The 71,377-nt window shown below is 44.5% G+C and overlaps 6 protein-coding genes across 6 annotated transcripts; 2 read left to right on the top strand and 4 right to left on the bottom strand.

The window, feature by feature from the left end:
- Positions 1–33,831: 33,831 nt before the first annotated feature.
- Positions 33,832–36,108, bottom strand: LOC124675524 (cyclin-D2-2-like). Its single transcript, XM_047211603.1, has 6 exons — positions 35,564–36,108; positions 35,155–35,241; positions 34,960–35,058; positions 34,670–34,871; positions 34,435–34,559; positions 33,832–34,347 (listed from the first exon to the last, which is right to left on the bottom strand). The coding sequence occupies exons 1-6, from the start codon at positions 35,855–35,857 to the stop codon at positions 34,117–34,119; spliced, it is 1,038 nt and encodes a 345-aa protein (XP_047067559.1). The 5' UTR covers positions 35,858–36,108; the 3' UTR covers positions 33,832–34,116.
- Positions 36,109–39,828: 3,720 nt separating this feature from the next.
- Positions 39,829–41,858, bottom strand: LOC124672922 (dolichyl-diphosphooligosaccharide--protein glycosyltransferase subunit 4A). The gene is made up of 2 exons (XM_047209076.1): positions 41,752–41,858; positions 39,829–40,154 (listed from the first exon to the last, which is right to left on the bottom strand). The coding sequence occupies exon 2, from the start codon at positions 40,152–40,154 to the stop codon at positions 40,041–40,043; it is 114 nt and encodes a 37-aa protein (XP_047065032.1). The 5' UTR covers positions 41,752–41,858; the 3' UTR covers positions 39,829–40,040.
- A 1,784-nt stretch (positions 41,859–43,642) lies between these two features.
- LOC124672923 (ADP-ribosylation factor-like protein 1) lies at positions 43,643–47,235 on the top strand. The gene is made up of 7 exons (XM_047209077.1): positions 43,643–43,687; positions 44,177–44,328; positions 44,485–44,625; positions 45,552–45,660; positions 45,778–45,839; positions 46,307–46,410; positions 46,721–47,235. Exons 2-7 carry the CDS (start codon positions 44,236–44,238, stop codon positions 46,821–46,823), a joined length of 612 nt encoding a protein of 203 aa, XP_047065033.1. The 5' UTR covers positions 43,643–43,687; positions 44,177–44,235; the 3' UTR covers positions 46,824–47,235.
- Positions 47,236–47,370: 135 nt separating this feature from the next.
- Positions 47,371–51,783, bottom strand: LOC124672921 (AP-4 complex subunit mu-like). Its single transcript, XM_047209075.1, has 13 exons — positions 51,700–51,783; positions 51,516–51,610; positions 50,530–50,733; positions 50,217–50,333; positions 49,964–50,092; positions 49,331–49,457; positions 48,856–48,959; positions 48,650–48,754; positions 48,468–48,562; positions 48,277–48,364; positions 48,065–48,125; positions 47,918–47,991; positions 47,371–47,709 (listed from the first exon to the last, which is right to left on the bottom strand). Exons 1-13 carry the CDS (start codon positions 51,755–51,757, stop codon positions 47,611–47,613), a joined length of 1,356 nt encoding a protein of 451 aa, XP_047065031.1. The 5' UTR covers positions 51,758–51,783; the 3' UTR covers positions 47,371–47,610.
- A 2,078-nt stretch (positions 51,784–53,861) lies between these two features.
- Positions 53,862–55,188, bottom strand: LOC124677108. Its single transcript, XM_047213106.1, has one exon. The coding sequence runs from the start codon at positions 55,186–55,188 to the stop codon at positions 54,043–54,045; it is 1,146 nt and encodes a 381-aa protein (XP_047069062.1). The 3' UTR covers positions 53,862–54,042.
- A 5,453-nt stretch (positions 55,189–60,641) lies between these two features.
- Positions 60,642–61,695, top strand: LOC124672804. Its single transcript, XM_047208976.1, has 3 exons — positions 60,642–61,018; positions 61,087–61,239; positions 61,324–61,695. The coding sequence occupies exons 1-3, from the start codon at positions 60,650–60,652 to the stop codon at positions 61,693–61,695; spliced, it is 894 nt and encodes a 297-aa protein (XP_047064932.1). The 5' UTR covers positions 60,642–60,649.
- Positions 61,696–71,377: the final 9,682 nt, after the last annotated feature.

Raw genomic sequence — 71,377 nt, 5'->3', positions numbered from 1 at the left:
TCCGGTCTCAGGTAAAGTACTTTTATGTTGCCGTTGTGTGTGTGCTCGAAGCTATTTCCTATAGATCCTGCAATTGCATCTTTTTGTTTCTTGTTTACACTAGTTAGGCATAATGGATAACAATGAGCTTCTTATTCTATTTCTTGATTTAAGACATGGATGGTTTGATGCGAAAATTAAAAAACCTATGGAACCTTATTTGCATGATGGTAGTAATATTAGTATGAACGCTTTGAACACCATTGTTGATAATGATATAGAAAGTTCTAAGCTTGGGGAAGCTGGTTTTCATGATCTTTTTAGTCCCCCAAGCATTGAGGAGAAAATTTTCTTTGATGATACTTTGCCTCCTATTTATGATGATTTTAATGATAGTGGTCTTTTGGTGCCACCTACTATGGAGAGTAAATTTTGTTGTGATTATACTATGCCTCCTACACTTGATGAGAATAATAATGATAGCTACTTTGTTGAATTTGCTCCCACTACAACTAATAAAATTGATTATGCTTATATGGAGAGTAATTATTTTATGCATGAGACTCATGATAAGAATGCTTTATGTGATAGTTATATTGTTGAATTTGTTCATGATGCCACTGGAAATTATTATGAGAGAGGAAAATATGGTTGTAGAAGTTTTCATGTTACTAAAACACCTCTCTATATGCTGAAAATTTTGAAGTTACACTTGTTTTATCTTTCTATGCTTGTTGCATCATGCTTCATGAATTTGTTTATTTACAAGATTCCTATGCATAGGAAGCATGTTAGGCTTAAATTTGTTTTGAATTTGCCTCTTGATGCTCTCTTTTGCTTCAACTACTATTTCTTGCGAGTGCATCATTAAAACTGCTGAGCCCATCTTAATGGCTATAAAGAAAGAACTTCTTGGGAGATAACCCATGTCTTTATTTTGCTACAGTAAATTTGTTTTATATTTGAGTCTTGGAAGTTGTTACTACGGTAGCAACCTCTCCTTATCTTAATTTTGTTGCATTGTTGTGCCAAGTAAAGTCTTTGATAGTAAGGTTCATACTAGATTTGGATTATCACGCGTAACAGCATTTCTTTGTCTGTCACGAATTTCGACCTGCCTCTCCGTAGGTAGCTCAGAAAAATATGCCAATTTACGTGCGTGATCCTCGGATATGTACGCAACTTTCATTCAATTTGGGAATTTTCATTTGAGCAAGTCTCGGTGCAACTTTAAAATTCGTCTTTACGAACCGTTCGTTTTGACAGATTCTGCCTTTTATTTCGCATTGCCTCTTTTGCTATGTTGGATGAATTTATTTGATCCATTAATGTCCAGTAGCTTTGGGCAATGTCCAGAAGTGTTAAGAATGATTATATCACCTCTGAACATGTAAATTTTTATTGTGCACTAACCCTCTAATGAGTTGTTTCGAGTTTGGTGTGGAGGAAGTTTTCAAGGATCAAGAGAGGGAGATGATACACTATGATCAAGGAGAGTGAAAGCTCTAAGCTTGGGGATGCCCCGGTGGTTCACCCCCGCATATTTTAAGAAGACTCAAGCGTCTAAGCTTGGGGATGCCCAAGGCATCCCCTTCTTCATCGACAACATTATCAGGTTCCTCCCTTGAAACTATATTTTTATTCCATCACATCTTATGTACTTTGCTTGGAGCGTCGGTTTGTTTTTGTTTTTGTTTTTGTTTGAGTAAAATGGATCCTAGCATTCATTGTGTGGGAGAGAGACACGCTCCGCTGTTTCATATGGACAAATATGTCCTTAGTCTTTACTCATAGTATTCATGGCGAAGGTTGAATCTTCTTCGTTAAACTGTTATATGGTTGGAATCGGGAAATGCTACATGTAGTAATTCTAAAATGTCTTGAATAATTTGATACTTGGCAATTGTTGTGCTCATGTTTAAGCTCTTGCATCATATACTTTGCACCTACTAATGAAGAAATACATAGAGCTTGCTAAAATTTGGTTTGCATATTTGGTCTCTCTAAAGTCTAGATAATTTCTAGTATTGAGTTTTGAACAACAAGGAAGACGGTGTAGAGTCTTATAATGTTTACAATATGTCTTTTATGTGAGTTTTGCTGCACCGGTTCATCCTTGTGTTTGTTTCAAATAACCTTGCTAGCCTAAACCTTGTATCGAGAGGGCATACTTCTCATGCATCCAAAATCCTTGAGCCAACCACTATGCCATTTGTGTCCACCATACTTACCTACTACATGGTATTTCTCCGCCATTCCAAAGTAAATTTCTTGAGTGCTACCTTTAAATTGCCATCATTTACCTTTGCAATATATAGCTCATGGGACAAATAGCCTAAAAACTATTATGGTATTGAATATGTACTTATGCACTTTATCTCTTATTAAGTTGCTTGTTGTGCGATAACCATGTTTTCTGGGGACGCCATCAACTACTCTTTGTTGAATATCATGTGAGTTGCTATGCATGTCTGTCTTGTCTGAAGTAAGAGAGATCTACCACTTTAATGGTTAGAGCATGCATATTGTTGGAGAAGAACATTGGGCTCGCTAACTAAAGCCATGAATCATGGTGGAAGTTTCAGCTTTGGACATATATCCTCAATCTCATATGAGAACACTAATTGTTGCTACATGCTTATGCATTAAAGAGGAGTCCATTATCCGTTGTCCATGTTATCCCGGTATGGATGTCTAAGTTGAGAATAATCAAAAGCGAGAAATCCAAAATGCGAGCTTTCTCCTTAGACCTTTGTACAGTGCGGCATGGAGGTACCCCTTTGTGACACTTGGTTAAAACATGTGTATTGCGATGATCCCGTAGTCCAAGCTAATTAGGACAAGGTGCGGGCACTATTAGTATACTATGCATGAGGCTTGCAACTTGTAAGATATAACTTACATAATACATATGCTTTATTACTACCATTGACAAAATTGTTCATGTTTTCAAAATAAAAGCTCTAGCACAAATATTGTAGGATAACGTTGCATAGAAAACAAAAAATTTCCTACCGCGAACACGCAATCCAAGCCAAGATGCAATCTAGAAGACGGTAGCAACGAGGGGGTATCGAGTCACACCCTTGAAGAGATTCCAAAGCCTACAAGATGAGGCTCTTGTTGCTGCGGTAGACGTTCATTTGCCGCTTGCAAAAGCGCGTAGAAGATCTTGATCACGATCGGTTCCGGCGCCACGAACGGGCAGCACCTCCGTACTCGGTCACACGTTCGGTTGTTGATGAAGACGACGTCCACCTCCCCGTTCCAGCGGGCAGCGGAAGTAGTAGCTCCTCTTGAATCCGACAGCACGACGGCATGGTGTCGGTGGTGGTGGAGAAATCCGGTGGAGCTTCGCTTAAGCGTGTGGGATGTGGTGGAGGAGAGAGACCGCTAGGGTTTGGGGAGAGAGGGGGTTTGGGCGCCGGCCCTCTAAGGGGTGCGGCCAAGTCTGAGGCTTGAAGTGATCAACCCCCTCTCCTATGCCCCTGTTATCACCAAGATTTGACCGAGTCAGAGGTGGGCCGCAGTCAAGATGGGCTTAAGGAAATATATGTGGAGAATTATATGAATCGGCCTGTTGGGCTTAATTGCCCGTGTATCCGTAACATATTAGATTAGTTTAGAGATAGAATCTTAGTCGTGCACGGCTTAGTGCACGCCCTCATTAGAAAGTCCCCCGGACTATAAATATGTACCTAGGGTTTATGGAATAAACAACAACTCACGTTCAACCCCAAAAACAAACCAATCTCGGCGCATCGCCAACTCCTTCATCTCGAGGGTTTCTATCGTAGCGACATGTTGCCTAGATCGCATCTTGCGATCTAGGCAGCACAAGCCCCACGTTGTTCATGCGTTGCTCGTACCGAAGCGTTTTTGATGGCGAGCAACGTAGTTATCATTAGATGTGTTAGGGTTAGCATTGTTCTTCGTTTAAGCATGCTTACGTAGTGCAACCCTAGCATATCTAGCCGTCCTCACGCCTATCTCAGGTGTGGGGGCGGCACCCCGCTTGATCATTATTTAGTAGATCTGATCCGTTACGATTGCTCCTTGTTCTACAAGGATTAGTTTAATATCTGCAATAGTTTGGCCTTACAATGGGGGGAGGATCCAAAGGGCACGTAGGGTGGCGTTCGCAAGTCCTAAACGGGATGTTCCTAGGATCAACTTCATGTTGGTTTTTTGGCCTTGTTTAGGATCGGCTTACGAGCACCGTGCGTGGCCGCAAGGCCCAACCTGGAGTAGGATGATCCGGTTATGCGGTGAAAACCCTAAATCGTCGTAGATCTCATTAGCTTCATCTTGATCAAGCAGGACCACCAAGTATTCGTGCACCCCGTACGGATCATGGGTGGATCGGCTCTTTGAGCCGATTCACAGGATAACCCGAGAGCCGATCGAGGCTCGTATTTAACGTTTACATGTATGCCCCGCAGAAACTAAGCGAGGCAACCTCATCACCTTCCCCGACCGGTATAGGTCGGTGGCACGCCCTGCACTTCGCAACGCCGCGTGTGACCGTAAGAGCATTGCGGGCCGTCGCTCGGAGGGGTCTCGCCCGAGCCGCAGCTCTAGGCTCCCCCGGCTCTACAGGTGTTGACAAGGCCGCTGCCCGCCGGTGGGTTTTGGCGATCAACACATTTCGGCACGCCCGGCGGGACAATCGTCTACATCAACCACATCGCCATCTACATCCGAGATGGCGGACGGCACGCCGCTCACCTACGAGGATCCGCCTCGACGACCTCAAGAAGCAATACAACGAGATCAAGGCTACCCTCGAAGCCGACCTCATCGGCTCTTTCCGCAGAACCCGTTCCGGTGGCATCAGATGGAAGGGGTTCTCACCAGAAGGTGCACTCGATGGGATAGACCTCTCTACCTCGTCGGAGGAACGCACCAGGGGTCCGCGGCGAGGAGATCAACTACCCGGTGGCTCACTCGCTACACCGCCACTCGAGAACTTGGTCAACGTGCTCGGAGCGTGTCGCTCCGCGCGTGATCCAGGAGATCATGAGCCACCGGTACTCGCCGTCGGGACCAGCTCTCGGGACGCATCAAGGAGAATTGCCATTCCGAGCCCCGTCCACCGCTGCCATTTGCGTTGGCAGCACCTCGCTGAAGTGCCGACTACACCGGCATTCCTCGTCTACTGCAATTGGTGGCGACCCCGGTGGCTACCAGCTCTTAATGGAGGCGCCTAAGGAGATCCCTCATGGGTACGCGTGCATGTATGTGCCGGATTGTGGTGACCGGGCACTCACAAACCAGGCCACAACATCGGGGACTCCGGCGAAGACAGGAGGAACGTCGGCGACAGAAGCGTACGTGGCTAACTAAATACGCCACACCGACGAAACTCCCGAGCCCGGCTCCCGCAGTCGGCTCGGAGCCGGAAAAGCAAACGTGGCAGGCCAAGTACGCCACCCCGGCGAATCTTCGCAGTGCAACTCCTACGGCCAGCACAGCCGGATCGATCGCACCATACCGAGAGACCAGCTCGGCATGATGCCGAAAAGAAGGGCGATCGGCTATTCCAAGCCGTACCCCGACGATTACGAGATGATCCCGCTGCCACCAAAATATCGGCTCCCCGACTTCTCCAAATTCGGTGGATCGGATGGCTCCAGCTCCATCGAGCACGTCGGCCGATATTTGGCTCAACTAGGACCGGCTTCGGTGTCGGATCAGCTACGCGTGAGGCTCTTTTCACAGGTCCCTCACGGGATCGGCTTTTGGATGGTACACCTCTCTACCAGCGAACTCCATCCGGCTCTTGGAAGCAATTGGAAGAACAAGCTCCATATGCAATACCATTCGAAGCTTCCGAGTCCGGCATTGCCGATCTAGCACAACTACGCCGTAAGCGCGGGGAAACGGTGACGTAATACATCCGCCGCTTCAGGAATCTTAGGAACCGATGTTATTCGGTTCGTATAACCGAGAAGGAAGCGAGCCGAGTTGGCGTAGCAGTGCCTTGCAACACAGCTCAAGGACATGGCCTCCCAAGCAGCATTATCCCTCGCCGGCGCACATGGTTCGAAACTATCAGCATATGAACAGCGCCACCCCGACTCCGTACCAAGACAAGTTCAAGCGTGCAGTAGTCATGGTCGATACGGAGGAGGATGAAGTGCCCGCGGGAGGCCAAGAGATAGCAAGTGGCCGAGTGGACTCGGGGAGGAACCCCGTGGCCTCGCAAATGGGTAAAGCCACCAGGGCCGCCCAGGGGATTTGATTTTGACGTGACCAAGACTCGAACAAATCTTCGACCTTCTTCTCAAGGAGAAACAAGCTTGACGGTTCCCGAAGGTCTCAAGTTCCCCACGGCGAAAGAGCTAAATGGAAAGCCGTACCGCAAATTCCACAACTCGCTTTCCCATGCCACCAACGACCGCCGGGTGTGGCGTCAGCACATCCAAGCGGCGATAGAGAAGGGGCGGCTAATTTTCAACCAGCACGCCATGAAGGTCGACACCCAACCCTTCCCCGCCGTTAACATGGTAGAAATCACCTACCCTGAAGGTTGCCAGCCAGGTCCCTCGTTCAGCATCAACATGGTAGAACCTGGAAACCACTCTGGCAAGGATGGAGATGAGGGCAGCTGCTCTCATAGCAAGGACACAGAGGAGGCCGCTCCACGCGATCGGCTCCATCATGATGGCAAGCGCTATGTCACAGAGGGAGAGGTGAAGAATATAAGATATCAGCGACCCCTCTCTGATCACCTCCTCAACAAATATGTTAGCCAGTATGACCAACGCCGGCGATCAAATTACGATGATAGAGAAGATCGTTTGGCTAGAGAAGCCAGAAGACATCGTCGGCAGAATCACGATAAGGAGGAGCACGTGCGCTGTGCCACGGAAGCATCCAGGGAGCAAGATGACAACGCCAGGCATTGGGACTGCCCCTTCTTCAGACACTGCTGGGATTCAGGAATGAGCCGATTGCCCACAATCGGCAATTGCCCAGAATGCAATCGAAAAGAAGGAGGCAGCCAACGTGTCCGTGTTCGAGCGCTTAGGGCCTCTCCCGCCACAAAGCAAACGCGGCCGAGTCACCTCGTTGGGCAGATCTTGAAGATTCGAAGACGAGGGAGAAGTGGAAGAAGACAGGTACCACCGGCCAAGGTGGTGCCCGGACGGACTCGCCCGTTCCCGAAGCGCAGGGTTCAGCGATTGCGCGGCCCGGAGGAAGCCGAAAGGTTGTACCGCATACGCTAAGAAAGGCACGGCCCGATCTGGCTGCAAAGGTTCGGCCGAACCCCGGATGAAGAGGGTCGTCCACGAGAAATGGAGTGGCGTCCTAACAGAGGAAAGCCGATGATGAGACATCGGCCGGCACAAACATGGTACTCGTCTTGCCGACAGAGCGTAGCGCTCCACGACTCTACGGAGCACACAAGGTGGACGACAAGCAGGCGCATCGGGTCGTAGGTTGGGTTGGTTTCCATCCAGCCTGACCAAGTAGCAAGATCAAACCAATGGGCCAACCAGGGGAGGCTGATCCTTGTGATCGGCCCCAAAAAATTTACGAAGGGAACTTACAAAACCTTCAACGAGCAAGCAACGTGGAGGCCGATTCCAGCAATCGGCCAAAAAATTATCCTCACCTACCTTTCTACTTGGGTTCAACATGTTTATCCAACAGAGCCGATACCATCAATTTTCTTGACAGAATCGGCTCGGGGGGGCACCCAGGTATATGAAAATACGAGGATATGCAACAGAAGCATCTCGTCTTTTGTTGATAGGTATTGAAATATGGGGGCCGATGCACAGGTCGGCCGTAATAAAAAAAAAATGAAAATTCGAAAATTTTCGAACACAGCCGATGCAGCAGGCATCGACTTCAGAATCAAGAAACAGCCGATGTGTAGCCATCGACTCTAGTTGTGCGAGGATTATCAAGCCTTCACCAAATCCAGGACTTCCAATCTGTGGGGCTAGTGCAGCTGAAACGAAAAATTATCGAGCCGACGAGAGGAAGAAAGAGGATCGGCCGTGGCACGTTCTCGCCTCGAGTAAGAGCTCGGGGGCAGCTCACTTTGAAGGCTTTCCGCTCGAGAAGCCGATTTGTGTTCAAATCGGGCCGACGCTGCATAAGGAGCTTCCCCACACACGATCGGGCCCGTGTCCGCACAGCTTCATGCGCGTATCCTCGTCTCTGTTTTGCATTGACTGAGACTCGGGGGGCAACAGGCCTGGTAGATCGCTCTGTTGAAGGACCGATGCGTTGTTATCGGCTCATTACACATTGGCAGAGAGGCAAATCGGCTCAATCAAACTCAGAAGAAATCGGCAAACTCGAATTGGGGAACAGCTTCTTCATTGATAGGCGAGATTTCTTACATAAGGAGCTAATTGCCCTCAAAAGGAAATACTAGGGGATACATTGCCCCATCCGCTATTACCGGCCCTATGCTAGGGGTCCTATCTACGGGCCATCACCGCCCTCGTCGTCATCCTCGGAGCTCTCATCGGCACCGCCGCCGATGGGCTCCTCGTCGCTGCTCCCGTAGCCCTCCACGGGGCTTCGTCCCCGTCCTCATCATCGGCTGCCGTCGTCATCCCACCACATGCGAAGGCGCTTTGCTGGTGGGTAGCCCTCGAGGGAGTCGTCGTCATCGTCCTCCTCCTCCTCTTCTTCCTCCACCACCCCCTCGGAGGAGGTGAAGTCGTCCCAGGAGAAGAGATCGTCGTCGCTCTCCTCCTCCGATTCCCCGCCGGCGAGGAAACGGAGGTCGCTCTCCCCGTCCGTCGAGGATTGGTCGTCCTCGGACCGGATGGAGAAGTCATGGTCCGACTCCTCCCCGGCCTCAATGGCGCGGCGGATGTTGGCCGCATGGGCCTCTTGTGGGCTCGGTGCCGGCATCGGTTCGGGGGAAGAGGATTCAAAGGAAAGTCCCGACGAAGCGGAAGAGGAAGAAGACATGGTGCGCGAAGGGTTTTTGGGTGCCGATGGTTGGAACAGAGGAAGAAGATGAAGAAAACTAATCAATCGGCACAGTTAAATAACGAGAAGCCTGGTGAAGATTTAATGTATAAGTTCCCGAGGAGATGACGCCAGTGCTATCGAATTTTGTAGAGAAGCTGAGAGGACAGGGCACAATGATGACGGATACTGCGACAGCTCTGCTCTGCTACGACATGACCCTTCGAAGGGAAAGCATAGTGATTTTGGAAATGTTATTTCCAAAACCAGGGGGGCATGTGTTATCACCAAGATTTGACCGAGTCAGAGGTGGGCCGCAGTCAAGATGGGCTTAAGGAAATATATGTGGAGAATTATATGAATCGGCCTGTTGGGCTTAATTGCCCGTGTATCTGTAACATATTAGATTAGTTTAGAGATAGAATCTTAGTCGTGCACGGTTTAGTGCACGCCCTCATTAGAAAGTCCCCTGGACTATAAATATGTACCTAGGGTTTATGGAATAAACAACAACTCACGTTCAACCCCAAAAACAAACCAATCTCGGCGCATCGCCAACTCCTTCATCTCGAGGGTTTCTATCAGGTAAGCGACATGCTGCCTAGATCGCATCTTGCGATCTAGGCAGCACAAGCCCCACGTTGTTCATGCGTTGCTCGTACTGAAGCGTTTTTGATGGCGAGCAACGTAGTTATCATTAGATGTGTTAGGGTTAGCATTGTTCTTCGTTTAAGCATGCTTACGTAGTGCAACCCTAGCATATCTAGCCGTCCTCACGCCTATCTCAGGTGTGGGGCGGCACCCCGCTTGATCATTATTTAGTAGATCTGATCCGTTACGATTGCTCCTTGTTCTACAAGGATTAGTTTAATATCCGCAATAGTTTGGCCTTACAATGGGGGGAGGATCCGAGTGGCACGTAGGGTGGCGTTCGCAAGTCCTAAACGGGATGTTCCTAGGATCAACTTCATGTTGGTTTTTTGGCCTTGTTTAGGATCGGCTTACGAGCACCGTGCGTGGCCGCAAGGCCCAACCCGGAGTAGGATGATCCGGTTATGCGGTGAAAACCCTAAATCGTCGTAGATCTCATTAGCTTCATCTTGATCAAGCAGGACCACCAAGTATTCGTGCACCCCGTACGGATCATGGGTGGATCGGCTCTTTGAGCCGATTCACAGGATAACCTGAGAGCCGATCGAGGCTCGTATTTAACGTTTACATGTATGCCCTGCAGGAAACCAAGCGAGGCAACCTCATCACCTTCCTGACCAGGTATAGGTCAGGTGGCACGCCCCTGCACTTCGCAACGCCGCGTGTGACCAGAAGAGCATTGCGGGCCGTCGCTCGGAGGGGTCTCAGCCAGCCGCAGCTCTAGGCTCCCCCCGGCTCTACAGTGTTGACAAGGCCGCTGCCCGCCGGTGGGTTTTGGCAGTCAACATCCCCTCATTATATAGGTGGAAGCACCAAGAGTTCTAGTCCAAGTCTTCGAATAAGACCCCAATACTAAAACCTCCCATATGTGGGAAACCTACTCAAGGAGGGAGTCCTACCCAAGGTGGGACTCCCACCTTTCCTTGAGGTGGGTTGGCCGGCCACCCTAGGGAGTCCACCTTGGACTCCTCCCCTTTAGGGTTGGCTGGTCATGCAAGGTGGAGTCCCTCCGGGACTCTACTTTCCATGGTGATTTCTTCCGGACTTTTCTAGAACCTTCTAGAACCTGCCATAAATGCACCGGATCATTTCCAAACTTGGAATATGACTTCCTATATATGAATCTTATTCTACGGACCATTCCGGAACTCCTCGTGATGTCCGGGATCTCATCCGGGACTCCGAACAAATATTCGAACTCCATTCCATATTCAAGTTCTACCATTTCAACATCCAACTTTAAGTGTGTCACCCTACGGTTCGTGAACTATGCGGACATGGTTGAGTACTCACTCCGACCAATAACCAATAGCGGGATCCGGAGATCCATAATGGCTCCCACATATTCAACGATGACTTTAGTGATCGAATGAACCATTCACATACGATACCAATTCCCTTTGTCACGCGATATTTTACTTGTCCGAGGTTTGATCTTCGGTATCACTCTATACCTTGTTCAACCTCGTCTCCCGACAAGTACTCTTTACTCGTACCGTGGTATGTGGTCTCTTATGAACTTATTCATATGCTTGCAAGACATTAGACGACATTCCACCGAGAGGGCCCAGAGTATATCTATCCGTCATCGGGATGGACAAATCCCACTGTTGATCCATATGCCTCAACTCATACTTTTCGGATACTTAATCCCACCTTTATAACCACCCATTTACGCAGTGGTGTTTGATTTAATCAAAGTACCTTTCCGGTATAAGTGATTTACATGATCTCATGGACATAAGGACTAGGTAACTATGTATCAAAAGCTTATAGCAAATAACTTAATGACGAGATCTTATGCTACGCTTAATTGGGTGTGTCCATTACATCATTCATATAATGATATAACCTTGTTATTAATAACATCCAATGTTCATGATTATGAAACTAATCATCCATTAATCAACAAGCTAGTTTAAGAGGCATACTAGGGACTTCTTTGTTGTCTACATATCACACATGTACTAATGTTTCGGTTAATACAATTATAGCATGATATATAAACATTTATCATAAACATAAAGATATAAATAATAACCACTTTATTATTGCCTCTAGGGCATATCTCCTTCGATCTCCCACTTGCACTAGAGTCAATAATCTAGTTTACATTTGTAAAGATATAACACCTTGGCCTTCCGGTGCTTTATCATGTATTGCTCACGGGAGAGGTTTTTAGTCAACGGATCTGACATGCTCAGAAACGTATGTATTTTGTAATTCATTTGCGTCTCAACGCATCACTCATTTCCAAATGAGTTGGCATAAAATATGTTTGATCTTCTGGTGGAACCTTAATTCCGCTCGTCTCGAAATATGTCACTAATATTGTCACACACAATATAGCTTCAAAATTCCGACTCGTCTGAACTACACCAAGTTCTCAAAGAACCTCTTGACTTTAACATCCTTTGTCATTTGTCAAATCAATGACATATTCTGCCTTCTTTTGTAGAATCCGTCACAATATTTAGAACTCTTCTAAATCTAGCATAGACAACTTCTAGCTCATTGTGCTACTTTTAAAAACAACACTTAGTCTAATTTGAGATTGAAATTTTATTTTTATATGTGACAAAACAAATATCGGTGTAATCACCTTACAGCGATTTGTTTGTCATTTCTCCATACAAAACTATATATATATCCTTGGTTCTTCTAAAGTACTCAAGGATATTCTTACTGTCGTCCAATGATCATCTCATGAATCATTCCGGTATATGCTCATAACATTTTAGAGCACAAGATATCTGATTTTGTACATATTATTCGTGATCTAAAATCACTCATGTGTTTTTACTCATCGAGTGTCAGATACACTCAAGTCTTGTTAAACCTTCACATGACAAGAACATTTTCTTAATATTTCTATATTGAACTATTTCAATATCCATTCTATGTACTTTGACTTAAACTTATTATGTGTTTCAATCTATCTTCATAGATCTTGACACTAAATATGTTTTAGTCCATATCCTTTCATTGAAGTTAATTTTCAATGAAACCTTTTAATCAAGTATGTAATTACATTATTTATAACCAACTATATGTCTTCTACATAAGTATTATAAATATGTCTCAGCGCTCCCACTTAATTTCTTGCAAATGCAAGCCTCTTCATCGTCTCTGATGAAATCAAAAACTCTTTGACTATTTCATCTGGTGAAGATTCAACTCCGTGATACTCACTTCATTCAATTGAAGTTTGTATACCTATCTAGTATTCCACGGACCAGCAAAACTCTTGGTTGTATCTTGTACACACCTTTAATACATACTTCTGATAAGTAATGTATTTTGCCATCCTACTAGCATATCTCATAAAAGAAATATGTAGTGATTACTAGAATAATCCACATAGACTATAAGCATTGCTACGGAAGATCTAATCTTATCATAGTCAACTCTTTTAACTTTGTCGTAAACAACTTTTCGACAAGTTGAACTTCTTCAAGGATATTTCATCCAAGTCCATCAATTTCATAGATCCATTTACTTTCAAAAAGTATTCATCTATCTTGGATTTCATGACGTATAGCCATTTTAACGAAGTCAGGGCCCATCATAACTTCTTTGTTTGTAGTTGGTTTATCATTGTTCAAAATCAATCCTTTGTTCACAAATCATTTATTTGATCACAAAGTAAACCATACCTACAAGGTTCAATATGTACTTCGATCTCCATGGCTAAAACACTTTATAGTCATGGGAGCCATGATCGTCGTGGCCGCTTCCGAAACCAATTCCGATGCTGCGCTACTCTGATCATTATGCTCGTGTTCATAAACCTTATCAAATTATATTGTCCTCCCACTCAAATACTTCACTCGAAACAATTTCTCGGAAATAAGAAACATTGACAAACACTTTTGTCTTTGTCTCGTGGGAAGAATTCCCAATTAAATCTCTGGGATAACCAACAAAGACATTCATCTGGTTTTGGTTGACTATTAGGGTTTATACCCATGCCATAACTTGTATGGTGTCATTTCAACGGATCATGATGATGCTCTATTCAGTGTAAAAGCGGTAGTCACTAAAGCAGTAATCCACAAAAATATAATGGCATCAATATTTTATCTCATCATTGATCCAACAAAGTTTGGATATATCTCTTGGATACTTCATCATCACTATGATACTCCAAGAAACGTAAGTTGTAGAACAATTTCATAACTCTCTTAGATGTTCGCTAAAACTCGTAATTCAAATATTTCCACCATGATCCAATCATAGATATTTGATTTCTATTACGATGATTTCCACTTCATACTGAAATTTATTTGAATCCATTCAAATGTTTCAAACTTCTTCCTTATTGAATATATCCACATATATATACTCAATTCATTGTTGAAAGTTTTCATGAAGTAGAAGAATCTCCCGCACACAACTATGCCCAGTGAACCACATACATCATCATGTATTTTTCCACTAAGTTAGTTGCCCGTTCAACTTTTGGCCTATGAACGGTATTTTAATCATTCTCTTTAGAAAAAATTTGCAAGCGCCAAATGATTCAAAAATCAAATGACTCCAAAATCCATTTGCATGGAGTTCCTTCATGCGTTCCTTTCTAACATGACCTAAATGGCGGTTCCACAAATACGTGGAATTCAAATCATTTGCCTTATGGCATTTTAGCGTCATTGTTATGTATGTGTGTTTCACCATTAAGATTTATAATAACTTATCCATCGTTCATGGAGTAATGTCATAATTTGAACAACTCATTGTTTTCATTTGACCAGAGCAAAATAACAATTATTAAGTTCTTTATTATAAATTCTAAGGGCTAGATAGAATGCCAACGACGAACATAATAACACTTTATTTTGTTCCGTACGTGTATTCCTATCATATTCCTTGTCAGTCACTTAGGCCATTGTATTCTTGTATTGTGTTGTTTTGTATGACACTTCATACCAACCAATATAGTACTAATACCCAAGAATTTCATTGCGTGACTAAACTAGGAATACATCCATAACATGTATATCATTTATATACACCCGAGCTAGACTTTCTAGTCTTTTCTTTCTTTCGCGTAATATCTTTTGCAGCTTTCTCTTTTAGCTTTCCTCATTATTCGAAAAACACTTCAACATCAATAACTTCTAGGTTTGTTGGTCAAATACCAATAACCTTGAGGTTCTTACTTTGAAGTTGATCATCATATGACAAGTGTTCTAGATTTCACTTATTAGTAACTATGATGAACAATTTCACTCATAATTTTATCCATTAATTCATGACAACTTTTTGAGACCATGTCTGTACATGCTAGGCTCATAAAGTTTAACCTTAGTATTCGCATGTGCAAATCTGGCTTGCACCCGTTGTAAGCACACGTAGAATCTATAACACCCGATCATCACGTGATGCTTCGAAACGACGAGTCTTAGCAACGGTGCATACTAAGGATGATAACTTCATGGATATGCGAATATCATTAGTGCCCCAATAGTTGGAGGATTGTGACGTCTGGCGTCTTCAACCTTCATACATTCCCATAAAACTTATGAGTTTATGTAGTCTCACCAAATTATATTCTATCATCTTGCAATAAGGTCTTAGATATCACATATATCTCATACCTTGAGTATTTCTGAAAACTAAATTTTCAGCTCCTTACTTTTCAAACAAATTTGAACTTCAAGTTTTACGGAGACAAGATAACTTTAGGTACTAATTGAAACCATAACTCTTTGAATCAACAATGTGAGGTTTACTAAAAGTTTGCAATAGGACTTAATTAATTCTTGATTCTTTAACAATACGGTACCAAACAGGAAAGTTTCTTGTCGGATTTTAACAAGTATTTCTATCTCAATTACAAGACTAGCGCATAGTAGTAAACGGATGCCAATACTACAAAATTAATTCAAAATACTACTCGTACTAAGTTTATGATAATTAGTTCATGTTTTAATCTAATTACTAATGAACTCCCACTTAATACAACATCCCTCATAGTTGTTAAGTGGTACACGATCCACATCCACTACACCAAAACCGATCATCACGTGAGATGATGTAGCTTCAATGGTGAACATCAACATGTTGATCATATCATCCATATGACTCGTGTTCAACCTTTCGGTTTCCGTTGTCCCGAGGCCATGTCTGTACATGCTAGGCTCGTCAAGCAAACCCAAGTATTCCGCGTGTGCAACATGGCTTACACCCGTTGTATGTGAACATTGAGTCTATCACATCCGATCATCACGAGATGCTTCGAAACGACGAACCGTACAACGGTGCATACGAGGGGAGAACACTTTATTATCTTGATATTAATGTGAGGGATCATCTTATAATGCTACCGTCGCGATCTAAGCAAAATAAGATGCATAAAAGGATTAACATCACATGCAGTTCATATGTGATATGATATGGCCCTTTTGTCTTTGCGCCTTTGATCTTCATCTCCAAAGCACGGACATGATCTCCATTATCTTCGGGCATGATCTCCATCATCATCGGCGTAGCGTCAAGGTCCATGGCGCCGTCTTCATGGTTGTTCACCTCATGTAGCAACTATTACAACTACTTTGAAATACTACTCAACATGAAAATTAAAGACAACCATAAGGCTCTCGCCGGTTGCCACAATACAATAATGATCATCTCATACATATTCATCATCACATTATGGCCATATCACATCACCAAACCCTCGCAAAAACAAGTTAGACGTCTCTAATTTGGTTTGCATATTTTACGTGGTTTAGGGTTTTCGAGACAGATCTAATCTACCTACGAACATGAACCACAACGGTGATACTAATGTTGTCAATAGAAGAGTAAATTGAATTTTCACTATAGTAGGAGAGACAGACACCCGCAAAGCCTCTTATGCAATACAAGTTGCATGTCGAACGAGGAACAAGTCTCATGAACGCGGTCATGTAAAGTTAGTCCGGGCTGCTTCATCCCACTATGCCACAAAGATGCAAAGTACTCAAACTAAAGATAACAAGAGCATCAACGCCCACAAAATCATTGTGTTCTACTCGTGCAACCATCTATGCATAGACACGGCTCTGATACCACTGTAGGATAACGTTGCATAGAAAACAAAAAATTTCCTACCGCGAACACGCAATCCAAGCCAAGATGCAATCTAGAAGACGGTAGCAACGAGGGGGTATCGAGTCTCACCCTTGAAGAGATTCCAAAGCCTACAAGATGAGGCTCTTGTTGCTGCGGTAGACGTTCACTTGCCGCTTGCAAAAGCGCGTAGAAGATCTTGATCACGATCGGTTCCGGCGCCACGAACGGGCAGCACCTCCGTACTCGGTCACACGTTCGGTTGTTGATGAAGACGACGTCCACCTCCCCGTTCCAGCGGGCAGCGGAAGTAGTAGCTCCTCTTGAATCCGACAGCACGACGGCGTGGTGTCGGTGGTGGTGGAGAAATCCGGCGGAGCTTCGCTTAAGCGTGCGGGATGTGGTGGAGGAGAGAGACCGCTAGGGTTTGGGGAGAGAGGGGTTTGGGCGCCGGCCCTCTAAGGGGTGCGGCCAAGGCTGAGGCTTGAAGTGATCAACCCCCTCTCCTATGCCCCTCATTATATAGGTGGAAGCACCAAGAGTTCTAGTCCAAGTCTTCGAATAAGACCCCAACACTAAAACCTCCCATATGTGGAAACCTACTCAAGGAGGGAGTCCTACCCAAGGTGGGACTCCCACCTTTCCTTGAGGTGGGTTGGCCGGCCACCCTAGGGGAGTCCACCTTGGACTCCTCCCCTTTAGGGTTGGCTGGTCATGCAAGGTGGAGTCCCTCCGGGACTCTACTTTCCATGGTGATTTCTTCCGGACTTTTCTAGAACCTTCTAGAACCTGCCATAAATGCACCGGATCATTTCCAAACTTGGAATATGACTTCCTATATATGAATCTTATTCTCCGACCATTCCGGAACTCCTCGTGATGTCCGGGATCTCATCCGGGACTCCGAACAAATATTCGAACTCCATTCCATATTCAAGTTCTACCATTTCAACATCCAACTTTAAGTGTGTCACCCTACGGTTCGTGAACTATGCGGACATGGTTGAGTACTCACTCCGACCAATAACCAATAGCGGGATCCGGAGATCCATAATGGCTCCCACATATTCAACGATGACTTTAGTGATCGAATGAACCATTCACATACGATACCAATTCCCTTTGTCACGCGATATTTTACTTGTCCGAGGTTTGATCTTCGGTATCACTCTATACCTTGTTCAACCTCGTCTCCTGACAAGTACTCTCTACTCGTACCGTGGTATGTGGTCTATTATGAACTTATTCATATGCTTGCAAGACATTAGACGACATTCCACCGAGAGGGCCCGTAGTATATCTATCCGTCATCGGGATGGACAAATCCCACTCGTTGATCCATATGCCTCAACTCATACTTTCCGGATACTTAATCCCACCTTTATAACCACCCATTTACGCAATGGGCGCTTGATGTAATCAAAGTACCTTTCCGGTATAAGTGATTTACATGATCTCATGGTCATAAGGACTAGGTAACTATGTATCGAAAGCTTATAGCAAATAACTTATTGACGAGATCTTATGCTACGCTTAATTGGGTGTGTCCATTACATCATTCATATAATGATATAACCTTGTTATTAATAACATCCAATGTTCATGATTATGAAACTAATCATCCATTAATCAACAAGCTAGTTTAAGAGGCATACTAGGGACTTCTTTGTTGTCTACATATCACACATGTACTAATGTTTCGGTTAATACAATTATAGCATGATATATAAACATTTATCATAAACATAAAGATATAAATAATAACCACTTTATTATTGCCTCTAGGGCATATCTCCTTCAAATATAGCAATCGATGATTTCCTCTTTGAAGGACCTTTCTTTTACTTTTATGTTGAGTCAGTTCACCCATTTCTCTCCACCTCAAGAAGCAAACACTTGTGTGAACTGTGCATTGATTCCTACATACTTGCATATTGCACTTGTTATATTACTCTATGTTGACAATTATCCATGAGATATACATGTTATAAGTTGAAAGCAACCGCTGAAACTTAATCTTCTTTTGTGTTGCTTCAATACCTTTACTTTGAATTATTGCTTTATGAGTTAACTCTTATGCAAGACTTATTGATGCTTGTCTTGAAGTACTATTCATGAAAAGTCTTTGCTTTATGATTCAGTTGTTTACTCATGTCATTACCATTGTTTTGATCCCTGCATTCATTACATATGTTTACAATAGTATGATCAAGGTTATGATGGCATGTCACTCCAGTAAATTATCCGTGTTATCGTCTACCTGCTCGGGACGAGCAGAACTAAGCTTGGGGATGCCGATACGTCTCCGACGTATCGATAATTTCTTATGTTCCATGCCACATTATTGATGATATCTACATGTTTTATGCATACTTTATGTCATATTTATGCGTTTTCCGGAACTAACCTATTGACGAGATGCCGAAGGGCCAGCTTCTCGTTTTCTCGCTGTTTTTGGTTCCGTAAATCCTAGTAAGGAAATATTCTCTGAATCGGACGAAATCAAGGCCCCAGCATCCTATTTTTCCACGAAGCTTCCAGAACACCCGAGAGTCGCCAGAGGGGGGCCACTGGGCCCCCAGACGACAGGGTGGCGCGGCCCAGGCCTTGGCCGCGCCCCCCTAGTGTGTCGTCGCCTCGTCGACCCTCCGACTCCGCCTCTTCTCCTATATAAAGGTCCCTGACCTAAAACCTCGATACGGAAAAGCCACGGTACGAGAAACCTTCCAGAGCCGCCGCCATCGCGAAGCCAAGATCTGGGGGACAGGAGTCTCTGTTCCGGCATGCCGCCGGGACGGGGAAGTGCCCCCGGAAGGCTCCTCCATCGACACCACCGCCATCTTCATCAATGCTGCTCTCTCCCATGAGGAGGGAGTAGTTCTCCATCGAGGCTCGGGGCTGTACCGGTAGCTATGTGGTTAATCTCTCTCCTATGTGCTTCAATACAATAATCTCATGAGCTGCCTTACATGATTGAGATTCATATGATGATGCTTGTAATCTAGATGTCATTGTGCTAGTCAAGTGGGTTTTACTTATGTGATCTCCGGAGACTCCTTGTCCCACGTGTGTAAAGGTGACAAGCGTGTGCACCGTGTGGGTCTCTTAGGCTATATTTCACAGAATACTTATTCGCTCGTTATGAATGGCATAGTGAAGTGCTTATTTATATCTCTTTATGATTGCAATGTGTTTTGTATCACAATATATCTGTGTGCTACTCTAGTGATGTTATTAAAGTAGTTTATTCCTCCTGCACGGTGTAATGGTGACAGTGTGTGCATCGTGTAGTACATGGCGTAGGCTATGATTGTGATCTCTTGTAGATTATGAAGTTAACTATCGCTATGATAGTATTGATATGATCTATTACTCCTTTCGTAGTGTGAAGGTGACAGTGTGCATGCTATGTTAGTACTTGGTTTGGTTATGTTGATCTGTCATGCACTCTAAGGTTATTTAAATATGAACATCGAATATTGTGGAGCTTGTTAACTCCGGCATTGAGGGTTCGTGTAATCCTACACGCTTAGTGGTGTTCATCATCCAACAAGAGAGTGTAGAGTCTAGCATCTATTTATTTATTCTATTATGTGATCAAAGTTGAGAGTGTCCACTAGTGAAAGTATGATCCCTAGGCCTTGTTCCTAAATATCGCTACCGCTGCTTGTTTATCGTTTTACCGCATCCGTACTTCCCGCAATATTACCACCATCAACCACACGCCAACATAGCACTTTTCCGGCGCCGTTACTACTGCTTATATTTATTCATACCACCTGTATTTCATTATCTCTTCGCCGAACTAGTGCACCTATTAGGTGTGTTGGGGACACAAGAGACTTCTTGCTTTGTGGTTGCAGGGTTGCATGAGAGGGATATCTTTGACCTCTTCCTCCCTGAGTTCGATAAACCTTGGGTGATCCACTTAAGGGAAACTTGCTGATGTTCTACAAACCTCTGCTCTTGGAGGCCCAACACTGTCTACAAGAATAGAAGCACCCGTAGACATCACACAGCTGGACGTGCTACACACGGGGCGCCCCTACGTGCGACACAGCAGGATGTCTCGCTCGCGCGGTCTCCATCGCCGGTTCGTCTCCACCGTCATCGCCGGGACTACAACGACAACGCCGCAATCGACTCCGATCTGCGCGTCGTCCACGCCATGGTGCGTACAGCGCTGCCGTCGGTCTGATCAACCGATAGCGCACATGTCTCCGCCAAGCACGTCCCCGAGCACGCGTCTACCACTGATCGAGCTACGGGTTGCCGCTGCGTCGCCTCTTCGGGCTGCAGCGCCGCCGCCTTTGGTCCATGCTACCGACGTCCGACGCGCCTTCCGAGGCATGTACGTCGCCGGTGGCCTACCGCCGCTGCACCGACTCGCGCCTTGCAACCACGCCGGCCCCTCGGGCCGTGACGTCACCGTACACAGTCTACTTCGCCGTCCCCCGCGCACAGACATCCGAGGCCACAACAGCGCCGCCCCTTCGGCGCGGGTCACCTCCGTCCGCGCATGGTCTTCGTCACGCCGCCGGGTCTTCCTCGCCTACTTCGTGTACCGCCACCGCGCCTCCACCCCAGGTCGCCGTCGGGCTCGCCAACCACCTGCAGTCGCGCTGGGCTCGCCGACCACCGCAAACGCCCGTCTAGGCGTCCAGCATGACCACCCCGGGTCACCGCTAGGTTAGCCGCCTTCTACGTCTTCGTCCACTACATCTCCGCCGCCAGCGTCCTCACATCTTCCCCGACTACGACACCTGCTACTCTACTCCGACAACTGTCGTTGAGTCTTCCTCTGCTAAGTCTACTCCGACATGGCGCGCCATTTGTACTGGTCCCGTCCTACTTATGCACGGTGCTGGAAACACCGTCGCGTGCCTTCGTCCCCGACGCGTCCCCGGGCCTGGCAAAACCGGAGTATGCCTTCGTCCACGGTGTGCGCCTAGTTCTGGCAAAACTAGGGTAGCACCTCGTCCTCGACGGCTCGGACTGCATCGACTTCGGCATCGACAACCTCCACGACTGCCTCGACGCGTCTCCGTCACTCTCCTCGCGCACTATGCGCTTGCGGCTTCATGTGCGGCTACCTCGACACCGGCACCCGACCACGACATCGACCACGGCAATCCCTCGCGCGGCTCCCTCGACCAAGGTTGCAGCACCCACACTCTCAGCTACCTCGACATCGGCACAAGGGCTATCACCTCGCCTGAGCACCTCGGCTTCTTCTACAGTCCAAGCATCCGCGACGCGACATCGTCCACGACGCCACGCTACGACTGCGGGGGAGTGTCAGTGTAATATCCGAGGTAATGGGGTTACAAAAATAGAGGAATCAGATGTGTGCATTGCATTCATGCATAGAAAATCTGGGGAATTTTCGCGCTTTAAAGTAAAACAGTCACAATGAATCGGAGTTTCACTTGACCTTGGTGGAATTGAAGTAGCTCATCAAGTCAAGCGCTACAAACCTCAATGTGACTTTGATAAAACCTTGTTTTGGGTAGAGATGATTTGATCTAAGGGGTTAGATCAAATGGAACTAATAATCAACACAACAACACTTTACTCAATGATCAATTGCTTGATCTTATTAAAGATCATAACATTGAATTCCTTGCCATAACCTATGAACATCGATCTATTTGGAAATCAAGTAACAATAATTGGAGAAACTATTCTTCACTTATCTTCTCCATGTCTTAAACTAACCCATGCACTTATCATAAACCCTATGATACCCATTATACTTCAATCTTGGAAACAAGACAAAGAGATCCAACTAAGAAATATATATCCTTCTCTATTCCATGTTAATATACATCAAACCTAGAGAGGTGAGAGTTCTACTATAATTATTAGAGAAGCAATAACTAACCTTGAGCTAAGCCTTGGATATGCATCTATATATTCAAATAATTATCTCTGAGAGAAACCCTAGAGTATTATTCAAGCCTTCCCAAATGAGGGAGACCATTTACTCTAAATCTAGCTTTACCTATTACTGAACAAAGGACAACCTTAGAACTAAAGTATTAGGTTGTAAACCCTTTCCCTTGGAGTGGTGAGATAATCTAATATCACATGGAATAATACCATACTCATGAAATGATAAAATAAGGAGGAGATTAACTCAATCAAGATGGCCAAGTGGAGTTTTAGACTTAATACCTATTGAGATATTGTGAGTACACCATAAACCCTAGAATAACCATTCCTTTATAAGAGAGCCCAAGCAATGGTGTTACACTCAAGTAGTTGAGGCAACACTTGAATGTGAGGGAGAAAACTATCCATATACCCTGATGATAATATCAACATTGTTTAAGTAGAACCCTAACAAAATATCTCAGGTATTCTCCTGGGATATAATCTATTGAGACAACCATAGCCATGTCCACCCAAGAAACTAAAAGAGAGATATTATACCCTAGTTGATCAAGACAATACTTGATCATGGAAGTGAGAAACCTATTTAATGAGAGATACACCAGGAATCCAAACCTTGATCATCATAAATTGAGTGATGATCATAAACCCTAAGAACTTAAGGTAAAGATATCAAGAACAAGTTGATCATGTCTAACCATGATCATGCTCTTGAAGTAAGTGAGGATAAGTTAAACCTTAATAGGATAAGCAGATATCCTTAGCCACATGAAATTATAAGGAGATCAATAATAAACAACCCTAGGCTTAGATCCTAACCTTAACTTGTGATTCACTGGGTGATCATAAGTAGAATCCTACCACATTTACATTCCACCTATTCTTCACTTAAGAACCATAAGAAAAACCTTAGAGTAAAACTCCATATTTAATATGGAGAGAAACCATTCATCCACATGACCAAAGTTAACTATAAAAAGAACTATAATCAATGTAGTTACTTTAATGATAAATTGGGGATAATACTAGAAGTTAATTGGTAGAAGATAAAACCAATTCTCAAATCCTTAGTAATTAGAGAAGCACATAAGGTATTAAGCAAGTAACCCTTATCATAGATAGGGAGATTAAACTTTAGCCAATGCAATATGGTGTCACCTCATTCATACAAACTAAAATTATATCTCAACCCTAGTTATGGTATCACTATGGTGATTATCATATAAACCTAGACCATAATTGGGAATTAAATCAATGGCCATTAGGTAAATATCACTAGAACCCTAGTGTAGCATATTAATAAAATCTTATGCTTCATTTATTAAACCTGAGGAAAACCATTGTGATACATCTTATAATTAAAACCATAAGTGTAATTATCAACCACTTATCTATTTAATTAAGACCCAACCTTGAGGAGAGTAATATCTACTCTAGGTATTGCAAAGTGTTACTAGACCATCACACTAATGTTAATTTTAATATGGGTTATCAACAAACCTACAAAACCTTAATAGAAATTGCTCACATAAAATAACATGCAAGTGATTAATTAGTCAAATAGGAACTAAGATATCACAACAACTTCAGAAATACCTTGAGAAGAAAGTATCAACTCTTACATTTCTAAATTAAATGGAATTCATAATAAAAAGGAAATCAAAGTGAAAGTATAATTCATTTCTAATTGCTATTTTGAATAAGCCAACAATATGCAATATAATCCAATACAAAATAATTATTTCAAACGAAATAATGGTGTAATAATCATTGCACCAGATCTTAATAAAATTCACAAATGAAAGATCTGCAAAAATAAATAGAATTCAAAGATGAAATTCAAATAGGAAATATAAAACAGAAAATGAAAACAGAAAAAGGAAAAGATGAGAAAAACCTTACCTTGGCTCACCTGGCCGTGGCAGCCCAACAGGAGCCCAAGGTCCAGCCCACCTCGGCAGCCCAACAACACGGCCCAAACCCCAGCCCGTACCCCTTCGTCCAAAATATCGAGGACGAGTTCATCCTCATCCTCTCCATCGTGCCTGGAGGACAGCACGACGGCATGCCTGCCTTCTCCCCCTCGCTGGCGCCTCCTCCTTCCTCGACGGTGTGACGAGGCACGCACTCCAGCGCCGTATAAAGCCCAGCGACGAACACTGAACCGAGTTCCTCCCCTCTCTGCTCAAATTTCGTTCCCAAGCCGAAACCCTGCCGCACCACTTCACCATTATCGCCGGCGAAGGAAGCCTTCCCGAGCACTGCCGTGGTCACCATCGTCACCAGCACCCTCTTCTTGCTCAGACCACGCGGGGAATCAAGCCGGAGCAACCTGCAACGCCCTCACCGAGCTCGCCATTCCCGACGGCCGGAGGTGTCGATTCCGGCGACTCCGGGCATCTCCGACCTCGCCGTCGCGCCGCCCTACGCCCTCGTGGTGAGCTGCTGAACTCCCTGGCATGCTCGCTTTTCCTCCTAGACCACCGTAGCCTCGCCGCACCACTTGCCTGGGAGCATCGCCGTCGGGAATCACCGGCGCCGCCACTCCGGTGACCATTAGGTGATGGCGTTGCCACCACTAGCCTCGCCTCGGCGAGTACTGCCCAACGCGCCCCTGCTCATGCCCGCGGGAACACCCTAGCGCCGGCGACCATCGCCAGTTCCCACCGGCCATCAACCTCCTCTCCACCGTGGTGATTTTGACTTGGTCAAATCCCACGTGGCGGGTGAGGTGGACAGACCCCACCTGTCTGTGGCTGTGGGTAGCTCTGTCCGGGTAGGTTTAGTAGATTTCTGTTTTAAATTTAAATTGAATAATTACTGCAACTTCAAATAATTATAGAAAAATCATATTAACTCAGAAAAATAAAAATAAGACATCAAAATTCTTATAAAAGAAAATTCTATTTAATAAAAATATAATATGAAATTTTTATTTTTAATAAAAATTTAATTGTGTAATACTTATTATTTAAAGTCTTTAATTTTAATTCTAAATTCAGTTAAAATTCAACAATTAGGAAAAAGGTATAAAATAAATAAAAAACAGAAAGTAAATAAGGAAAACATTAAAATTAATTTTCCTTTACTATTAACTTATTAAATTATTATCAGAAGGATTTAAACCCTAATTAATAATTATCTTAATTATTAATTATTTAAAATAATAAAATGCCAAATTCAATATTATTCCTATTTCAAAGTTATTAATAACTTCAACTTTTCAAATGAAGTTATTAATCCAAGAACTAATTGCAATTAGGAAACCCTAAGTTCCATATTGAATTAAGAACACAAAACCATAATTCTATGTGGGATACTAAAACCCTAATGCCATTTAGAACCTTAGCTCCATTACTTCATATGAACCCTAAATTGTTCCCAAACCCAAAACCCCAAGTAACATGTGATCATGTTACTTCATTAGTAATCATAGATTCATCTTTAGCAACTCAATGCTTAAACAAATCCACATAAAATATGGGGACCCTAACACTACTAATTAGCATCCCATGTGTTCATCTTAATCAAACCTAGTACTTATCCAACCTAGATAATCAAAGTAGGGTTAACCAAAGGTAAACCCTAGATCCTATTACCAAACAACCATCCTTAATTATCCATGCTTAATATCACACCATTGTGATGAATACTAATAGCAATCATACCTATTGTCTTGCATTACATACTATACTACACTAAACCCTATCAGTGTGAGATCATTATTAATCATCATATTTAGGAACCAACAATTCTGTACTCAGAGATCCAATAGCTAATACAAGACAACCTCAACCTTAATTATTATACTTCTTATTATTTAAGAAGTATGTTCTTCAAAAGTAATTCTTTTGAAGTAAATAGAAAGTAGTCATCAACCCTGCCTTATAAGACATCTAAACCCTAGCTTGCTATCACCAGCAAGATGAACCCACCATGATAGCAACCATGAATAATTAATTGCTTAAGTTGCTTATGCTTAAGTAAAACCAATCAAGACTAGTTGTTGATGAATCCAACTTTCCTGAGATCCATCTAATAATTACTCCAGAAACTAATTGGAACCATAGAAAACCATAGAACCCACAAACCTAATTATCATACTTGTTCTTTATTAAAGAACATGTTCTTCGAAAGTTATTCTTTTAAAATATATAATAAGTAACCATCAACCATGCACTATAGAACTTAAAATTGACAACTGCTTTTTACTTATGATATAAATACTATTCCTTGGTGTGTATGATTATTACTTTGCATTATACCACTTGCTTATGATTCTAAAACAATACAACCCTAATAAGAACCTTGTTTATGCACCACTCTAAAAGTGCAACACACCCTAAATTAATCATTACCACTCACTAATCCTAAATCATCGGGGTTAGGTCACGCTTAGAGCGATTGCATCTCATACTTATGCATCATTGCATCCTTGCCAATCTTTTAAACATCGTCCTTACCGGACGATGATGCTATTTCAGAATTTGGAGTCATTGCGTATCGAAGACCTTGCCTGCATAATCTTGCAGTCAAGAAAGGCAAGTTCATCACTTGCTCATGTCAATTGAGTATTTTTACCAAATTACTTGCAAAGTACTTTGTTATCACTATCGCATGAAAAGCAAAACCACTATTTTCATAACTATGAATATGACTATGTGGTGGGCAATGGAACCATGGATTGTGTTGATATGGTGGAGGTTCCATTGCAAGGGTTTATATCCATCTAGGATTAAACAACAAATGTCGTCCAAGTGATTCTTGTGCCGTAATACCCGTGTTAACCATAAGATCCGGAGTGGGACGGAGTAGTCAAAAGTGTTTCCACCTCTCGTTCATCAACGGATGCGCTTTACCGTAGTACACTTGTAATCCAAGGGGGAAGCGGTGAGGCCGGGGAGTCCTAAGTCCCCACGGCATTGTCCGTAGTACACTTGTCGCCCGAAGGAGCAAGCGGTGAGGCCGGGGAGTCCTAAGTCCCCACGGTATTGCGGTCTAGGATGGGTTGCAGCTACCGGCGTAGGAATGTATGGTAGAGCCCCGCATTGACGTCGTGGTCGGGGTCCACCCTGAAATCTACGGGAATAATGGGACCGGCGTGGACCCGTGGTCGGGGCATGCAACAAAGGGTGGGTGTTCGAGGTAGCGGAGGAACATGATTGGCTAGACCTTATACCGGGCCTCACACCATAGGAAGTGTGGACGGAAGATCACCCGGTTGGCACCAAGGTTAAGATCTCTTATGGGTAAAGCAACACACCTCTGCAGAGTGTAAAGAACCGTGACCTGTCACTCCCCGTTCCGGGATATGGAACTGCGAACGCGGCCGGAAAGGAGCTCCATGAAGTTCTAGTAAACCGGTGAAGGTCGACGGACATAGTTCTTCCGAATAAAATCAACCTTTTGAAGAAATGGTTATGAAAACTTGCATTGGTATTAGACTTTCTGGTCTAATGCCGTAGCTAGTGCATTAAACACCTCTTTCCTATAATGAACTTGTTGAGTACGCTCGTACTCATCCCACTCTTAAATCCCCTGCTTAGATATGGAGGCATCGAAGGAGGATCTACAATACAACTCGAAGATCGAGGAGTCAACAACTACTTCAAGGGACAGGACCCAGTCAGAAGAGTCAAATACTACATCCAACAAGGAGAAAACCTAGATTAGCCATAGAAGGGAACTAGCTTCCTAAACATAGCTCCTATTTAGCTAGAATCTATGCATAGCCTCTATAGCTAGTTAAATACTCTACAACTAGAGTTCGTGATAAGACTAGACCACGAGTCGTTCTTCCGGAGTTTATTTGCGGCTTTACCTCATTGTAAAGTAGGAGGTCAGTGATGATCTTATGTAATTGAGTCAATGTTGTAATTCTATAGACATGCCTTGGACCCGCATATGTTTCGTTGTACCACTCGAGCGATATAATACTAGTGGAACGGTGTTTCATTGGTGTTATATCAGACTTGCATACTACACCATGCAGTGGTATGCCGGGTCACCACAGTCAGCCCGTTGGTTCCTACCTTCGGCTTCTCTCCAGTCTGACCGTCTGCGACACTACTGTTGTTCACGTCACTACAGCTACGACTGCGGGGGAGTGTTAGAGATATATTTGGTATAGGTATATTAGGTAGTCTAGGATTTGTAATCTCTACCTACCATATCTCTAGGAGAGCTATCTTAGGGCATCTCCAACCGGGCGACCCATCCCGCGCCCGCGCGTCCGGATGGGTCCAGCCGGACAAAAACCCGGCCCAACGCGGGGACGCACCGCAAAAGCGGACGGCCGCGGCGTCCGGGACGACCCAAACCCGGCCCAAATCTTGGACGAGTTTGCGTGGCCGCGGACGCGAAAGGCTGGTCGCTCGCGTCCTCCCCTTGTCCGCCCCTGGCCCGCCTGTCTGCCTCCCAAAACACAAGCCCGTCGCACACATCTCCCCACCGCTCCGCCGCCACCCACGGACCGGCGAGTTGGGAGCGCGTCGACGCCGGCCATCGTCGTCTAGACGCCGGCAAGCGGGGCGGAAGCATAGGACGAGGTCCCGCGCTGCTTTCGCCGCGTCGTAGCAGAGTCGGAGGATGCCGCCGCCGGCGCTGTTGTCCTCTCACCGTCGCGACACCTCCCGCCGTTCGCAGCTGCGCCGTTTCCGCCGGAGGTGAGCTCTCCCGCACCGTGTTTCCGCACCGCACGTCGTCCGAGACGGCCGCTTCTCGCAGGTCCCTACGTAAGCATTTGGATCGCCTCCGCTCGCGAGGTGTTCGTTCAAATGCTCGAACTAAAATGTGTCCCTTTTCGCATCATGGTGGACAGCGACGACGAGTACTACTTCAAGAACTTCATCGACACGTCGTCGGAAGAGGAGTCCGACGACGAATTTTTCACTGGATGCCGCGCTCGCTCATCCACGAGCACATCGTCTCGCAAATCCCCGTGCACCGGGGGTCCTTGCGGGGGCGCGCGGCCGCCTTGGACCGCAAAAGAGAACGCGGCCACGACCAGCTCTACAACGACTACTTCAAACCCAATCCATTGTTTGTGCCGTCCTTGTTTCGCCGTCGTTTTCGGATGACCAGGCCGCTGTTCCACCGGATAATGGATGTCGTGAAGATCTACGACGACTACTTCTGTGCGAAAGTGGATGCAATTGGCATGGTAGGCCTCTCTTCGTACCAGAAATGCACGGCAGCGATTAGGATGCTCGCATATGGCGTTGCTCGGTGATTTCGTAGATGAGTACACGCGCATGAGTGAGTCAACCGGCTTGGAATCGATGTACGTGTTCTCGCAGAGCAGTTGATCGGTTCGTTCGGAGAACAAGCACCTCCGGCAACCTAATGCGCAGGACACCGCTCGTCCGTTGTCGATCAACGCTTCTAGGGGTTTTCCGGGATGCTTGGCAGCATAGACCGCATGCACCGGGAGTGGAAGAACCGCCCCTTTGGTTGGCAGGGGTATACAGCCGGCCATTCTCGAGGGGTGCACAGTCATTCTTGAAGCCGTTGCTTCCCATGACACATGGATTTGGCATTCATTCTTCGGAATGGCTGGCTCGCACAATGACATCAACAAAGCTGCAGCCGCTCTCCGGTGTTTGATAGGCTAGCGTACGGTCGCGTCCCCCGATGTGGATTTTGAGATCAATGGCCACCACTACACGAAGGGGTACTACCTTGCCGATGGTATCTATCCACCTTGGGCTACACTCGTGAAGACAATCCGAAACCCCAACTCGAGCAGAGAGGCAAGGTTTGCCAAAGAGCAGGAGGCAGCCCGAAAGATGTCGAGCGGGCGTTTGGCATCCTCCAAGCTCGTTGGGCTATCGTCGACACCCCGCCGCAGCGTGGGATGTGCAAACACCGTGGGAGGTGATGACCGCTTGTGTAATCATGCATAACATGATTGTTGAGGTAGAGCGGGATGATTCACTCTTTGATAATGACTCGGAAGGCCAAGGAGAGTTGGTTACTCCTCGACAAGGTGCTCCGGCATCATTCCAGGACATTCTTCATGTGCACCATGAAATTCGAGATCTAGTCGTACACAACCAGCCTTCAAGCTGATTTGGTCGAGCACATGTGGCAGCACGTAGGCAACAATGCTGCAAACAATAATGATGAAGGAAATCCTGAAGCCTAGAGCATTTGTATCGTTTTTTCATTTTATTTGAATAATACTTTATCCTTGATTACATGGACTATGTAATGTGTAATACATTTTGAGCATTTGTAGTATTTTATATATTTTATATAATATTTTTTTGCGTTTTTCTAGTGGATTTACAAGAAAAACATACCATAGGGCGCCGCGACCCAAATCTGCCGCGTTGGGCGCACCGCGCGACCCAAACGGACGCGCGGACGCGGGGCTCCGTCCGCGCGTCCGCTCGGGCACGCAAACGGCCCAAAACGGACGGCCCAGCGCGTCCGTTTGGGTCGCCCGGTTGGAGATGCCCTTAGCCTCCAAGTCTTGTACCACTATATATACTCGTCCGAGAGGCTCAATACAACATCCAATCTCTCTCCCTCTCTATCCTTCTACATGCTCAAATTTGCAAATTATGTTGAAAACTTTTTTATTTCTCTAAGTTTTTGTGGTTTGGTTCTACGGCGCAAAATTAGAGGACTAAATGTAGGAAGTTAAGTTATGGGAAAGCTTTTTGTCCCTAAATTTTTATACTTCGACTAGAGATGCTTTTGTATAAGAGATCGGCTAGGGTGCAGCACAGATACACACGATCGCTCGTTGGAAGCAGCTTGGAGGACATTTCTATATACATAATGAGTACGTAAATATTGTGAACCATCGGGCTGGAATTTTTGAGTCACTAGCGGTGTCACCCGTGAGCAAGGAAAGGTCAAGACAAGATAGAGAGATGGATGTTGCCATTAACCGTCCTCGGTTGTTCTTTTCCCTCTCTTGTTCTATCTTCAGAACGACGACGTAGATGGATCGAGAATCCTAGGGGAGCAGAGAGCGATAAGTATTGATTTTCCTTCCCTATCTTGGAGCATTAAGATGCATGGACGGAGATAAGAAGAATCCTATGGCGCAACGGACTAATCAAAACGCGCACGTTAACACACACTAGCTAGCTAGCTGGATTCATTTGGCGCCAGATCTGATGGCCTGCGTGTTCGATGCTTCATATTGTTCGATCACTCCAACTTCAAATCTGTCCAAACAAACTGCCGCCTTGCAACGTCAAGTATAAAACTACATATGCCGATCGATCGTGTCACGTCGATCGTTAAATCAATGAACTAGCCGGTACGGGTCTGCAACAGGGAGTAAGCAGTGGTGTTCTGCTGTCAGACAGGAAAAACTTCGATCAGTATTTTGTCTGCCGATGTAAAGAAAATTCTGGATGCACGCATGCAGCGATCCCGATCGATCATCACATGATAAGATAGTGCGAGGGAGATTACGCCGACGGAAACGTACAAAACGGCCATCCATAATTCTCGTGTCAACATGTGCTCGTGTATCCAAGTACACTCGCATGTGCACATATACTGATTACTGAAAGTTTAAATTTCTCGACAGACAATATCTTCCCTGATGTGCTGGCCCGTTGCCTCTAGTTTTTCTTTACCCCGGCCGCGCGTAGGGTACGGAATGGCATCTAAATCGACGTGAAAATGCCACTGGAATCACATCAAATTCGGTGTCAAATTGCCACTCTTCTTACGCAAAGGGGACTCCCTCTTTTCGAAATGCCGATGTGTGTAGACTAGCGAGAGTACTTATATTTTTCATTTGCCAAATTGCCACTACTCGGCACGTCTCTGTGCACGTGGGTTCTGTCTTTCTCCTATCCGTTATGCTCCCTGGGAGAGATTGTCCACAGATTTCTAATTTCAAAACTAGTCTCTCGTGATTTAGCCTGCGATTCAACCAGAAAGTAATTGCCATGTCTGACCAAATTGACCTGAAAAGTGATATGTTAATTAAGTTCCATCATAAGTGCCAACACATGTGTCTCCATATCACATGCTTTGGTTTAGCGGAGCACCTGACATATGGGCACTCTGAAAATCTCATCTGATAAGATAATTCTCTCTCTGATGAAATAGTCGGCATCCAAAGCACAAAAGGACTACAAACTGTAGCAACTCTGAGCTGAGAATGCTTCAATTTTGATCATAAAATTCAATTCCATTGGCTCAGTTTGGGGTCTCTGTCTAACGATGTCAGGACCTTCATGAGAAACTTGCAGCCATGTTTATCACGGGCCCACGGTCCAGAGACCCTAGCAGGTATAACAGTGGTGAGACCACAACAGCACACCCCACCGCTTCCTTGTAAAAGCATTGGCAACTGGCATGGCAGCCTCTACTACTTGACCCATTTCCTTGTGCAGCTCCTGACCTCTCAGGGGCACTGTCCTACCTATATGAAAAAAGAAGCTGCAGGCACCAATAAGTTTTTACCAGCCCTTTTGGGTGAATTTATTGATCACTCATTCAATTGATTAATCCTGACACCTTCATTCAGAGAAAAAAAGAAGATCAATCAAAGTGAGATTTATATCATTCACAAATCATACACACCTCTGTTCCTGAACATCATCAAAGCTGCAAAGTGCCAAGTCTACACACCACTACTATGAAAAGAGTAATCTCCTTAGCACTGTCATGTTGTTTAAAGAGCACATGAATCTGTACCTGTTTTATATTGTGATTGCTTTCTGTGAGGCCCCAAGGTGCTCCTTAAAAAAGAGATGGTCCTGAAAGGTTTCGATCTTATATTCCCATGAGGTCGGTATGCTTTCCTCTTGCTATCTATTAACACTGTTTGATTGGGGAAAAGGGAATAAATAACTCAAGCAACAAAACAAAACACAGACAAGGCCATGGAAATGGCATGATTCCATCATTAGTTTAGGAAATAAATCTCATTAGATTATTATATAAACCATACTACTAATGGTAAATGGGAGTTCAGAGCTTCAGATTGGGGACCCATCGTGTCTGTCCTCTGCTCTCCTCCATCTCACCACAAAGACAAACACCATTTGTTTTATATGTGGGAAGCCATACCAAGATTTGTACTTATGATTGGTTTTCTTGATACAAAATATGGGGCATGGAATAGTCACAAAGACAGGCAGTCAACTCAGGAACAGGAATGCAGTGATGAATCAGCAGCAATACACCCTTTTTCAGCACTGGAATGCAACAAGCCTTTTTATATGGTGAAACAATAAATAAACAAAACGAAAATCCATTTTTGCTGATTTTCTCACATCTTCCATCTCATATCCACAATGATCTCCTGGAGTAGCCCCCAGAGAAGGAAAAAAAGAAAAATAAATAAATAATTAAAATGAAGAAGGGGGAGACAAAATTGTAAGAGCAAGAACACTCCTCCCATCAGCACACACACCCTCCTCCCCTCTTTCAGAGTTCAAGAAGCCGGTACTAAGCTTATTGCTGCCCACATTTCTCTAATCGGCACAATGCTCACTATAATTACTATTGCACCACAACTTGTTACCCTGATGACTGATGGGATTTGGGGATAAGATGATAATCGAATGAACAAGCCGAGAGCAGTGCCGAGTTATATGTATGTACGGTGTATCAGATTGGTGATGTGCTTAGCCTTCTCTTCTTCGAAGCCGGAGCAGAGGCCTGATCGTTGTTGCCGCTGTTGTTATTGTTTGATGGCGATGATCCTGGTGTTGTGTCATCGCTCCTAAAGCTGAAGCATGCTGCATCCAGCACGCCAATCGGGCTCTGTGGCGCTGAAAGGCTTGCACTCAAGTTCCCTCTCATCCTCACCAACAGCTCATAGCATCTCATAATCATTTCCTGTAGATTTGATTTCAGAATTCAGAAACAGTGCAATTGCAATGGTGCATTAGTTTTGGTTTTCCATAAATCAAAGAGGATGATCACCTTATTTACAGGGATTTCAGATGCTGCAATGGCACTGCTGAAGCCAATGACCTGATTCTCAACGAGCGCCAATAGAACCACTGCGGCAGCAATCTCAGAAGGTCTGAATGACAAGAATCTGTAGTCTGTAAATCCATGGCACATGAATGCTCTAGTTAGTATATCATCACTAGATATTGGCCATTGGCAATGTAGGTAAAACTATTGAGTAATTCATGAGGTACTATTGTCGAACCTTTCACAGTGCCAGCAATGAGCTCGGCGCACCGTGAGGCCAGCACGTAACTCGGTGGCTTCCCTTCGCTGAACTTGTCCAAGAAGTAGCAGACGAAAGAGAATGGGGTCACGGCGTGCAATCTCCAATTCAGGGTCTCCATCACAATGAGCTCCATCCTCTTAATGTTCCTTGCTTCAAACACGTTCTTCGCGCCACAGACCTGTCGTACATGTTATCCCATTTTAGCAAAATCATCAAGGGATCATCGAACAATTATCGGTTTCACAATGCTGTAACTCCTCCTTCACCTGAAGGTCTACAGGAAGAGGGGCCACGGTCTCCTCCATCTTGACAGCAAGAGATAGGCAAGCAACTGACATCAACTGTTGCATCCAAGATTTGTCATGCTACAACACCAACAAGCAAACAAAAGCAAGAAACGCAATGATCAGCAGCAGATTAAGTTTCACAGATGTTAGCAATGCAGAAGTTGAGATTCTTACTGGGAGATTAAACGTGGAGAGGAACCGATCCAGGTAGTTCACCGAGAGGCAGAGACTGAGTGGTCCAAAACTGTAGTAGGAATGGACCTGCAGCCCACATGAGAGAAGACAAGATGAGTACTCGACAGGTTCTTCTTAAAACCGGTTTGTCCGGATGAAGGAAAGGGGGGGAAGCATCGGCCTCATTGCTAGCATCTGGTAATAGTTGTCAAATTGGCAAGAAAAGCCACAGGAACATGATGCAGCAAGGACATACATACAGCCAGCCACAACTGGATTCACAAAGGGTCAGACGCACGCACAGTGCAAGCATGCAACAACCTACTACCTAGAATCAATTAATCCATCACGCTGGAAAAGGAAACTGATTGCAAGAACCAATAAATCCTATAGATTTTATTTTTCTCACCTTGCAAATCCAATCCATGGCATCTTTCCTCCAGGAAGCCTCGAATCCTCCTTGCTCCAATCTCTCCACGTAGCCGCCCTTGGGCTGATGATCGATCTCCTTGAGCACCAGCACCCCGACGACCTCGTCACAGTCCACTGGGAACAGAGCGCCGGCCTCCAAGAAATCCAGGCCGCTCCCCGCCTCCACCACGTCGCCGTCGCCGTCGCCGCCGCAGCCGCCCAGGCCGAGGACGCTGTTCCTGTCCTCCCCGCAGAGCAGGGTGGAGGAAGCACCGAAGCAGAGGATACCCATCTCAAGATCGCAAGAAACAGCCGCCGCCGCTCTCACTTGGGGTTGGGGAGTAGTATCTGGTTCTTTCGCAAGGATCGGCGTTCTTGGGGCCTAAAGGTTGCTGCTCTTTCCCTCCGGCGGTGGCCTAGATAAAGGTGCTCCAATGGAGGAGAAGGCGCCGCTCTCTCTCCACTGTATCGGCGTGTGTCTTGGGAAGTGGCAAAGGGAAAGACAAGATGTGGGGGGAGAGAGAGAGAGGAGAGGGTCTCCTGGGGAAGAGAAAGGGAGAAGGGCTTTGGGAGTTTTATAGGGTGTGTGGTTTTAAGTGAGGAAATGATCAAGCAATAATCTCCGCACTAGGTTTAGCGGCACATTTTGGGTATTTTGCTCCGTCCACCCCTTAATGAATCCACATGGTGCCTTCCCCTCTCTAGTGGCAATAGATCCGCACGGTGTGTATAACCGTCGAGTCATCCATGAACTAGCATTATTGTACTCGTGTGAATGAAATAATGAGCTGGAATACCGACAAATGGGAGTTGGCCGATGAATTGTACTCGTGCGAATGAAAAGTTTTACTGGCCACCGGCGAGTTGCAATGCCGACAAATGAGATTAGACCGGTGTATTGTACTCGTGCGAATGGGTTGTTTTTTAACCCCTACTCGACACGAACATTGGAACTTGGCTGATGCTATTAGTCTCACATGAATGATAAATCCTCATGGCGTGTATACCCCTCGAGTCTTCGACCGACTAGCGTTATTGTATTCATGTGAATGAAATGATTTTAGCGAGCTGGAATGCCGACAAATGAGAGTAGGCCGATGAATTGAACTCGTGTGAATGAAATAGTTTTATTGGCCACTGGCGAGTTGGAATGCCGACAAATGAGAGTAGACCAGTGAATTGTACTCGTATGAATGGGTTGATTTCTAACTCCTACTCGACACAACCAATGGAAACAAATGGAACCTGGTCGATGCTATTAGTCTCACATGAATGAAGTAATTTCTACCGCCAAGTCGACAAGCGAAAATGGAAATGATGAGAACAGTGTTTCTTTTGTTCAACTCCTTTCAGATGCATCCATCTCATTTCCTTTTGGGAGTGTCCTTTTGTTAGTCCTTTACGACATTGACAAGGTCCTCGATGATATACTTTGGTCATCAATTTGGCGAAATATGTTGAGAATAATTATGCATTCTGATAGTATATCTCGTGGTAGATTTTGTAGTATGAATTTAATGTTGGCAATATTGATAAATCTTTATTAATTGATAGCAAAATAAAGTTTTGTCAGCATGGATTCTAAAAGGATAATTGTTACAAACCAGAGAGCATGTCTTGTTGTTGGATATTTGACTTGTTGCGCTTACTAAAGACTGCAGTCAAATTGCGGAGATTGACAAGACTATTTCGACATTGATGGAAAGATAGCCTCGCACTAAAGGAATTCTATAGCTTAAGACACCCAAGGTGTTGAATCTATGATTTGTATACCTAGTGCACTAAATATACAACCATCCTGTTGTTCTCAATTTTTGATGTAAGTCATGTTATATTCCCCACAAATACTAATTACATAGAAATAATAAAATGTAGCACTTCTCTCTTATAATTACCTTACCCTTTAAGATCATGTCCATATTTCCTTTGTTTCTCCGCCACAAGACTAACTTGACATCAGCAAGAGGAGAGGGTCTCCTAGGAAAGAGGAAGGGAGAAGGGCTTGGGGAGTTTAATGGGGTGTGTGTGGTTTTAAGGGAGGAATGATCAAGCAATAATCTTTGTGGTAAACTTAGTGGCTGACTTTCGGGGGCATTTTGCTCCATCCACCCCATGAAGAATTCACACGCATGGATTCCCGTCCTTTTTTGTGGTAATAAACCCAATATCCACCAAACATTTCTTAAAGAAACATACGGCGTGTGTAACCGACAACAGATTGGGGAGTTATTGTCTCGTGTGAGTGAAATAATTTTATGGGTAACTCGTTAGCTGCAATGACAAAAAATGAGAGTAAACCGGTGTTATTGTTCTCGTGTGAGTGAGATAATTTTTAATACCTTTTTGGCACGAAGAATGGAAACAAGACCGAAGTTATTGCACTTGCGTGAATGAAGTGATTTTTAATACCAACTTGATAGGGCGTAATGGAAGCAAATGAGACTAGATCAATGTTTCTGTACTTGTTTTTACCGAAGATAACATTTTTTTTCCTTGAGAGTTGTTACTAGTCTCATGTCCTTTAGAACATTGACCTGGTCGGTAGCAACATACTTAGATAATCAATTTTTTCAAAATATGTTGATTTCAACAAAAAATAATTGTGCATTATGAAAGTATATGTCAATGTATATTCAATAGCATTAATTTAATGTTATCAATATTTTCAAATATTTAATGATGATAAAAATTTGACCGATTCTAAAAGGACAAGCATTTTAAACTGGAGGAAGCATATGGTTTGTTGTTGGAGAATGAGCTCACTATGTCTACCGAAGTCTAAAGTCTCAACGGGCATTTCGTGATCCAAACGTCGCCTCCCGCTAAAGGGATAAACTGTCTTGACACACCATGATGTTAGATCCATGATCTGATCCCTTGTGGACTAGATATTCAACCACCCCCTCTAGCCACCAAACCTACACTTGGTTCTTTTTTTGTTAGTGATATATTCATTGTGCATGATTAATTATACAGAGACAAGAAAATGTAGCACTATGTTGTGGGATTGTTGCCTCACAGTCTTCTTCGTCAAAAAAGAAAAATGGCATTTTCTAGCACCACATAGGGTTTGTGGAATAATGCGATATCTCACACCAGGTAAATTAATCCTCAACCCTTATTCCTCTTTTTTCAAAATGGAGATTGAACTTTGTCATGTGCATGAAAACAATGCACACATGATGTCCCAATAAATTATGGCCAATTCTAGGTATACAAGCAGTGATTCAAAATGGAGATTTCAGTGTTCTTTCCCTGGCAAAAATTACTGCAATAGGATTGTGGCTTAGGATGATTTGAAAAGCGTTATGGAATCAAGATTTCGCAGGTTTAGCCAGGGATTAGCTCAAGACCCCACTACCGTCGAAGAGATCTGATCTTTGAGGCTTCATTGTTTGTCCAATTACTGACTAATTAACATGACAATCACCAAAATAACATAGTGGATTTTCGCTAGCCATCGAACCTAAGGATATGTAGGCACGATCTAGAGCTACAAAGTTGCCATTTGCTAATTCTCCGTGGGTCGAGAAAGCTGGTTTACAAAACCAACTCAGGTGCTTGAAAAAATCATGGGACAACAGTTCCTCCCACTGCCCTTTTGGATTAGCCGAAGATTTTCATAGATGCAGCTGTCAGCTGTGGGCATGGGACAGGATTGCGGTCGATGCCGATCGAAGCCAGGATGGCAAACGTCCTAATCGCACCCAACTGGTGGCACGCAGGACTGCAGGAGGATTTGGTTATTAAAGCTCCTAGAGAAGTGCACACACGCTCGCTCGATATATAAGTAGCCACCCAACAAAAAAGGTAGCCACTACCACTAGGGAGCGCGCGAAGCTGCCTCTCAGATCTTGGTGCCGCCCCCGCGTGCGCGCCAAAGCATGAAATACACACTCCCTTTCTTCTTTGGAACAAAAAATGATTTGATCCGGAGGCACGATCCGCCGTGGAATATCTGAGGTCTGAGGAGTGCGTGTCACCGTGTTTAGCATGACGACCGCAAGGAGCAATGGCATGTTAAACTGTATAAGTGGATTATCCTGCTCGTCACAGAAGCGTGGACAAAAAAGAGAGGGGACGTAGAGAGGTTTCAAGTTGTCAAGAGAGGTTTCAAATTATCAATGCAGAACGCAGGCAAATTCCTGCATTCAGAGTGTTCGTCCAGAAAAGATTACTGGCTCCAGAATGCTAGATGACTCTCAAACATCCGAGAGCAGTAACAATCTCATGACGAGCAGCAAATAACAAATCAGCAGCACATAACATAAGTAAAGTCGCTTCTTAAAATTTCCGCGGTTCACTAGTTCAACGGATTAAACACGGTTCAAGACAGAATGCCAGAAACTGCACGTCCAATTTTCACGATAAGCAGTAAAGAACAGTAAAGCACTCCCCCTAGCATTAATTAACAGACACATTTCCCTATTTTGATCTGAGTATAATCTGGTGACATTGCTCAACGAAAAGGGGGATCAGTTTCCCTCGTACTTCGGGTCTGCCATCACGAAGTGGTAGGCGATGACCAAGACAAATATGAAGATGCCCAGGAAGTTGGTGAAGAAACCCAGGTCCTGATCGTCAAACATCTGCAGCAAATGTTTCACACTAAGGTTAGTTAATCCGAAAACAAGCAATTCATGTTAATAACCAAAATGTAGTGGTTGCCACTTGTCAGAAGTATATGACATGGAAGTAAAAGCTAAAGTACAACATACAAACAGAGGTTATACACGAGCTGTGTGTATAATATAAAAAGAGAGATCATGAAACACAGGATTATGGCTGACAGGATGTCAATGGAAAATGCAGCAAGCCAAAACAAGTGAGAAAGCCGTTCTTAATCATCATATGACCCTGATAATTCCAAACAAAGATTTCTAAGACTGATCCATATTCCAGTAAATCTAATTTGATGAAAAATTGGGATGTCACCAAGTCAGCATCAGTGTAACTCCACTTTCACAAAAAAACGAAGTATGAGTAGCAAATAAACCAGTCTTAAGTGCAGTCCACTTTTTATCATGATGGAGAATTACTGTCACTCAGGAATGGAGTTGTGGGAGCTAGTAGGCTAGCTAGATAAACATTTAGTGGTGTAGCGTGATTAAAAATGACCATAGCTTGGACCCGTGAACAACACTCTGCCACTGATGTGTGGTGGTGGAAAATATAAGATGGTGTGAATCAACCTGCACTACTGTGGGCATGCTACAAAATCTAATAATTCAGGGCTAAAAGTATCCAGAAGAAGTTTCTAATAAAAGCATGTCAGAAAGTCAGGAGATACAATACACAATTTTTTGACAAGCAAAACCTGTGCTACGCATGAGTGGAAGTGCATTTTAGTTAATTGTTGTACAAGAGCACTCTCTCCGCAATGCAACAACAGAGCATGTAGAAAATCTACATTGTTATGCGCATATGGTATACATATAACATAATTTCCCCGAAGCAAAAATTCATGGGTCTTCGAATCTTCGCTACCCTTCCCGAATACCTTTTACCAAGAGGACTCTTGAGGAATGCAAAACAAAATTTAAACTCCCCATCAGGTTCAAGGCTAGCTTCTACCTTATGTTCAAAGAATGAAGGGTATAAGACGGTAAGACTTATCCTCCAGTATAAACCTACACAAATTCAGCTCCTCAGCTAACCCATTCAATATATTTTAACCTGATTTCGGGGTTGCATAATCTCCTAGAGTTAAAACTGGAGAATTACTTCAAATTCGTCCTAAATGGATATGAGACATAACTGCATCTGGCTCCTGAAACTGACCAAGCGGATTACGTCAACCTATCTATGGCAAACCACTCACACCGGAAGACTTCCAACGCATATACTGCAACAAATTAACCTCATGTAACACTAACACCTACGAACAAATCTTACGAAGGAGAACAGAATGAACTCGCCCGAACAATTTCCTGCCCGAATTCCGGAACCAAATCGAACGAGATCTCACGACATCAAAAGCTGATCCCGTCACAAGATCGCGGCAAACCAGGGTGACACTTCGTCAGAACCTAGACACTGCGCATACCCAGCTAAGGATCCCTCCATGAAATCGGACGGATCTACCGAAAATCACGACGAACCAAGGCAGAGGAAACCGTGGGGGAAAGGGCGCGATTTCCTCCCGCGAGCACGCGATCCGAGAGAGGCGAAGAGAGAGGTACGCACCTTGCCGGTCGCTGCTCGGATCTCTCGGGGAGCCGGGGCAGGCGGTTGCGGTCGCGCTCGCCGTCGCCGCCTTGGTCCTGAGTCTGACTACTGCACTGCTCTGAAACTAGCGAGTTGCGGCCTTGCGGGGAAGAAGAAGAATGGGCCGAAGTGTTTTATTGCGATTTGCATCGACAAGGATGAGTGGGCCGCATGTATCTGGGCCGAATATGCTGGGTTATGTTGGGCTGGTTAGTGCTGCGCGTTAGGTCGGCCAACTGTCATTTGGTATTGACGTCCCAACTACGTCGCATTCCTGGTGCGGTCAAGTCGGCGAATTCTATAGACCGCATGTTGCGGTGCCGATCTTTCGTGCCGCATACCCCTCCTAGTTGTGCTTGCGGTGGTGGGTTGGGCTTGTTAATGAGCGGGTTATGGTGCGGGTGGGAGTCGTGTCTTCCTTTCTTCCTCGCGACCGGCCAAAGATCTTAGAGGTGGAGGTGCAGGATGCGTCATCGGTGACGGAGATGAGGCCAAGTCTTCATAGGAGATAGGACGAGACGGAAGGCCTCGGCGACAGATGTGAGGAAGAAATCTTAGGGTTAGGGGTGCAATGGGGTCTGGTCGGCGACCAAACTTAGGTTAAGGGTGCGGGGTCTCAATGGTGCCGGAGGAAGAGTTTAGAGGGCTAGTTGGTCGCGGGGCGGCAAACCAGTGGAGGACATGGTGGTTATGTCTGCGGCGGACGGATGGGTCGACGAGTAGTAGGATAAATTATGTGGCAACGACTTTGCCCCCATTGTCAAGCAAGAAGAGTAGAGCGGGGCGCATGGTGGGTGCGACCAGATGGTTAGTGTGTGTACGGAGTGTTTTATTGTTATTTACATCGGCAAGGATGAGTGGGCCGCATGTATCTGGGTCAAACATATTGGGTTCTATTGGGCTGGTTAGTGTTGCACGTCAGGTGGGCCAACTGTCATTTGGTATTGATGTTGCAACTCCATCGCATTCCTGGGGCGGTTAAGTCGGCAAATACTATAGACCGCCTGTTGCAGCGCCGATCGTTCATGATGTGTACCCCTCTTAGCGAGCGGGTTAGGGTGCAGGTGGGAGTCACGTCTTCCTTTCTTCCTTGCGACCGCCCAAATATCTTAGACGTGGAGGTGCATGATGCGTCGTCGGTGACGGAGGCGAGGCCAAGTCCTCATGGGAGATAGGACGACATGGTTGGCCTCAACGACATATGTGAGGAAGAAATCTAGGGTTAGGGCCTTAGGGGTGAGAGTGGGGTCTGGTCAGCGATGAAACTTAGAGTTAGGAGTACGGGGTCTCACTGGCGCCGGAGGAAGGCGGTTTAGAGGGATGGTCGGGGAGGCAAACCAGTGGAGGTGGCGTCTCAAGCGGGATGAGACGGCGAGTCGCCAACCGTGAGTGGTGGGAGACGACGGTTAGGCATGCAGCATCGTCAATGATGAGTAGGAGAAATCATGTGGCTCCATCGTCGAGCAAGAAGAGAAAAGGCACATGGTGGGTTTAAGATTTAGGGTTGGCGTGTGTAGAGCGCCTCTTCTCCCGCTATGCGCACTGCTAAAAGCAGTATATAGGGGCTCCCATCAAATCGTCACACTTGTCCACCGAAATACTAGGACGAAATGACAACAGACCGCAACACGACCGATAGGTAGGAGTGTGGGACCCTTTGCCAGCTTCACTACTTCCACTCTATGTTGACATGTGGCACCGACGCCTCACCAGCCCTATGTCCATTGAGGAGTAGTGCGTAATTTCACTTCTTTCCAGGGGGCTTGGCCTACCAAGGATTTTAGGATCGCGTAGGTACAGTGGCGTCAGGCGGTCTCGTCTCGTGCCGTGCCCGGGGACGCCGACGCGAACGACCGACGTCGGCGAGGGCCCCAAGCGATCCGATCGCCGGGCGCCGCCTCCTCCTCCTCCTCCGGTGAGCGATCCGGATCTTCGTTTCCGCACCGTGGTTTACACGCTTTTTACCCTCTCCTCTCTCGAATTTGTTGTCGCCGCCCCTGATTTGACGCGCATTGGTTTGCTTCAATAGTACGCCGAGCGATTCCGCGGTTGGTGTTGTATGCAAATATTCCCGCTCCTCGACGGAGTTGGGATCTGGCAGGGGTGTGGGGTATTGGTGAACGGAGTTGATCGTGCTTGCGACGAATTGGTACCGCTCATCCAGTTTGAGAATACGAAATTGTGGTGGTGGATGGTTAGGATTAACCCAGGGTTTGGGAATGGGTGGTTTGTGATATCATGCAATGCAAGTGTGGCGGGGAAATGCGTTGATGATACTGTACTGAGTAGTCATTTGCGATTTTGAAAGTCGGAGCCTGCTCATTGTCAAGTGTTTACTTGCTTCAGATTCATATCTCAGATTAGTTCAAGGAAAATATGTGTAACCTGAGATTGCTTTATTCAGGTTGTGGGATCATCGGTGCACCAAGGTCGTAGCCGATTGAGAAGAGGGGAATACCAGCAATGTTCTCCTTGTTCTACGGCCTGTGGAACCATGTATTTAGCAAGACAGAGTTCCGTGTACTCATACTCGGAGTCCATAAGGCTGGGAAGACGGTAATTCATCTGAAACTTAGTTTTATATGCATGAAGTGTCGACACAATGTTGTCTCCTTTTCTTGTCAGTATCCTCGTGTTGAAGATTGAGTTCATTTGAAGTACATGATTAGGTTTATACGAAAACTTGACATGCTTCTAATGATGACTATGCAGACCTTGCTAGAAAAGTTGAAGTCAATCTATTTGAAAGGAGAAGGACTTCCACATGACCGCGTCGTTCCAACTGTGGGGCTTAATATTGGACGGATTGAAGATGCAAATGTAAAACTCGTTTTCTGGGATCTGGGTGGTCAGGTATGGTTTCTTGTGCTGTAGACAAGCTTCCCCATTCACCATTCGGGGTTGTTTTCAGTTTATCGAAGAACAGATGGACGTTTGCTCATCTATTAATGGATATCAAAATGATGAAACCTGGGAGAGAGATCTTGCGCAAGAATATTAATTGTGACCATAGTAGAGCTGCACATGGTTTATCTAATTTTTGCTAGAACTGGACAATACACTTATTGATGTTTGGCTGCACTGGTCGCCAGATTGTGTTTCACACCTTATTTTAGTTGACTGTGAACCTTTAATTGAGCAACAAATATCTCCTTCCATTTCAAACAGAATGACTCATTTACGCTGGAATCATGCAATTGCATTTTCTGCATGCTGTCACTCCAATTCCTGGAGATAGAATACTCTTCATTTTGCAAACCAGGGTAGCTAGATTAGGTAGCTGGCAAATGTACCCGTGTTTCGAAGCCTCAAACATGAAATTTCCTGAAGATATGCAAACTATTGAAAAATTACAGTCAATGTTTATACTGAAGGCATGTAACCACCGTTTTTTATACTCCACTTTCATGTAAGTTCTGCAGAAAATGTTTTATCTTATGTAAGACCTTACTTCGATGCTACAAAGATCTTGATTTACATTCTTTTTATTATACCTAATAGTTGTGCGGAAGTTTCTCGTTTACTACTGTCAAATCTACTTTCAGCGTTTTACGAACATAAGCTTTGGCTATGAATGATGATTGACAAGTTACACCTTTCATGTTATGTGATTTATGTTTTGCTTAATGATGCATATTAAACTGTAGATATGATCTTAACTTCATGACAGCTAACAAGGAGAAATCAACTTAATTCTGAATTTCACAAACAACACAAGTTTGATAATAATATTTTTCTAGCTATTGCAAATTCAAATGCTGATTACATGTTTTTGACAGCCTGGCCTAAGAACAATATGGGAGAAATATTATGATGAGGCACATGCTATAGTGTATGTTATCGATTCTGCCTCCGCATCAACATTTGAAGATGCCAAATCTGCTCTTGGTAAGTTGCTTCCATTTCTTTCTTCATAGAACATTAGTGTAACCTGTATCTGTCTATGGACTGGAAAAATTAGGATCATTACTGGAGTGAATGGTGACTTAAACATTGTTGTTGCAGAGAAAGCTCTTCGACATGAGGATCTGCAAGAGGCTCCACTACTCATATTCGCAAACAAACAGGTTGAGGTTTACCTTCCAGTTATCTGGAATGTCATATATACTATTAAATTACCTTACAAAACACGATGCATTCACTCTCAGTTAAAAATAAAATTTCTTGGATGAAAATTGGCCCTTGTGGGAGAATTTTTTATCATGTGATGCACATTAGTTTTAACTTTAGAAACCAACCCATACTGCTTAAGTGTCAGAAGATATCAGTTTACTTCCCATGCATCATAAGGTGAAGAGCTCAGAATATGGAAGAGTAGAAAACCATGTGCTTACGCTGATAGTCGAAGTTATTCAAGAACTTGGAATTCTTTTCGGTCTCAATATTGGAGATCACAACATTTTTCTAAGATGACAGACGGACTGGGAAAAAATAACTGTCCATATTATTGCTTTGAGTCCTTTGCAAGCCCATTTCACCTTATATGTTGATTTCGCCAGTGCCTCTTATATATATATCCTGTATCTACCAACAGGATTTACCAGCAGCAGTCACAGAAGAAGAGTTGGACAGACATCTTCACCTTAAAGAGTTTGATGAGAGGCCATACATGTTTGTGGCTGGGTCTGCCTATGATGGGTAAGGAGAGGAACCCCTTAAGCTTCTGAACTTATTTACCTCACATTGGAAAGATGATTTGTTATTATGCTTACCATGGTGCATATTTCTATTGATTTCTCCCCTAGTTGGAGAATGAATAATTCAGTTTAGGCTAGCAATTACATCACTTCTCGTTCTTGTTTGAATTTGCACTGTTGCAGAATAATCTTCAATGATAGTCAAGGATATAACTGCACTAGCCATTTGAAGTCTTTGCTTCTTGACCAGTACTAATAGGAAGAAAGTTTTGCAGACTTATTGTGTTCTTTAATGATTTTCTTTATGGCAGGACGGGGATCAAACTTGGTATCGACTGGTTGGTAGAAACAATGGGAAAGAGTAGGCGCACCGAGGCTCTGAAGGCACGCACTGATACATATGCAAAGATTTAGCACCATGATTGAGGACTCTGCCAACTCAGAAAGCATTTGATGACGACGTCTGATGTCATTTATCTCGTCGATACACACTTTGGCACAATGTTCAGGATGAGCTAAACCATCCTCATCAGCACTCTGGTCCATATAGCCCCAGAACAAAATGCCTTAGATGTTTGCAGCTGTGCTTGTAGTTGGAATCTGTTGTAGGGATGGCAGAAGCAGCCGTTTGTTGGCTTATTGATCCAGATAGCACATATATGAATGTATCCAAGGATCTACAGTTGTTACTCGTTAGGGACTTAGGATTCGTGTGCATATGAGTTCGATTACATGCCGAGTGACAATGTGGAGCACGTAGCAGCTTTGTAAATCCAGTGAAATCTTTAATAAAGAGTGGAAGCTTCCAAAAATGATAATTTCATTATCTCATTTTGTATCGATAGTGCCAGATCCAGATTTAGATGCAAGACAATGCAGTAGCAGTATGATCAGCCATGATGTGTTGCATTATGCTAGGGCTTCTGTTGTGTTTCCGAAATGAGGCAGTTTCAGTTTGTGATTACAGGATGAACAAGAAATTTATTCATTTCTCATAATACAAACACCAGTATGTATTTCCTGCATATTCCAGGAGGAAAATATGACACTAAAAAAAGTTCAGCTACAGGAGCAGAGTGATTTTGGGATCCCCCTATAGAGTTAAAATACATGTCACTCTGTCCAAGCTTGATGTCTGACCAAGATAATTGCACAACGAACAGCGGGAAGGACCTTTGAAAGAATTGTACAAACAATGTCCTCATAGACGAGCTACATACGAGTTGGCCTGCGTCACGTATCTCACCCACCTGTATGGATTGTATGTTTTGGATTTCTTCGCTATCTGTAGATATCTGACCTGCAAGGGGGAAGGGGGAACAGTCAGTCGTGTGGGTTAAAGTATTCTGTGTAAGTATCTGAAACTGAAGGTGTTCAAGAAGCATCAAATCTGCACAGAGTTCCTAGTTGTTCAAACATACCAAATAGTATAATATCGCCAAGAAAACTGACTGGTATTATATTAGTGTCAGCACAATGATAGCATGCTTGACAGCAGATGGTCTTACCTGCAACTTTGAAGCATTGTACATAGGTATAGTGAAATTCATGTTTACTGGTCCGGCTTCCTTTGTGAGATTTCCTGTATTCCAGAAAGATGTGTCACAAAAAAGACACTCAGCATAGACAGGCCACGGCAAAAGCCAAATGCATACCGTGTGACTCCTGGGAAAATGTGAGCTTTGCACGAAGGGTATGCTCAGAACCACCAACAATCTGCGAAAAGTTAAACTTATTCAGCAAACTACAGATAATGGTTAGATCGGGTTTACATGATTGCCAATGATCATCTTCGAATAGGGCGTGCATATAATAGATTGCAAACCCAATGGACGAGCAAAGAGATTAAATCTTTTTTGAAACTTGCCTTTTTTAGATTCCACTCCAGTCTCCTAGTTCCTTCTTTAAAATCCGTTGTCTGTCCCATTGCTCCAGCTTCCAGTTCAAAACTTGCCCTGCAAAGTAGTCCATAATACAACTCTTAAACAAATTATCAAAGCAGAAGTCGCTATTTCGCTCTTTCTGAACTCAAAGGAACAAAATAAAGCTGCATTTGACCTCATTGTGTAAGAAGGCACTGGCATTTGTACTGTGATTGTGTTAGCAGTGACATTCGCAGAAAAGTCTGCCCGTATTTTCAGTATAACTTCAGCCTACATAACATAAATCAAGATCTTGAATCGAAGTTCACCGATATTGAAATATCAGTTTTATCAGTGCAAGAAAAACATAAACCATACCCTAGATGGCCCAGCTTCCTCAATTAGTGCGGTAACACGGAAGGGTGGCTTAAATTCTTGAGTCATCCGGTAGTTCATTACAGAAAATTCTCCATCATGTGGTATCTACTCAATGGTAAATACAATTGTCAAACTTGCTGATGTGTAGTTTTGCAGCAAAAAATATCAGAAGGAAACAAGAAAATAATGTCAGTTGTAGTACATACCAAATGCAGAGTTCTGTCAATGTCAAAACTATCTAGCTGCACTGACTCATGGAAATTGCAATCATCAAGGATGACTGATCCTCCCCCAGAAGAACTTCTGTAATCTGGTGTAAAAATAATTGTAGTGTTCTTCATCCACAAGATATTGAAAGATACGACAATAACCAGATCGAATTTGCACGATATGAACAGCCAAATACATGGAAACTATTGTGGAGTGAAAAATTAGAGTGAAATACCAATTTTCAGTGAATTATATAGTAGTATAAAGGCATATAGAGTCTGAAATATATCAACTAAATAACCTATAACATTCTAGTATATGCGACTGGTTTTAACATTAGATGCACATGATCAAGAAGAAATACAAATTCCATGTAATGTCCAGACATACATAAGTTCGTGAAAATAGTACTACAACATTTTCCTAAGTTAGGTGACAAAGGAAGAAAAGCTAAGGGAGTAAGGAATGTACCATGTGTAGAAGAGCCACTCCTTCCAATGCCCAAATCCTCATTCAGGGCTAGACGGATTTCTGGATTTCCACTAAGGTAACTTTTCATTTGGATGGTTCCATCAATCTCTGAGGTAAGTATATAACCCTGTTAAAATGAAAATTCAAATAAAACATAGTGAGCACATGAAAGCACTAGTGCTGCAATAAAACAAATTCATCAATCATCGCACTTATATCACAGTATATAAGATACAAATGGCTTGCCGCTCAACTACCGAGGAGTGGGATTATCATATTTAGTGTGTCACAAAGTGCAAGAAATCCGAGCTGTTCAGAACTAAATGACCATGTTCATTAGAGTGCAAATAGTGCATATCCCATCAGTTCGGAATTTTACAGTAAGAGGCAACAATATGGCATCTTCTTCATGTCCAGTTTAAAGTTGTAAACACCGAAGATGCCCAAGGAACTGAATGATAAACATGATACATAATTACATATTGGTGAAACTATGGGCACTAAATTGAAGTACTTAGTGTTAACTATTAATACTACAGAGTAAACATATTTGAGATCTCAGATCAGGAACAATAGGAAACAAATCTTGAATCTCTCTCTGATGAGAAGATGAACTAACAAGGGGGAACTTACACTCGAGCTAAATGTCACACTTATTTTCTCGATGATGTCAACAAAAATTTCCTCCCTCTTTTTCCCACCAGGCTCATTAGCAACAACAGATTTTGTAACAGCTGTACCAGGCATCCGCTTCGTGCCTTGCTGCAGAATGCCATGTGTCAAATGAAACTACAACATTAACAAAGTAAAATGGAGAATAGCACATTGCTTGGTAAAGTTAGACCCTAATGTCACGCTTTCTTGTGAAAATAGGCAGAAGTATTACCATGAACATAGCAGCAGGACCAAGTGGTGGTAGTCGCCCAGCATCAACCATGATTGGTTCATTAAATATGTACGACTTCAGAGCCTCGGTGGAGGTTGTTTGTGGGTACCCGAAGTCCTAATTACACAATTTAACACATAAATAGTGGCATACAGTTCTACCAAAATATGACTATTCTTGTGTCCTAAACAGATGAATCATACTAATTCCATGGTAACCACACTGAAGACTTTAATACTGGCCCAAAAACATGGTCAACAAAAAGGTTGTATCGTTGCATATTTTTTGAAGAAAGGCAGCATGGAGTACTTACAATGACTTCATCGAGCAACTCGTACACTAAAATGAAATTCTTCCTCAGAGAATCTTCATTTAGAACACCCAGATAATCTTTTGTAACACGCGCGATCCTTTGCAGAAGTTCCAAGAGAAGCGATGGCGAGATATTGACCATTGTGGTTACCACAAAAAATAGTCCTGCGACTTTGACATGGATATAATTAACGCCATCGATATTCTGTCATTCACAAAATGTAAAATAAAAAGGCACATGTCAGATCAAGTGGGAAAGCAATGGGTGAATCAACAAAACAAGGAATATAATAACTGTGGTTTCTTCAACACAATATATATCATATATGACACTTATTTTTTCAATTTTATCAAGACCCGGATATGCTAAAAGATAATAAAATCTCTGTCGCCCAGCTTAACATTATCCATACACAGATCCTCCAATGCAGGTTCCATGCGCATACCATACGGAGCCAGCCAATTGCACGTCACACTATAACCCAGCTCACTACCCAAAAGAACCATAATGCAGAACAAGCACTCAAAGTTCCTTTCCTTACTGAGTTTAGTCCAAGCATGCCACTCCTCCTAAACAGTTGAAGAGTTGCTGGAGGTACTAATTCCATTTTATTTTCTGCCCACCTAAAGCATCTGCCCTACGTGCTGCTTACACCACAATGCAAACGTTCGCCCTTATGCATTAACAAATGCTCAATGAAAGTAAAACTACTGGTTGGAGTTAGAATGGCGAGACCCGAGACGGCAACACTATCCTGCAAGGAATCGAACATGATAGAGGCAATGATTCCAAACAGAAGCAGCGGTACATCCAAATTTGTGAGCTCATGATCCATCTGGAAAGCGGTGGTGCTATCAAGCTTCTCAAAACAGCTATCAGCTCATCACAACGACATGCTTAGAACACTAGCAGGCCTCAGAATCAGGACGGATTATCAGAATGTTGAGCATGAGTAAGGGACCCGGAGAGGGGGAGCAGATGCGTACGAACACTGGAGGGGCCTCCTCGGCCTCGTCCTCGTTCCAGAACTTGACCTTCCGGAAGAAGATCTCCGCGCTGCCCTTGGGCACCTCGCCGCGATCTGCAACCCAAAAATCAGCACAAGATCGCTACTGATTCCAGGGGAAACAAGCAGCACGGATGGTACGGGGAACAGGATCCAGATCTTACAGTCGCGGAAGACGATGTGGTCACCGCGCTGCGACAGCACGAAGAACTGCGAGATCATCTCTCTACCTCGCCGGCTCCCGCCTCGCCGCCGGCCGGGCTTCTCGTGGCTACGACGGAACGCCGGGGCGATCTGAAGAACGGACAGAGTAAACACGGGGAAGTGGAGAACGAGGGGAAGAAGACGCCGACGAGGCGGGCGCACGGCGACACGGGCGGCTGGATGAAGCGATCGTAACCGTTGGTTCCTGATCTGACGGCTCTCGGCCCGGGATGATTCTAATTATCTGAAGTGAAGAGAGAACAGACTGGAATACTTGCTGAAGCGAACTGGATTCAGTTAGAAAAAATATTTTACAACTCTTTTCAAAAAAATAGCAATTCTTTTAACTGATTGTAGAAAAAGCAAATATTTTTTTCTAATAAAACAATTCTTCGTTTGGGTAAACATAAGCTATATTCTGAAACATTGCAAGCGTGGGTGCACATATCAGTGGAATACGAGATTGAGGGACTGAAGTGTGCAGTGATATGTGCCAGTGTCTAGTTTCCATATATAATCTACACGCAAATAATCATGCGGAAATACAAACAATGGCTTATAGCTCCAATTCTCCAGCACAAAATTTTGGGGGACTGAAGTCACATTAATTCCAGGAGCAAACGATGGGCATCAGTTCGAGAATGAAGAGCTAGCCGATTATTATGACGATCAGCTAGCAGACACTGGAGCCTGATAATTGACACGGCGAACAAGTACCAAAAACAGACACTGCTAGCATTTTCTGCTTACATTTCAAGCTAGTACATGACCAGCTTAGGGAACAACAAAAGGGAGAAGTTCAGCTTGCAATATCCGCTAAACCAAGCCATGCGCTTCTCTTATTCAGCTTCTTTGATGAGTGGTCAAGGCAATCACTGACGTCGCCAAACAAGTGGAGCTTCTGTAATCCAGACAGCTGAAATAAACAAATGGGCATTAAAAATAGTTCAAAATCGAACATGCAATTCCAGGATATGACCAAAAAGGGAAACTCAAACATGGGAGATTTTGATAAAATACAACAAAAATACAAACAAGTATCCCCGGGACCCCAATAACTTATCATTTTCATGGCATGGGCTGAGATGATTCATAATTTTACACCAGGATACATGTAAAAGGCAATTGTTGGATCAAGAAAAATGGTGGTACAAGGTTGGATCATGGTTTGAAACGATATATTCTATCAAGCTACTTTGATACATCTATGCATATTAACTCAGCTGTGGTTTGCTGCAATTTTAATTAAGTTCTCTAAATTTTTTAAGCTATTCTACCTGTATGTTTTATGAAGTGGTCTAATTAACTTCCTGTTAGTAGTATACAAGAACACAACTTGGAGTTACTGGAACATTATCCAACATTGGCAACATAGCTCATGGACTGTATGATACGGTACTAGCCGTATAAACCATGCTCAAACAATGCATTTGGAAGAAAGCATATTGCAAGCCTACCAAGTGTTAAAGAACTTAAGCCCATGTAAAACACAACATATAGCATTTAGTTACCGTTACTTTTTTGCTATAGCCAACTATGCGCTTTAATGACACAAGTTCACTTCACGACTGTTCCACACGACCTGTGTATCATTTGCATATGCTTCACAGTTTAAAAAAGAACGAGCACGCGCATAAATATAGTTCTTGTCTGATGAGATTTCTGATCAAAATAAAATAAATGAGATTTATGTCGATAAACACGTAATAAAATGGAATATCAATAAGATGAATGGTGCTAACAATGACAGGATGGTCATGTAAACTGGCAAGTGAATTACTATACTAAGGTCAACATTTTACATCCACGGGCATGCATCGGCAAATTAATGAAATATTTATTGGACAGTACAAACTGAATCACACAATCAGGAGTAAAATGACAAGCATTGACCTTCAAATAAAGGAAAGCATTATGTCAACGAGGAGAACTTAAACTTACTTCTTTGGGGGGCTGCTCCATGAGACCTCAGTTGCATGATAAACTCTTATAATAGCCTGACCGACCGATCATCCATGAAGGTAGCCTTATTTGCTTCACCAGTAAGCTCCTTATGTTGATATGGGGATGACAGATACTGCAAATCCCCAAAACTAATATAGGGAAGCTCTATAATCTAGAGTACTCATCTAGTAGATGCTACAGCATACCACCAGCTATCTACATACACAGGGTAGACTACTACGAAGCATAAGACCAACATAACTGACATGACACTAAAAGCAAAAGTGACAGCAAAGGATATTCCTCCAACCATCATATGCTACACTACTTCTATGGTATACCATCACCAACCACAGCAACTAGAACAGCCGTCTGGAACTGTCATCCTCCCTCAAGAATGGCAGACTGTGCAAATTCCCCATTATATCATCCGCTGCATCAACATCCAAGTCAAACCCGATGTCCGCATCCCCGCCAAAATGCAACATTGTGCTGCCGCCATCAGTTGGCTTTGCCACCTCATTTATGTTTATTCCCTTGGAGTTCACCGCGATTCCACTCTCCATATTCCCGTTCAAGTCCGACCCAAGCAAAGATGGCTCGATGCCGCTCTCCACACCGCTGGAAGCATGCTTCTTCGAGGCAGAGCCAACCTTCTTGCGGGCTGTTGTCTTCTTCATTTTACCTCTAGGTGGCCCTGCCACGACGCCACCACCAGCACTCGTAGCTGCTGGATGCGCATTTGATGGCGGCGCATTGGCATTAGCATGTCCACTGCTAGTCACCACAGTTTGTTTACTAACAGATGCTGGCTGTGGAGCAGATGAATCCCGTGGCGGCATCGGGCGGAATGGCTTCCAGTTGGTGCTCACATCGGCTGGCTTGGGGAATCCCATTGGGACGAAACCCCAGGCGCAGTAGTACATGTTGGTGCCCGGCACAACAGGCGGCGCGGACGGGATCTCGGTGGCCACGAACGGTTGCCGGCACCCGGCGCTGGGGCACCTGAGCTTGCGCCCCGCCAGCGCGCGCTCGTACTGGTGCACATGGCAGCAGTGGGGGCAGGCCGTCCAGAACGTATCTGCCGCGGCGGAGGCGTCGCCGGGAGCAGCGGGTGCGGAAGGGGTGGTGGTCTCGGAGAGGTGGGCGTAGGCCTCCTCGACGGCGCGGAGGGCGGTGTCGGCGCCGGGGTGGGGATTGCGCGGGGAGGCGAGGAGGTTGGCGAGGCGGCGGAAGGAGCGCTTGACGTCGGCGGTGTCGGGGTCGGGCTGGAGCTGGAGGACGGCGAGGGGATCGGGGCGGCCGGAGGGGAGGAGGCGCTGGGACGCGAGGTGGACGTCGGCGACGGCGAGGAGCTCGTCGGCTCCTGGGAGGAGCGGGTCGGCGTCCACCGCGCGCTCCGCGAGGCGCTTGCAGCCGACCAGGTCGCGCGCCGCGAGGAGCTTGCCGGCGATGTCCAGCCAGCGGGCCGGCTCGCCGCGGCCGCCGCCGGCGGAGAAATCCATGGGGTGTGGGTAGACGAGGTGGGGGAAGTCAGCCAGTGCTTTGCTGGGGCACAGCTGTCAAAACCTTCGTTCCGGTGAGACCGCTGATGACTCTTGTCAGAGCAAATCTCTACCCGGATACTGAATTACCTCTGATAGTTATATATGGCAGGAACAATTTACGGACGCAGTGAAAACTCTCCATGTTTACCCACCAACGCTGGAGAAATGTCTTTCTACCATGCACCATGGATAGTAGGCACCGATTCTATCCCCTTTTTATCTGTTTTATTTTGTGTGTTTTTTGCCAAACGAGGTCACCGAAAAAAAATTATACAACACATCATGAGAAATTCAAAAAAGGCGCGCTGTTATTATAGAGAGAAAACCGCTTTTCTAGTTGGTAGAGCTGTGCTCTTGCAATTAGGTCACAAGAGTAGTCAGAAAAGTAAACACGAATCGTGAAGCATCAATGGATTAGACATGCATGCCTGCCAGATTCCCCGTCCTCCACTAACGACATCAGATTCCTCGTCCTCCACTAACGACATCGATGTCCTAAGTTCTAACCACTATGTCCGACATGAGCCGACGACTACGTGTCTCGCCGTATGTCACAACCCGCCGACAAGCATAAACCTAACCTTAAAGGGGAGGAGGGAGCGAGAGGAGACACGACGTTTTTGTCTTGCGCGTTATTTGGCGTGCATGTTTAATCCACCGACATAACTAAGATCATGATGATCTTCTTCATTTGCGACCTTCTTGTGACTCTGACCACACCATCGAGGTGGTTGAATGAGATAAATCAATTGCCAACAACAAGAAAATAGTCACCTAGCACAAAAGCGCACACATGGCCATACTTTCTTACCCATAAATGGTTTGAATACAGGACTATAAATACAATGAGTATGCAACATGTGGAACTAGGATACTATGACTTTTAACTCCCAACCCCGATTTTTCAAATACCCCCGCAACATTGGTGCACCAATGGGCGATCCTTTCTTGAGGATGCATGTTGTCTAGAGTACCACACCAATTTATTTTGTTAGGTCTCATTAGTGATTTAGGTTCTCGGCAATAGGGCTAAGGTAGGCTATGAAGAAAAAAGGTAGTGTCGTGACCCGCCCTTGGTTCTGGAGACATGGCATCCTCCCTTTTTCCCTTTTAGTACTTTTTTTTTTGAACAAGGAGAGGTGGCGGCAAATTTCATTCAACTTATAAACATTGTACAACATGCATTACATAGCCATGAACCTGTAAAGATTGAAGCAATGAAATGATGGGGCAAAGCTTGTTCCTATGAGTTGAACTAGAGCAACTGAAAATAGGCTGAGACAATGTCTGTTTAATCGCCGGATGAGCACAATTGTGGGCTACACCATTGAGACTTCTCTTAATGTGAAATACTGCCGCATCGAGAGATTTAGATAGCTATAAATAATCTGCAATGTGCCTTCTTATTTCCTAATAAATCTGTGGTGCTGATACAGAAGTAGAGGCTGCAGCTTTCGCAGGAGAGCTATTATCTACTACTACCTCTGGTCGCAAAAGATTGACGCACCAAACCAACTAATCACGTGCATGCGCTGGTCTCCCTCCGCGTCGATTAAATCCGACCGGAGGGAGTAAGAAAGACACCTTCTGCAAGTGAAGGAGAGCAGCTATTTCTGAAACAAGAAGAAGAGCTACAGCCTCAGCTTGAATTACTAACCGACGCAATAAGCTTCAAATAGGAATCACTCTCCCGGTGGCCTTGCCCGAAACGATACTGCCTAGGGTTTGGTGGTTCGTACTGTGGTGTCGTCTCCCTCCTAGTAGCAACTCACCTGGCCGGCGGCGCCGCACCAATTTGGTTTCCTCCCTTCGCTTGGTTCAAACCTCTCGGTATATGAGATAGGCGAGATATCCTACCCGAGCACCCACCCACCACTCGAATTGAAGTAGCAGAGAGAGAGGGGGGGAGGCAATTGTCGAATCATGGGGTTGATGGGGCTGAATCGGCTCATGTTCGTTGAAATTCGCCCACGGATCTATCACATCAAAATAGACTACACACACGAACACGCAAAACGATAGCCAAGGGTGCCTGTCGCACCCATTCTTTTCTCTTTATTTCTTGGTTTTCTCTAACTCACAATAGAAGCTTATTCTCACGGACCTCACGTGTTTATATACACGCACGGCCACGCACCAAAACTTAGCTAACATAACCGATTTAGCATTCCTGATCGGAACTGATCGGACACTACGGAAACTAGCAAATTAACCGACCCATCTAATACCTGACTTAGACTAGAACACGTACACATAACAGACTCGTATAGCCAGATAACACCAAGCCAATTAGCACATGACTTGAAACTACACGGAAGATTCCTGCTTAAACTAAGCTACGAACTCAGGAAACAACTGAGTCGAGGAAATTAACCAAAACATACCATCTCATCATTGGTAAGTTTAAATTAATTTTCAACAATCTCCTCTTAATTTAAACTTCTCATCTCCTCTCCTTCTGGTCTTGACTCCTTGCAAATTCGTGGCTCGTCGACTCAACTCCAACGCATGATCCGGACTACTAGCCCACACGGTCGCATCTACGCGTGCAACGTGCAAGACTGGACGCACCATCATCAGTCTTCACGTCGTTACTAATTTAACCGGTCACTGCCCCACTACACGTCAAGCTTGAGATCTCCTCGCCAAGACACGCAGATGGCCACCTCGCCATCTTGTCTTCGCGCACGTCCGATCCTTGCTCCCGGGAAACTTCTCGAACGTGACGCGCTTGAACTGCAACATATCCTCACAGAAACGAGCACTTGAACACAACGACGACTCACGGACTAGATGCCGACACGACGTGCCAACTTGCACGATGACTTCTTGACTCATCGGACTCCTCCGAAGACGACCTTGATGAGACTCACGTACCGCACCTCGGCACCAATTATCATATCAACGATCATCCACCTCTGCCTCCTTGCCGACGACAACACCATACCATCTCTTCCATGTCGCTCCGCCGAGCGACGATCGGCCGCCGCCTTGCTGACGACAGCTTGCTCGCCGTCTCCACCCGGCCGCTCCGTCGAGCGACGCTCGACGATCGCCCGCCCCGAGGCGCTAGTAGGGTCACCTCCCCGAGGAGGCGTGGCTGCAAATCTTAAGACCTCGCTCTGGTACCAAGTGTTGGAATTCGCCCACGGATCTATCACATCAAAATCGACTACACATACGAACACGCGAAACTATAGCCAAGGGTACCCGTTCTTTTCTCTTTATTTCTTGGTTTTCTCTAACTCACGATACAAGCTTATTCTTACAGACCTCACGTGTTTATATACACGCACGGCCACGCACCAAAACTTACCTAACATAACCGACTTAGCATTCCTGATCGGAAACGATCGGACACTAGGAAAATTAGCAAACCGACCCATCTAATACCTGACTTAGATTAGGACACGTACACATAACAGACTCGTATAGCCGGACAACACCAAGCCAATTAGCACATGACTTGAAACTACACGTAAGAATCCTACTCAAACTAAGCTACGAACTCAGGAAACAACTGAGTCGAGGAAACTAACCAAAACATACCATCTCATCATTGGTAGGTTAAGATTAATTTCCAACAATGTCCATGCAGCGGGAGCAGAAGCGAAATCGTGGCTGTGCCCAATCAAAGAGTAAGCCCCGCGTCTTAGCTCCTTCGTCGGCCCCTCTGCTAACTGTTTCAAGTTCTTCTGTCTGTGCCGCTATTTTGTCAAGAGTTGCTTACCCCGCGCCTCGATGCTATGTATGAGTTTTGCTATGCCCCCCCCCCCCCCCCCTTCTTTTTTTTACCCTGTTCGCATTAGTGATTACATTTAGGGATGCAAATTCCCCTATGTGTGCCGCTCTTGTACTAAAAAGGAACCTTTTTTTTGGGACAGTTCGCACCGGTGATATGGTCTAGGGATCTCACAAGTCGATGGGATCCAGTTTTAATAGTTTGAAAGAAATTAACTAGACTTTGGGGGCAACTGCGTTGTTTCCCTAAAATATTTTTTCTATGTTGGAGTTTGATTTTCGTATGGACAATCGACCTTGTAGATTGTAGATCTCGGGATCTTAATTCTCAACGTGTGCCACTCTCCTGTTAAGAATATCGTCACCCTGCAGCCTTTCTGTTATGAATGAGTTTTCTCTGTTAAAGAAGGAACCTTTTTTGAGATCCCGTCCACCTTTCTGATAAGGTCAAGAGATATCACACTTTGATGGGATCCAGTTTTATTAGACTAAAGAAATGACAAGATCTGGGGGGCAACAGAGTTTGGTTTTCGTATTGACATAATTGAGTCTTGTAGATTGTCGATCTCGTTTGTGTTCCTGCAAAAAACTGGACAAAGAATCGAACTTTGTGTGTACTTGAACCTGTTGTTTCCTTTTGTGGGTGTTTGTATATTACTAACAGTCATGTGTTGCAGATGGATGTATTGCTTCCTCATTAGCTACACGAAACAGCTCACCCTGCCAACCGGACGTTTATTTTCTTGATGGCAAGAAAATGAGATATCTAGGGCCAGACCTTCCAGAGGTATGTCTTGATATTGTGAGATCTCTATCAGCAGAATAGCTAAATAGAAGTTGTGAACATATTTCTCACTGCAACAAGCTTTGCTTTGTTCTGTTGCAGCTAACTTTTTGGCAGAAAACTGTTTCACGAGTTTTAAGATTCTCTTCCTGACGAACTAAATTTCCTACTACCTCACTTCTAAAAGCTTGCTAGATACAGATGTATCTAGATACATTTTAGTTGTACATACATTCAAATCTAGATAAAATTACGACACTTATTCTAGAACGGAGGGAGTAGAACTATTTTCCTTGGGAGCTGTGTAATTTGTTTTTTTTTTTGCCCTGACTGCTGTACTTTACGTGCTTTTATCCTTCTTTTATTTCTACAAGAACAAGCCCCTGCAATTCTAATGATGATCCTTTCTACTTTTGCATGTAGGACATCTGGCGTCATATACATTTCCTCCTGCCAATGCAAGATGCTGCCCGTCTTGGGTGTGTCTCTCACTCCTTTCTACAGTCCTGGAGATGCTATCCTAACCTCACCTTCACTAATAAAACGATGTGCTCGAAAGAAAATTTACGAACAGTGGGATGGAATGTGATAAGAGACTACACCCACAAAATTGACTGTGTTCTAGCAAACCACTCAGGTGCTGGTGTGAGGAAATTCAAATTAGAATACTATGCTCCTTGTGATGCTGTATCATGTCATCAACTCAATAGCTGGCTTAAGATGGCTGTTACACCAGGGATAGAAGAACTTGACTTTACACTATTTTCGAAGGAGGCACCGTTTGATTTCCCATGCAAACTTCTATCTGACCAGAGCCAAGACTCGATTCAGCATCTTCGTCTTCTCAATTGTGGCTTACATCCCACATTTGAACTTGGTTTTAGAAGCCTGAAAATGTTGCAGCTGTGTACAGTGCGGATTACGGATGATGAGTTAGGGTGCCTTCTATCCAATTCCTTTGCTTTGGAACACTTGCAGCTTCTACATTGTGATGATATAATTCACCTTGAGATACCTTCCCTGCTGCAGCGGCTCAAATTCCTGGAGGTGTTTGAATGTTCGAACCTCCATGTCATTGAGAACAAAGCTCCAAATATCTCCAGATTTCGCTTTGGAGGTTATGAAGAGCAACTCTCACTTGGGGAGTCGCTCAAAATGAAGAACATGATGTTGCACCATAACTGTGCTATCAGTCATGCTGTTGAAAACCTTCCTCCCTGTGTGCCGAATCTTCTGAGTCTTACCATATGTTCTACTTGTGAGGTATTCTCTTGCTCTTAAGCTGCTAAGTGTCCATATAAGAGTAGCTAACCTGAGACATCTTTATGCAGAAAATCAATGTGCCAGTGGTATCTAGCAAATTCCTCCACCTCAAGTTCTTGAGTATTCAATTTTTTGGAGGGTACTTCAACCGGGACTATGATTATTTATTTTTGGTTTCTTATTTTGATGCCGCTCCTTCCATGGAGAAGTTTGTCTTGTATGTAAGTCACTGTTCAACCTTTAATAAATATCTAATAACCATGTTTGAATCATCAATTTCGATAATCAAGGCTTTTGATCTTCAGGTGAAAAGGCAGTGCAAGTATGAGTCGTTTCAGGGAGATCCCTCCTCTCTGCGGCGAATGCCAGACCACTGCCATAAAAAACTCAAGAGTGTGAAGATCACTGGTTTCTGCCCCCAAAAGAGCATGGTTGAGCTGACATGTCATATTCTTAAGAATGTAAGGTCACTGAAGTCCCTTACTTTGGACCCTAGTCCTGTGAATAATCGGTGCTCTGGCAATATATTGAACAATGGATGCCCTCCCCTGGAAACTGCATACAGAAGGGAGGAACATAGAACTATCTTGGCTATAAGAACATACATCGAGGGTGAAGTACCTCCTACAGTTACTTTAAGCGTTCTTGAGCCCTGTGCCCGGTGCCATGCTTTGTGAAATTCAGATGACAAACAATTGTAGTTATCCAATGTTCAGTTATGTAATTTTAGGGATGCAAGCTTTGTTATTTTGAGGCTTCTAGTTCAAATTTTCCTGCCAAAATCCCACCTTTTGTTATTTTGTGGCTTCTAATTCAAATTTTGGTCTACACAATTTGAATTAGAAATCTCAGAATGAAGCTGAAGTGGGATATTGGCAGGATCTGGTTTAACACCTTCCTAATTATATTTGTGTTATTATGCTTTCCATTTTAAGCAGTTTTTTTTTCGACAATGAGCATATATTAATATTGAAGAATTTTAAGCAGTGTTTTGGACAATTACATGGTCCTTGAGATGTAACTTTGACTGTTGACTTCTGTTGTAATAATATATATACACATTGCAAAATTGTGGTGGCTGTGCCGATGAGTACATAAATCTATGCGCCTGGCTGGGCCAATCTGCCCGTTTTTTTTTTCTTTGGAACACTGATTATATACTACCATCTTTTTTGAAAAGAGCTAAATACACCCTTGGTCCAGCAACTTGTATGTGATGCGAAGGTTTGGTCCTACAAACTTGCAAAAGGTGAAATCTCAGTCTTACAACTTACAATTGTGTGAAGATTTGGTCCTGGGTTAATCAAAAGCTAACATGTGGCGTTAGAGCATCTCCAACAGACGCTGTATCCAGCGCTATATCCCAAAAAGCGACTAGTTTAGCGTGCGAGATGCGAAAATTGTTGCTCCAACAGATGCTGTAACCGGTGCTGTAAAGTAGAGCGCGCTGTAAAAGCGCTATCTGGTGCACTATATTTAGGGCGCCGGATAGAGCGCGCTGTACAACTCTCGCGCAGAAACAACTACCCAGTTTTACAGCTCCAAAATTTAGAGCTTCTGCCGGAGGAGAATATGGCCTCGCGCGCGAAATACGTATAGAGCGCGCTGCAAAGTGCTTTTACAGCGCCAAAATTTAGCGCGGCTGTTGGAGATGCTCTTATAGCTTTTGCAAAGAGGTCCCTAATATTTTTAATCTGCTTATATGACCTCTGGTGCCGTCTTACGTGCGGGTCCCAACTGTCAGTTCCTGATGAAACAAATAAAATTTAATTTGCATGGCGGAGGGTTCAAACTCGCGTTCTACTGTTAGAGTAAACTGACAATTGCCACTACACCAAGCATGGTATAAGGTGCGTATACAGGACGTCTCTTTCTTATAGATAGTTCAGATAAATATTTCAAAGTACTCAATATTTTCTTTAGCAGTACGCACATTTTTTTTTTTGGGAAAATTGTGTAGCAAGTAATTTAAGATGGATGTGTGTTGTCGTTTTCTCTTTGCTTGTATATAGTATATAAGATTGATGCATGTTTGTCATTTTTCTTGAGAGCTTTTATGCATCTATGCTAGCCAATTTAAGAATATAAAAATAAACTATTCTCGTAAATGATTCTTGGGTCGACTGTGAAATACAAATGCATGACCCTTTGTTCTAAACTAGTTTAGTGTATACAATTTCTGCAATGAAACATTTGTTTTTAAAAACTTTATAGTGTCGATCTGTTATAGCAAGCACCATAAATAGAAATATTTTCCCTGGCCTCGTAGTATCTTTTTTCCCTAGCCTCGGAGCTGTCCATATAATGTACACCTCCATTTAGCTAGATCTAGAACACGTTGTCTTAAAACTTCATAATGCATGATTTAGTATTACAAGCCTAGATTTCATGAATAGATATGTTTTCTCTGGCCTGATCTCTGAGTATTTTTTTACAAGTTGTCTTGTTCTTGGGATCACTAAGAAATAAATATTTTTAAATCGACGCCAAGGACCATCATTTGGAAAAGAATTATATTTATACGTAAAATACATGAGAATATGTCACTTGTGAACTTTACTAGACACATTGATAACTAAATGATATATTATTACTATATCAACCAAGAAATCATCACCGTCTATGATATATTGTCTAAATGTATTCTAGGTGTTTTTAGTTGTGTATTCCGTTTCTACTACTAATAGTGTAGTAAGTAAAATATAGGAGAAACATGAACATGTAAACTTTGTGAAAACATTGGTATTACGTTTCATTTGTGTCGGGGTGATAACCCCCGGTAGGCTAACCTGGGGTATAATGGGCCATCATAAGATGATTATGGCGGATAATTTAACTATTCTGGAGTACGACATGGTAGTGCCATAAGTGTTGACGAGGACAAAGGTCATCCGGCTTAATTACCAGGCCGGAACTAAGGTGACCGGCATAGACAAACCCAGCAGGTAATCTGGCATACGGATCTAGGGAGACCGGCATACCCAGTGTATGCCGGTTTGAGGATCCGGTATAGGACCAACGTTGTCGTTGCTTATTCGACGGTACCTCGGAGGAGGGATCCTCACGAAGGGGAGAAGAAGTATGGACCATTGGGCGGAGACTCCTCGGGACGGTGGTACGTGATTTACCTAGCTTCGAAACACCTGCACGATGACAGGGCCTACTGCTGCTTGTCTGGAATTAACTGGACGCTTTCGCTTTGTTACAATGAGTTGTGGTTGTGCCTCTAGGGCTCCCAAGATCCGGCTTATAAAGGCGCTCGGATCTAGGGTTTACTCGGAGAGTCGTAGCCGGAATACAAGATGCCTATCTACGAAATATTACATTGCCATGCACGTCAAGGATCCACCTTTCCTTATGCGCTGTATTGGATCCGGATATTTCATGGGCCTTCACGGATCTGACTATCTTCATAGGGCGGTTAAGATCCGGCTCCTGTTACCTGGGCTGGACTTCATCCATCTTAATCTACAGCAACTGGGCCGCCCGATGGGCCGTATGCCACCATCACCGTCTATGGGCCACCCGGGCTTGCCGGATCTAGGCCATGCTATTGATATACCCATAAAGTATACCCACAACAGTAGCCCTCGAAGTTCTCCGAGATTCATCATTCCTCCGACTTCGTTCAGCTCGGATCCGAAGAGAATTTTGAAGAGCTTCCAAAACTTCCTTGTTTCGACATCATTTAACCGGAAATCATTTGTTCTTCTGTAACGGTACCTTAGCAGATTTCACGCCCAGTCGCACTCAACTTCCTTTTATCCCGCGCTAAATTTTCGGAGATGCGAATCTTCAGCCGAAAATTTCGGCGGTGCACAGTTAGGTCACCACTGCGTCGTTTTACCGCTTTGACCTAAGACATGTGGCGGTCATCCAACGGCGCGACCGTTCCGTTCTCACCGTTGGATCCGACTCACGAATCTCCGCACAGGATCTATAAATACCCCTCGCGCTCGGTAAGTTCCATTCTTTCACCGCATTGACCACTTCATCTTCTAGCTCGCGCCAGCGCCGCCCGATGGATCTCAACTCCGGCGAACCTCTTCTCAGAGAACTTCGTCCGCCGCCGCTCCAAGGCCGTTCTCGACCCGAGATTAGTTCGGTTGATCGGGAAACTTCATCCGCCGCCGATTCGTGGTCAAGCGAAGCTCTGCGCATCAAGTCCGGCGACCTCGACCTCGCCGGCGCCACGGGGAACCACCACGCCATCGCCGATAAAGCACTTGCAAAATACTCGGTACAATTATGCAACAACAGATGCAACAACTTTGGGTTACAACATCTGGCAGCAACAATAATAAAAATAGAAAAAAAATAGAAAAAAAGCAAATCGATCGCAGATGCGCTGCTTCACCAAGTTCAGTTAACTGCCTGATATACCAGCTAGTTCACGCCACGTGTCGAGCGATGAGGATCGCCCGGTAGGCACGGGAGATGCGGGCATAGGAGGCGATCAACGCCAGAACGCCAGGATGCTATGCGACCAGAATGATGTTAGACTATATATGCTCACAGAACATGTAACATAAAGTGTTGCTAGTAATTGGTTGATATAAGTCTGAAACATTACCAACCGTCAACTCAATAGACAAAACTAAACAAGTACAAGGTTCATACAGAAAATTAACAGAAATTACACCACTTTGCTCTCCTATTTAATACTCCCTCCATCCCATAGAATAAGGCGTAATATTTTTTTCAAAATTTCTCCATAGCTTAAGGCGTAGGGGCGGTTTATCCTAATTCTTCCAAGACTACCCCTGGTGGTTGTTAGCCGAACCTAAATAATCGGGAAAGAGGAGCTAATTCAGGCGATGGGCATTGGTCGTGGGTGGTGCATGCAGCCTAAGGTGCAGTTATTGCACGTTGGGAATGAGAAAACTAAAGGCATGCATGCCATGCGGGAGAGAGAACCAAGATGACTGTAGCAATTAATCTCAGCGTTAATAGGGGCACACTGGGAAAGAATTTCAATCGCTGGCCTTTCTTAATCTACGAGTCCAAATTTGTACGCCTTAATCCTTGGTATGGAGGGAGTATGACCAATGGCCTAGATATCCAGCAGAATCAGTTCAGAATAGGCAAATACTAAGCAGGGTGAAAGAAGGTATATCATAAGTGCTGCTAGCTATTACTAGTTGATATAAGACTGAACATTGCCAACCATAACACAATGGCCAACACTGGACAAGTACTAGGTTTTAACAAAAAAAGTAATGAAAATCACACATGATAGCTGGTACACTTCTATGCAGAAGTGGTGACACAGAAAATCATGGAAGCAATTAACTAGGAGTACTGATATAAGTTTACTGGTCCATTGACATGTACATTCTAGTTAATAGCATGCTGCACCAGTAGAGTGCCGTCTTTGTCTAATTAGTGGCAGGCACAATAACATGATATGCGATTTGGAAAAAACAATAACATGATATTATTAATAAAGATGGCAGAACTAATATAACAAAATGTATGCGTTAAATAGTTGTTTCCCATGTTCTCCCTTGCAGAAATTATTAAACAGTAATATGGAGAAATTTCAAGTAAATGTAGGTGTTGTATCTTTATGTGTTTAGTGCATCAGTGTATGGTATTACTATTATAAAGTTAAAACTGCATAATTTGAAGCATCTAAATCTCTTGAGAACTTGAAACGTTTACATTAACATCAGAATGGGCAGCTAATTTAATGAAAGAAAAATGATCTTACTGTTGTTACTTGCATGTATTCACATGACATCCGTCTTACAACGTGTGGAAAAGGCGAAGAGAATAATTGTGCAATGCATTTATGTATTTATGTAACCCTATGGAAGAAAAGAACACTAATATATTTCTGAACTGACAGACCTCCGTGAATACGTCTTGTGACATGTTCTGAACTAACAGACCGCCGGGATTGGCCCTCCATCCGGTTCCCCATTTCATGTCGAGGCCAACTTGGGGGTTCTGATGGCGCTGACCGCTAGTACAGCCTGGACCTGCTCCCGGAACCGCCTGACGAGCTCCGCCGTCTTGGCCTCCGAGGGGGCGGCGCCGTGGGATCTTGGATCGGGGGAGAGGTAAATGGGGCGAGTTGAGGGAGACGAACTGGTGGGGTTAGGCGGAGATGTTGGCGAAGGATCTGTTCGTGCCGACGGGAGGGACAGAGGCGGCGGTGGAGATCGGCGGTGCCACCGAGGCTGTGAGGACGACTCGTGGAGGAAGAAGAAAATGTTATGGCTTTTTTTTGTTGTCGAGATGTGTCACACACAGAAATACCAACTTGGGCTCTGTCTACAGCCTTTTTCTGGTGCCTGTCTACAGCCTTTTTCTGGTGCGGTGGCAATTTTGGCACCACTATGAATTATACTGCTACCTTTCTTGACACAAGTATAAACTCTTGTGAGCATTTAGAGCACCTCCAGCCACGCTCCCAGGCTCCCAGGACCAAAATTTTCATCCGGCGGCGTAAAACGCTTCAGTCGTGTACCCAGAGTTTTGATTTCGCTCGGATTTGGACTTATATCCGTCTAGACTCCCCACGCCAACCCTGGTCCCCTAGGGGGGGGGGGGGTGTCGGGGGCTCCTAATGAAAGATTCTCGTCCACGTGACCCGCTGTCAGGGACTACTCTCCTCTCTCTTCTGATTTTTCTCCCCACCTATCGCCCTTCTCTCTCCTTGATCTTTTCCCCACACCTTGCCGAGCCAGAGCACGACGGGCAGGACGGAGCTCGCGGGCGGCCACGCCGGGACCTCGCCGAGCTAGAGCACAACAGGCGGGACTGAGCTCGCGGACGGCCGGGTCGGTCCAAGGCCGGTCCAAGGCCGGCCGGGTCGGTACTGGCTAGGCTTCTTCCTTAGCCTCGGCACCGCCGCGCTGTACGGGCTGGTGCTGCCGCTCGTGGAGCTCACCTACAAGCGGGCAGCAGGCACGTGGTGACGTACGCGCTAGTGGTGGAGATGCAGGTGGTCATGGGCTTCTTCGCCACCGCCTTCTGCACCGCCAACACTGCACCACCGTCGGGTGCGTGGCCGACATGGTCAATGCCGGTCGAACACCTCCCTGGCATCCTCACGAGCGCCGTGTGTGGGGAGACGGCTAGAAAAGTGTAGCTGCCCATGCAAAAAATAGGTTCAATTCGGACCAATTTCCATCCGGATTGTGCCCTGGGGCCTCCAACGGCTGGAGGTGCTCTCAGATAGACAGAAATGAAGGGACGGTATTTGAGTCTGCAGTAAGTGGAATGAGACTTTCGGTGTAGGGTATGACGTTGAAGAAGTATGCATCCTTCCCAGCAGACTCAAATGTGCCTGACCTACTACGACGCTGGTATCTCAGGCTTTCCAACTCAGACGCGACTGTCAGTTCGTTTGAGTGCAGATCGTAGTAATACAGTTTGTTCGTTAGCCATATAACCATCACGCCGGCGCCGCCGCCACTGCTGCTTGGAATAAGAGCGATCGGATGGCACAGGTCCGTGACATACACTGTGTGGCGTGGTTCCCATAGGGAACTCGCCCCGTCATCTTCTACCAGCGCCCAGATCATCAGAGGGCGCTCCTCAGAGTGCCCAAAACGCCTGCCAGTCAAGAGCAACTCCCCGCGCATCACATCCAAGTTATACGATTCGAACTCTTCAGGGTCCAATTCATCAGGCAAACGGGTGACGCTGAACGTCTCGTCTACCAGGCTGAAGCGCAGGAGGCCACGCGGGCGCGGCTTGAGACAGGTTGTGTCGATGATGAAATACACGCCACCGTTCATAGACTGGGCGGTTATCCACCGCGCGACAGGATATGGTTGATCCACCGCCACTTCCCTCCAACAAGGAGCAGGGCTGCCACTGCCAACGGTACACACCTCCATCCCCATGTCGTAGATGCCCATTTCAGGATCTATGGAACGAAAGAAGGACCGAACTACCTTGTACATGCCGGTGCGAGGATCGCGACCGAACCCCACAGGGAGGTTGACGTCCCCATACATGGCGTCACGGCGACTCTCCGGCAGTGTGACGACATCCCTGGTGGCCGGATTGAAGAGGTAAACCTTGGTATCCGTGGGGAGAAGCACCAGGCCGTCGCAGTGGGCAAACAAGCAAACCGAGCTGAACTCGCCGTCGAAGTCCCTGCCATGGACGAGCGTCGTCTTGGAGGCACCTTGCTGCCACTGGTAGAAGCGGATGTTGCTGGAGAAAGTCGTCGGCCAGTTCTCGCCTTGGTCGACGCGATCGAGCGTGTGCGGGGTGATGAGCAAGGTTGGGTTCTGCTCCCATCTGGAGGCGGAGAATTGGAGGTGCGAGCGGATGAAGGAGGGGTCAGATATCTCGGTGCGCCAGGCCTTGCTGACGCACTTGAAGCGCCTGAGAGACTTCACCGGCAGTCGTATCAGAATCTCCAAGACAAGCTCCTCCGGTAGCTCCGTAGGCTGCGGCTTCTTCTGCTTCTTCATGCCGTACATGCAGACGACAGAAAAGAGACGGGCGATATGATGTTACTAGGGCTTGCTAGTGGACAGCAGGATAGGTGTGTATATATGCACAGCAGACATGATGTATCCGAATTGGCCACGGTCTCCTTAACATACTCGGATGAGGTGTACTTTCCTAAAATAAAACAAGAACTTCCCGCGAATCTAGATTTTTTTTGTGGGTGGAGAAGCCAGCACATGAAGAAAAGTTCGATCAAATGAAAACGTGAACAAAGATCTCCTCTAGGAGATTTTTTTTTTTGGAAAACGCTTTCCATCCGGCGACCGATCGCTCGCCAGCGATCGGTCGTCGTCCCTCGCTCCCGCGCGGCCCTATGTGAGCCTGGTTTTTCGGCCCAAACTGGAGTGTTACTTTTTTTTAAGAAATGTACCGTGTTGTTTCCAGATTTGTAACAATTAGATAAAAAAATTGTTGTCAACTCACACGACATAATTTGTAAGATTTTTTTAAGTGATATGTTATGAAAATGTGTGTTTCTTGATACGCTGTAAACGGATGACTTTTTTGTTGTAATGGTGTAATTGTTTTAGTCATGGACACTTTTTTTCGTAGAGATGTTGTATATGTTCGTTAGTTTTGTAACAAATGCGTATAAAAGTTATAGAGAAAGCATGTCAGAGATGTTGTAATGTTTAGTTGTAAATTATTTCTTAACAACTTTTGAATTATTTGCAAAAATATATTTTTTAGTTGTAAATAGTCTGTGGTTTTTGTGGATGATGTTTGCGACTTTTGTTGTAAACACCCAAATTATTTGTGGCCTGTGTTGCTAATTATTGTTGTAAATATTTTACTGGTTTGTTCTAAAGATATTTCTGGAATGAAAGCAGACTTTTATTGTAAACATTCAAATAAAATAATGTTGGTTTTTGTTATTAATTATTGTTGTAAGTATGTTTCCGATTTGTTGTAAAGATATTATTGCATGGAAACTGACTATTATTGTAAACACCCAAATAAAAAATATTGTTTTTGTTGTTAATTATTATTGTAAATATATTGATAATTTGTTGTACATATATGTGAAGATTTACTGTGAAAATTTTGTTGTAATACTTTTTATTTTTTGTACACAAAGCGGCGGGTTTTTGTTGCTATACTAAGCGGGTTTTGTTGTAAATATCTGAAAGTTTGGGGGCAAAGGGAAACACGTGTTCGGTTTAAACTGATAGGCTTAGGACCGCGGGTTGATTTTCCAAAAACCAGGGGCAAAATGCAAAAATCAAAATGCTGCTAATTCTGGACGCCGGATTACGATCGAACGGCGCTGGTACGACCGATCCCCGCGCGCGGATCGGCCGAGGAAGCTGAGGGGTAGTATACCATCTTGAAAATTTGAACTCAGTTACTTAACACTAGTAGGCTAAAAATTGAAGTCAACACAACCTTTTTGTGCCACATATTGCTCTTATTTGTTTTACTTGGAATTATAATCTCTTTTGACCCTGTTTACAAGATTGTGGACCAACATAATCAAGTTACTTTTGTGATCATGACTTGACAAGAAAATATCAAATCTATTTTTTGTTGTTGTAAAACTCTATTTAGCCAAACTCTTCTTTTATAGAATTTTGATTTAAAGGACCCAAAACACAAGTTTTGATACATAGAGAAATGGTTTTAAACAAAGTGTTTACAAAACTATATGGAGCTATAAGATATTATCTCCACTCTATTTCTCAAAATAAATACTTTTGCAAGAATTCCAGAGTTCCTTGTTTCAAACATTTTTTTGGAAACTATAAGAAAGGAATTATATTATCTCTTATGATTTAGTGTGAACAAAATTTTGGAAGACTACCAAGCTAATATTTCTAAAGCTCTTTTCAATCATATTGCCATTATCATCTTGAGCAGAAGTTCAACATTGATACTTGGGAT

The sequence above is a fragment of the Lolium rigidum genome, chromosome 7, assembly GCF_022539505.1.
Source record: "Lolium rigidum isolate FL_2022 chromosome 7, APGP_CSIRO_Lrig_0.1, whole genome shotgun sequence".
NCBI lineage: Eukaryota > Viridiplantae > Streptophyta > Magnoliopsida > Poales > Poaceae > Lolium > Lolium rigidum.
This window is presented reverse-complemented; position numbering and strand designations above follow the sequence as displayed.

Excerpts from the sequence above, each read along its gene's own strand:
- LOC124675524 (XM_047211603.1), bottom strand. The coding sequence starts at position 35,857 with ATGGGTATCCTCTGCTTCGGTGCTTCCTCCACCCTGCTCTGCGGGGAG. Across the intron at positions 34,560-34,669 it reads CATTGCTGGCACTGTGAAAG|ACTACAGATTCTTGTCATTC; the intron begins GTTCGACAATAG and ends ATGGATTTACAG. Across the intron at positions 34,348-34,434 it reads CTGAAATCCCTGTAAATAAG|GAAATGATTATGAGATGCTA; the intron begins GTGATCATCCTC and ends TCAAATCTACAG.
- LOC124672922 (XM_047209076.1), bottom strand. The coding sequence starts at position 40,154 with ATGTTTGACGATCAGGACCTGGGTTTCTTCACCAACTTCCTGGGCATC.
- LOC124672923 (XM_047209077.1), top strand. The coding sequence starts at position 44,236 with ATGTTCTCCTTGTTCTACGGCCTGTGGAACCATGTATTTAGCAAGACA. Across the intron at positions 45,840-46,306 it reads TCATATTCGCAAACAAACAG|GATTTACCAGCAGCAGTCAC; the intron begins GTTGAGGTTTAC and ends ATCTACCAACAG. Across the intron at positions 46,411-46,720 it reads GCTGGGTCTGCCTATGATGG|GACGGGGATCAAACTTGGTA; the intron begins GTAAGGAGAGGA and ends TCTTTATGGCAG.
- LOC124672921 (XM_047209075.1), bottom strand. The coding sequence starts at position 51,757 with ATGATCTCGCAGTTCTTCGTGCTGTCGCAGCGCGGTGACCACATCGTC. Across the intron at positions 49,458-49,963 it reads GTGTGACATTTAGCTCGAGT|GGTTATATACTTACCTCAGA; the intron begins GTAAGTTCCCCC and ends TCATTTTAACAG. Across the intron at positions 48,563-48,649 it reads AGGAAGCTGGGCCATCTAGG|GCTGAAGTTATACTGAAAAT; the intron begins GTATGGTTTATG and ends TATGTTATGTAG.
- LOC124677108 (XM_047213106.1), bottom strand. The coding sequence starts at position 55,188 with ATGGATTTCTCCGCCGGCGGCGGCCGCGGCGAGCCGGCCCGCTGGCTG.
- LOC124672804 (XM_047208976.1), top strand. The coding sequence starts at position 60,650 with ATGTTGCAGCTGTGTACAGTGCGGATTACGGATGATGAGTTAGGGTGC. Across the intron at positions 61,019-61,086 it reads CCATATGTTCTACTTGTGAG|AAAATCAATGTGCCAGTGGT; the intron begins GTATTCTCTTGC and ends ATCTTTATGCAG. Across the intron at positions 61,240-61,323 it reads TGGAGAAGTTTGTCTTGTAT|GTGAAAAGGCAGTGCAAGTA; the intron begins GTAAGTCACTGT and ends TTTGATCTTCAG.